At 34.8% G+C, this 72,089-nt stretch overlaps 1 protein-coding gene across 1 annotated transcript; it reads right to left on the bottom strand.

The window, feature by feature from the left end:
• Window positions 1–11,894: 11,894 nt before the first annotated feature.
• LOC308640164 (disintegrin and metalloproteinase domain-containing protein 18-like) lies at window positions 11,895–42,710 on the bottom strand (the record flags this gene model as incomplete). Its single annotated transcript, XM_081312174.1, has 6 exons — window positions 11,895–12,099; window positions 13,055–13,131; window positions 13,766–13,844; window positions 16,331–16,386; window positions 42,019–42,095; window positions 42,656–42,710. 6 exons carry the CDS (start codon window positions 42,708–42,710, stop codon window positions 11,895–11,897), a joined length of 549 nt encoding a protein of 182 aa, XP_081168300.1.
• Between the last annotated feature and the right edge of the window lie 29,379 nt (window positions 42,711–72,089).

Genomic DNA, 72,089 nt, shown 5'->3' on the forward strand with positions numbered 1-72,089 from the left:
AAATGCAGATTATTTTCATATTAATTGTACTTTAAAATACACTGATAGAAAATTAACTGCTATTACTTTTATTTTAATGATATTTCTAACTACATCATCACCTCCCTGGCAAAAGGTATACACATATGTGTATATATATGTGTTTATACACATATATATATGCACAAACACACATATATATGGGCTTATATATAACACACATATATAAACATTTTTAAAAGCTCCTATAGAAAATTGAGGAACACAATATATTTACCAATTTATTAACTTAATGAAATTATTATGCATTTGTCTTTAATAATGTAGAACATTGTGCTTACATAAGTAAATGAGCTATGTCATGGGGCCGTAGGATAAGATAGTTCCGTTTCCATGCTAAAAATCTTTGTAATACGTCATCAGCATCCCCACTGGTAGAAATTTGGTTTTTATGTGACCATAATTCCAAGGAAGACAGCATAACAGTCAATTTGAACTGGGTAAACATCTAAAAATAAGATTCAGGATGTATTTTTCAAGCACATAATCATTATATTAAAAGGGTACATAGAATATAAAAAGTTCATTTGAGTATTTTGAGTATTAAGTTAATAATAGGTATTCAAGTCATTAATTGGCCAGAATAAAATGAAAAGTATTTTCAATTATTTTTTCATAAAATTGGAAATATGAAAAGTTTAAAACTTACAGTGTTGACAAGCCCAATAATCTGGACAACTTTCTGTGTTACAGCCATTATTTCAGATCCCATATAATCATACTGAAAAACAAGTTTCAGTTTTTAGGATTTTTTAAAAATACAAAGATAGCAATTTTTTAGATGGTGAACCTATCTTGATGATACCAGGCAGGAAAACAATTGTTTGTGTCACACATTTTAAAACATGCTACCAGAAAGATAATAAATTTATAATTATATAAAACAACAAAAATAAAGCATACATGGGCATTTAAAATGGATTCCTGTTTTATATGGTAGTGACACTTCATGACCAATGTAAATCCATATCAAGTATAACCACAAAAATGGGATCCTAATTGGAATAAGGTATACTTATTCTACATATGTATTTTCTGCTAACATGGAAAAATAATTTTAAAAGATACTCTCAAGTGGTTAACGAATACTAAAACAATTCTGCAGACTTCTCCCTATCATAGAGGAACTTCTTGAGTCAGGCATTTTCTATGAAACAGAGGGAATCAAAGTATGTCTCACTACATGCTTGGGAAATTAAGAAGAGTAAATAAACAAAGAAACAGAAATATTAATTGAAATTCAAAAACCTATCAATAGCAAGAAAGGCAGAAGTCACCAAGGTGTGTCACAAAGGAGTCGATAAGGTTTACAGAGAACAAAGAGAAGAAAATACAAAAGGACACAAGAAACATAATGCCCTTTATTTTTCGCAAATTCTGGAGAAGATATAGTTTCATATCTGGGGCTTAATGAATATCCTTCATCATTTCATTTTTTTCATTATGGAAAATGTTTAATACCTCTGTCAAAATCACCAATCTTACAAGTTGAAAATAAGGATTTCTACCAAGTATAGCTGTATATATATTCCTGGATGTTGATTCACCATTGGAATAGTTAATAAATTAGGTCCACTTCTTACAGAGGTTGAAAAAACAGCAATGTCAAAATAACCATGTATTTCTATTGCTTGAATTTAAAATTAAATATACTCTAGGTACAATATTTTCTCTGTTATACAAAAGATATTGCATCTGGTAGATGGTAGATAGATGAAAAACATACAAATAAGAAAAATACTAATTTGTAATAATCTGTAAATACTTAACCTTATCAAATAATAGATAAATAGTTTTCTACATTAGATGTCATAACAACTCAAGTGGTATTGTGAGGTCCAAAAGTTCGTAAGCTGTTTGTCAATATGTAAGAGAAACACAACAGTGCTCAATCAGTAGAAAATGTTACCTATCATCAAAATATGTTGAACAAAATTGAGACAATTAAAAGAAGAAATTCAGTGAGATCAAACTCTCATCATTTTGTAATGACAGCAGTTGTCCTTCAGACTTCTAGGCCTGAATCACACAACTTTAACAAGCTGATAAAACCTAGCTATTTCTCTAAATATCTTTTCCATGAATTTTTTTCTCAACAAGTACTACATCTCTCCCTATTCTATAGTTTTATTTGATATACATTTCCATGGATGTACATAATGCATCATAGTGTAATTCTCTTGTTCCATATCTGTACCTTCCATTAACAGGTGCCCTCTTCATCTGCGGATGTAGTTTAGTGGTAGAGCATTTGCATGGTGTGCACAACAATCTGGGTTCATCCCCAGGATCACACACACACACACACACACACACACAAATAAAAGAAGGAAGCCAGGTGCAAGCTAGTAATTCCAAACTACTTGGGAGGCTGAGGAAAGAGGACTACAAGTTCAAGGCCAGCCTAGGCAATTCAGTGAAACCCTGTCCCAAAGTAAAAAGGGCTGCGGGGTGCAGCTCAGGGTAGTTTTCCCCTTGGGTTCAATCCCTAGTACCATGTCTGGGCTGCACACACATACACAAAAAGAAAGAAAAAAAGTGAGTTCTTTAAGGCAGAATTTCTAATGACTGTGTGCTTACCAAATAGTTGACAAAAACCATGTGTGCTCAAAGAAAACAATATGGCCATAGTAGGTGAAGAGAAGGGAAAGATTGTCACAGGTGAGGTCAAAAAGATACAGGCTGAGCTGGGGTTAGGAGAGGCAGGTGTGTAGGACACTCTAGGATAGTTTGGGCTTTTACTCATAATGGGAGGTAAAGACCACACGTTGTTTATCTAACACTCATAATGTAAAGTGACTTTATTTGGAAATACTGAAAAAATCCATGATGTCTTTAAAATTACCATCAAATTTTAATTCAGAGGAAGGAAGGAAGAAAGGAAGGGTAAGAAAAAGAAAGCAAAAGAAAAGAAGGAAAACATTACTTACCAAAGCTTTTTCCACTACAATGTGCATTTCTAAATATTGGGGTAATAGTTTTGAAATAAATTTTTCCTGAAAAAACAACAAAAACAAATGCATTATCAAATATCATATGTATAAAATTTGTTAACAGCAAAAGGTGGGATACAAAGAGGACAAAAATTTTAGACATAAAAATTAATAGTGAAGTATAAAATTTCACTTCAAAATATTTTAGGCATAAAAGATTTACAGTAATCCTGCTGGAGTAATGTATTCTCTTAGGACTACATGAAAAAGAGAGTTTGTTAAAAGACATCAGTTCTTTGTCTTCATCTTAAGACCTGTCTACACTGCCAGGTCACACTTGAGAATTCTTCACTGATTATCCTCCTAAAGACTATGGTAACATCAACTATGGCTCACTGAGAATCTTTCATTTATTCAGTCGGAAAGTATAGGAAATTATGTCTTCTACAATCTTCCAACACTTGAGAATGTATGGTCTACACAGAAATTCAGGTGAATAATTTTGTTTGCCTATTAACCATGTGGGTACACAGGAAAAAACACAGTGCAAAATGTCAGAAATTATTCAATCATTGCAGAACACAGGTCATGTGTGGCTCACTTGATAGGATATGTCCTCCCCACCCACCCCCCTTTCTCCCACCATATCTCTCTCTCTCTCTCTCTCTCTCTCTCTCTCTCTCTATATATATATATATATATATATATATATATATATATATATATATATTCCCCCTCCCCCAATACTTGGGATTGTACCCAGGGCACTCTAGCACTAAGTCACATCCCCCAAGTCCTTTTTGTTGTTTTTATTTTGATACCGTGTCTTGCTAAATTGCTGAGGCTGGCCTCAAAATTGTGAACCTCCTGCCTCAGCCTCCCAGGTCAGAGGCATTGCGGGTGTACCCCACTGTGCTTGACCATGACGCAATATTCTTGATCGTCTCAAGATGGTCATCTCTATATCATCCATTTATTATACCACATGTTAGCACTTCACATTTTTCTCCTTTTCTAATGTAATCATTTAATGCTATAAAATTTCTTCTTACTACTGTTTTGTGCCACACAATTTTTGAGCTCTTTCATTTTTTGCTTATTTCAGTACATATTTTTACTTTCTTTCAAAACTTCCTTTTTGACCAACCTTTTACTTATAAGGGTTTTGTTTTGCATGAAATATCTTTCATGTCCTTTTCTCTTTAACCTGCCTCTTTCTTACATTTAAGAAAATTTGTCATTACTTTTATATTATATTGTAAATACCTTTATATTATATTATAAATAGTCATTACTTTTACATAAACTTTGCCAATCTTAGCTTTTACATTGGTGTATTTAGACCATTCATACTTAAAGTTATTTTTGATGTTGGGGCTTAATTAGCTTACCATGTTACTATTTGTTTGTTCTCTCTTTTTTTCACTGTTTTAATATTCTTTTCATTTTTTTTCCTACTGTGGGTTACTTTAAAATGTCGATAACTTATTTTTATTTATCTATTTTTAAGAATATGTTTGTGTATGGACTTTTCTCAGGGAGATGCTCTAGTGATTGGGTCATGTAACATGATATTTCTACTGGAATTGACAATTTATTAGTTTGAGTAAGATACAGAAAACTTACTCCTCTTCTTTGAGATATTTTATCTTCTCTTTATAATGTAGTTGTCTTAAATATATCTGCTAGGTACTCTGAAAAAACATCAGACAATGCTATCATTTTTACTTCAAGCATCTTTATAACTTCTAATTATTTTGTAACATTTTCTATTTTCTGTTTCTCTGCCAAGACTTTGTGTGTGTGTGTGTGTGTGTGTGTGTGTGTGTGTGTGTGTGTGTGTTGTGTTGCTGAGGATGGAATCCAGGGACCAGTGCATGTTAGGCAAATACTCTACCACTGAGGTACACTCCCAGCCCCATATTTTTAACCATTTCAAAGTATGTTCATAATTTCTTGTTTGAACTTTCTGTCAACACCTGTCAGATATTCCAAATTTTACATCATTCCATTCTTGACATTTGCTGATTATCTTCTCTCATTCAAGTAAAAATTTTCTCAATTTATGGTGTAAAAAATATTTTTCTATTGTTTTCTGGGTGCAGTTAGTATATAATGAGTCTCTGGATCTTATTTAAATGGTTTGGCATAACTTCTCTGATGCTGCATGGGTGAAAACAGCATTTGCTGCCTCATTACTGCTGCTAACTCAGCCTCCATGGGTGCCCTAAGCCTCCATTGATACCACCTAGCTAGAAGGGGGCTTATGACTGTTTCTACTACACATGTGGCCTTCAATAATACTTCTTGGAAGTTAGGCTTATTACCAACTGAGGTACACTCCCAGCCTTTTTCCAATGTAAGCATTTAACGCTATAAGAGATGGCAAAAACCAGTGGTTCCTACTCAGCTTTCTGACATACCTCAGAGTAGGGAATGGAAGTCTATGTTCCCTATACAGTTTCCAGTGACACCACAGAGAAAGGGGCACTACTACCATCAAGCAGAATCAAAGTACAGCACTGTACCTAACCTGCCGTGATACTATTTGTGCATATACAAGTAGACATCTTTGCCTGAAGGTGAGAATGCAAGTTTCCCCACTTGGCCATACTGAAAGAAATGAAGCGGAGAGAGGCACAATGTTTTTTTCAGCATTCTATGGAGTAGGATGGTTTTTCTTTGGAAGCTTTTGTTTTGCCATGTTGAAATTTTTCTGATACTTTTAACAAAGAGCAAATTTTTCTTTGTAATTTTTGTTTGCTTTTACCTACATTTGCAAGCTGTGGGCTTCTCCTGCATTCAAGGTTAAGAGCTTTGTAATGTTTTGAACAACCAATAAAAAAAATAAAATAAATTAAAAAAAAAGGTTAAGAGAGGGAAAAAAAGTGAAAACAAAGGCAGAGAGCTCACCACTGTCATACTGTTTCTTGTGTATAGAGGTGCCCAGCTTGTCTGCTTCCTACTGTTTGGCTTTAGAGTTCTTAGGTTTGTCTGGCATAATAATGTCTAGGATTTTTAAGGTATAGAGAAAATTAGTGATAGTGTATCTATCTTGTCTATATCCATAGTCCTTAAAAATTTTAGATTATTTAATAACAAGTCTTAATGATTATTGAAATTAATTTTGAATTTTAAGTATCTGATAATACTGACATAAAACTGATATTCATTAACTGTCAGTTTCTTTTTCAGCTAACAGTCATAATGCATTTGGAATTGTATCTTCAGTTGTTTTCCACTCAAGACTGAATTTGAACAATGAGCAAAGTGTTTGAAATATAATTGATATACATAAGAAGACTTGACTAAATTAGTGATATGGAAAAGAATATTCTAGTATTCTATAAATTCTAGAATCATTTTTAGGCAAAGTATTCAAAAAATTCTAACATTAAGTATATGCATATGCTACTTTAGCATAGTTTTGCTTTGTTATCTTCACATTGTCAAGTAGAAGATTCTGGCTTCCATGATGGAGAGTTAAGTGCTGACAAATACATACAAATAGCACAGCTATTATCAAATTTCTTGAGAAACAGGATTATACTAGGCATTTTGCTTTCATTTTGATTTTTAGCTCACTGCTGCAAAAAAATCCTTTTAGATTTTTAATTTCAGATCAGGGATATAAAAAAAACTGAAGAAAAAGCATTGCTTTCACATATATAATAGAGCAAAACCTGGAGAAACTACATTTTAGAGATTTTTTTCAATACTTGGAATTTAACCCGGGTTCTCTACTACTAAGCTGTAACCCTAGTCCTCTTATTTTGGTTTTTGTTTGTTTGTTTTAATGTTGGTGAGGCTGGCCTTGAACTTGTGATCTTCCTGCCTCAGGCTCTCTAGTAGCTGTAATTACAGGGCCAGCCATATTAGTGATTTTTATTCAATCTTTTAAGAGCTGAAATTGCAGTTTAAGATATTAACCTAATGTGAAGACAGAAATTCCCCTGCAGAGTGTAACAGGAATCAGACATTTACATACCTGCTGCCGAGGACACCAAGTGCCATGTAAGTTGATAAATATATCAGGTAGAATTTGGGATTGAATTTCTAAAGCTCAAGCTTCTACAAACCTAAAGGTCTATGAACTATAAAGATAATTGATTTCTGAGTTACTTACAGATTTTTTTTCCTCTAGGAATTCTATAAGCTACTAACAATAAAGAATGGAAAAAATGAGGGCTGGGGTTGTGGCTCAATGGTAGAGCACAAGACTTGTGCTGTGAGGCACTGGGTATTGTGTCCATCTAGAACTACAAAAAATATTTTAAAAAAAGAAAGGAAAAAAATGAAAAAGAGGTTGTTTTACTCAGTTTTTTCGCTGCTACGACTAAAGGACCCAATCAGAACAACTGTACAAGAGGAAAAGTTTATTTGAGGGCTCAAGGTCTCAGAGGTTCTAGTCCATAGAAGGCTGGATCCATTTCTTGGGGCTCAAGACGTGGCCGAACATCATGGTGGAAGGTAGAGTAGAGGGAAGCAGCTCACATCATGGTCATCTAGAAGTAGAGAGAGGCCTCTCCTTGCCAGATACCAATATATGTATCCCAAAGCCACACCCTAATTCCCACCTCCTCCAGCCACACCTTACCACTTCAGTTACCACTCAGTTAATCCCTGTCAGGTACAGTGCTGTACTTTGATTCTGCTTGATGGTAGTAGTGCCCCTTTCTCTGTGGTGTCACTGGAAACCATATAGGGAACATAGACTTCCATTCCCTACTCTGAGGTATGTCAGAAAGCTGAGTAGGAACACTGATTTGAGGCACCTCTTAGTTGGTAACAAGCCTCACTCCCAAGAAGTATTATTGAAGGCCACATGTGTAGTAGACACAGTCATAAGCCCCCTTATAGCTTGGTGGTATCAATGGAGGCTTAGGGCATTAATCCTGATAGGGATTAATTCATTGATATGGTTAAGACTCTCACAACCCAATCATTTCTCCTACGAACCTTCTTTCATTGTCTCAGATGTGAGCTTTAAGGGGACACCACATCTCAATCATAACAGATGTCATCTGGTGCTGGCTGGAAAGGGAGAACATCAAAATCTATTTCCAATATCTATTTCCTCCATATATAATTCCCTATAATAGAAAAGGATTGATCACCAGGGGAAAGGGCTAAGATGTTTGTAATCTGAAGATACTGGTGAAACCCATTACTGGGGGGTGGAAAAATGTTATACCTTGGCTGGGAGGGAAAGGAATACTTTCTAGATCCAGCATTATAGCCAAGAAGAAGAAGGGTAGGGATATTTGTGGATTATATCCCCAAAATCAAAATTCACAGTGCCTGCTAACACTGAATCTCAATCATAACACAAAACACTGCCCGTGTTCTCTGCCTCATTTCAAACCTGTGTTCTATGCTCAAATATATAAAGAAAAAAAAACAGTAAAGATAGCTGAAATCTCTAGAAGACTCAGATTTTGTCTGCAATAGAACAAAACAAAGCCAAGTAGAGACACCCAAAGACAAGCAAGAAACAGGCATCTCTATAGCAAATTGTTGTTCAATGTAAGCAAGATATCCCTAGGGAAATGTGAAGAAGCCTGTGGAACAATGGAGAAGCTACAACAACAACAAAGATCAAATATACCCAATCGTCTTACTAGATAACAATACTTTCAAACTAAAGACCTAGGCGAGAAAGAAAGTATACTCATCTCCGGTCCAAAAATTATTACTTCCTTATGCAATATGTCTAGTTTTTAAAAGAAAAAAAATAAGGATGATTACAGATAAGCAAGAAAAAGCACAATCTGAAAGATTCAGTAATCATAAAAACCAAACTGATAATGATACAGATGTTGAACCTATCAGAAACGGGATTTAAAACAATTTAAATTAATATTTTAAATGGTCTAGTAGAAAAGACTGTACAACATGCAAGATCAGATACTCAAATTCAATACCAAATACTGTTAGGTAGCAGTGTTTCATGAGTAGTGGGGTCAGGGGTTTAAGAAAATACTTAATACTGAGCCAATTAGTTAATTAACGGCCCTGTCTCAGTGGCACCACAAGGTATGATAAGATAACTATTTAAATACCCTTTCCTGATCTCATTTTTCTTACAACAGGAGGAAGATTGATAAATGCATGAGGTAAGAACCAAAGGGGATGGGTATACTCACTCAAAAGGACCTAATTGCTTAAACATCTAAATGAGACCTGCTCAAACATCAAACCAGAGATTCCTGACTTGGGAAAGGAGAATGATTCTGACCGGAGCTCACTAAGCATAAATTCTATAAAACAAATTCTAGTTAGAACCTGTCATCTGGATCAGGATGACCAAGAGTTGCCCTTAGATTATTCACACATGATATTAGTTTTATGATATCACAGTAAGTTATAGCTTTTCTCTCCCTCCTTATGGGTTTCTCTTAAATACCTATGAGATACAGAACATGTAGTAAAGATTTGGAAATCTAACGCAGTCAGTCAATCCAGAACTGAGAGGTAATACTCACGGCACCCTCTGAAAACTTCCCCTAAAAATCCCAATAAAACTAAAGAACAAAGGAGAAAATCATTGTTCTCCTCTTCAAGATGATCTACCCTGTCCCTTGGGGGTGACTTGTGTGCCTTTTTTCTTAATAAATTTTGCTACACTTTTACTATGTGGCATGTCTTACTTGAAATCATCTCCTGCAAGAACACAAAAGCCAAGAAAATGATGCAAATCTCTGTTAATAATACTTCCAGCATAACCACCCAATACAGAAAGAGGTTGTCAGTGTCTATCCTCATGTGTCTACAAATGGTACTTTCTCAATAAGAACTTTACATTTTGTTTTTATAAAGAGGTGTTGTTTACCTTACAATTAGAAAGGAACTAGAAAATAAAAAGGGGTTCTCTGTGCTTGCTTCTTAATCTTAAATGTTATTTAAAATTTTCTCAGAAACTTCTAGACAAAATTCCTGAGAATCTGAAAGCAAACAGTAGAAATTTACCAACAATTACAACTAATATATAACTTACAACAAAGCTTAAAAATGACTCACAAGGAAAATAGAATGGTGTGTTAATGGATATAAACTATAAATCCATGTCAGGACAAAAGATGTAGAATACAAGTTTTGGAGAAAACAAACATATAGATAGAACTCCTAAACATCTGTGGAACCCTACACTATACAACTGTATAATACAGAGAAACACACCCACTAAAATCACTGTCAGACATGATGAAATTCAATTGAAAATCAAAATCAAAAGTCTATCTAGAAAAATTCCAAAATACGTATACTTCTAAATGTTCTATGGGTTAATGCAGGAATTATAAAACACCTTATAATAAAACATTATAATTACATGCCACATAGAATTCATGAAATGGTGAAATCAGTTAAAAATGTGTAAGGAACTATAAATTCTAATATAAAATCAAGAGAACCCACAATAATTGTTAAACTCAAAATTTTCAGAACTTTATAAATTAACCACTGCTTATAGAATTCTAGAAAGTGGGCTTTCTTTCTTTCTGTTTTTTTCCTTCAAGAAATGGATTGATCTGGATAAAAGCAGTAAATTTGTGGGATTTAAGACCCATTACTGAGATAACAGAATAGGAAACTGCACACAATAAAGAACAAAGACAGAGAACAAGTTCAAAAATTTCCAAGGCAAATAATTACTCCACATAGCCAAAAAAAAGTGGGATAGGAGGGAGAACTGTATTTCCAGAACTACTATTATTTGGACCATCCAGTTTCTGATTTTGGGTGGGGTGGATGCAAAGAATCAAACCACTGTGGCCTAGACACAAGAAAAAAATAATCAATGCATCTGTCTGTCTATGTGGATGGCTAAATGTTGATCTTGAACATACTAGAAAAATTTGTTAGCTATTTTAATTAATTTCAAACAGCAAAAGGAAATCATGTATAAATAACTAATGGAAAGTATTGTAATGATATCTCCTGAGTGAAAATATATCAATTAAAGTATAGAAATGACAAAAATACATAAATTATGGATTTGAAAATATGCTAACTGAAATTAAATATTCATTGGAGAGGCACAAGAAAGGATTTGAGCAGACAGAAAAAAGATCAGTGGACTTGGAAACATGTCAGTTGATATGATATACTATGAGGAAGAGAAAGAAAAAAAAGAATGAAGAAAAATGAACAGAGCTTCAGAAACCTGGGAGACACTATCAATGTGTATTACACATATACATAATGAGAATACCAGAAGGAATCAAAGGAGTTAAAGTGGCAGGAAAATATTTGAAGAATTAATAACTCTAAACTTTCCAAATTTGATAAACAAACCAACAAATATGAATTCACACATTCAGGAAGCTCTATGAACTCCAAGTAGTATAAACATAAAGAAATACACTCAGACACATGATAAGCAAACAGTCATAAAAAAAATCTTGGAAAAAAAAACAGGAAGAGGTATCATCCTATACAAGGAAGCCTCAATAAGATTAATAACTCATTTTTCATCAGAGATCATTAAGGTCAAAAGGTGATGGGCCAAATGCATTGTGTTGAAAGAGACTGTCAACCAAAAAATCTATAAAAATATTAAGAGAGTTGAATAATGATTGCCTATTTTAGAAATATTTGATTAGGTAGCATGTACAGCTATGTGTCAGAATTCTAAAGGTAATTTTACCAGGCTTTTGGTAGTGATAGCGATTCTGTTCTTCCTGTAATGCTAAATTTATTTCAATAATAAATATTTTCTTTGAAAAAAAATAGAAAATAAAGAAACCTTGCATAATATATCAAGAAATGATACAATATAATTTTTCCAAATATTCTATATGAAATCTGTATATTTTATTTCAAGGTATAGAAAGCATAAATAAAATGTAATATTTCTATTCAGCAGCTAAGTAGTTTCTTTTCAGTATTGAAAATATTCTATAGAAGTAATTTCCTAGTATTTTATAACATCAGAATCACCACAGTTACCTGTGAGCTTAAATGAAATTTGTAGAGCTGGTCTTTCTGCCTAATATGGCTGTAATTATCTGCTAAGGTCAGTACATCTGGATTGCCATTTTTCACTTGGTAAATTATATGCTCAAATCTTGCTGAAGATTCCAGTGGTTCAATTCCATAGCTGATATTTTCAAACTGCAGAAATCCTCTGAATAAAAGCAATAATTACAAAATTTTAAAAAATGATCCCATCAAAGCTATATCTGAGATGTTGTGAGAAATTTTTAAAAAAATCATAGTAAAGCACATGTTTTTAACAGACTTTCTTTTCCTCTTTGGCTTTTGAAATCTACCACTAGTTAACAGATACCAAATCTGCTTTGATTTTTCTCAGAGTTTAAAGAAGTAAATGAGTGAACAATATTTTATAATTTCTGAATAACAACTACATTCATTCAAGATATATTAACTAGGGTCAAATCCTGCCAGGAATCAAGATACTCACTGAGAATTTCAAGAAAAAAAAATTCTTGTTCTTACAGAGGTGAAAGTAATTGATATCAGATACACAGAATGGATATCTAAAGAGATGCTTTTCTATGAAAATCATGTTCAGGCAATGCCAGTTTTTTGCACTGACATGAGTAAATACTGGAAATTAGGTGGCTATCATGAAAAATAAGTTTTTTCTCTACTCTAGACCTTTCTTCCTCTGATAAATCTATAAGTAAGTTTTCCAGCATCAGTGATGAAAATAACCTATTTGTACATTTTGTCTATTAAGAATCTTATTAACTTATGTCTGTTAATAAACTGAGGTCATATTGTATGTTTGTATTATATTTAAATAACTAAGGATATTTTCAATAGTTGATATAATAATAGAGATCGCAACAACAATATTTAGAGGGATATTGTAAAGTTTTCTTTTTTGAAAAGTATACATTTCTGCCCAGTGTTCTGGAAATGTCTCCGTTCAGGGTTCCCTGGACTGATGGCATTTGATTGGAACACTTAGATATTAACATTAAGACAAATCAAAGAAAGAGCATGTTAAAAGAAAGTTTCAGATTCTTCCTGATTTATGTCCACTAGCCACTGAGTTTCATTTTAAAGTGAATCCTACTTCCTTGCTATACAAATATTCTCTAAGATGCTCTGACCTGAGGCCAGAGCAGACATTGAGTGTCACAACAGAATGTGGAGATTCTGCAACATATCCTTGGTAATGGCAATGCATCTGAAAAACAGGATAAACAGTTAAATACATGAATTCTTTCTGAATAAAATAAGGTACTATCAAACATTTCAGAAGACTAAAGATATTAAAATATTTTTAATAATTAGAGCATAAATTATACAGAATTATACCAAATGCTTAGGTAAAAACACATTTGACAACTATCTTCATAACATATGCATGTCCATGAGTATTCCTTTGTACCTGGGTTTCATCTTTTTCACATGACATTTCCATGTACAACTGTAAACCCTGTAACAGGTCAGAGTTATACAGAATAAAACATTTGAGGGCTGGGGTTGTGGCTCAGTGGTAGAGCGCTTGCCTAGCACATGTGAGGCACTGGGTTCAATCCTCAGCACCACATAAAGATAAACAAATAAAGATATTGTGTCTATCTACAACTAAAAAAAATTAAAAAACATTTGTATCAAACTGTCAATATGGGGCTGGGTATCTGGCTCAGTGGTAGAGTGGCTTTCTAGCAGGTACATGGATGGTCCTGGGTTCAGTTCTAGCACCGGGGGGGGGGGGGGGGAACCTGTCAGCACAGAACAGAATATCCTAAAGGTAATGATATGTTCATTTCAACAGAAACATATGATAATAAAAGTCTAAGACATCTGACTCTTACCATAACATATGAAGACTCAGATTGCAAAGATCCCGTTTTACTATGTGTATAAACCAAAAAATTCTGGGACAGGAATGAGCTAAAAGCAAATCAACAAATAAAGTTTAAGTCATGAATTCAATACAAATATACACATTAGAAAACACAAATATTGAGTGTACACTTTTCATACAATAACAAAATTTGATTAGAGTAATTTTAGTGTAGCCATTCACCATTCAGAGAACTGGTGAATCAGAGAAGTCAGGCTTTCTGAACAGTGATTAGACTGTGACATCTCTATTTAAGACATTTTCATTTGTGTCAGAATATATTTTAATTCAACAGATATTTATTACTGTACCTGCTGTATGACAGGCCCTCTTGTACAACCAAGTCTCTGGTCTTTATGACGGTCAGAGACACATACTTCTAGCATGTTATATGACAATAAATACGGCCTGGGTGTTGTGTAGGGGTTAAAAGATCGGCATGGAAAGGCCTGCTGAAAAGATGATTATCTATGTGAAGAACCAGCTTTGTGGATTTTCATAAAAATGTTATTCCAGACAGAGTTAAGATAAAATGCAAGGACCTAGAGGCACAGATATGCTTATGTAAACAAAGAACAAATATGGGCAATGCATCTGGAATAGATTGTGGAAAGAAAAGAGATACTAGGATGATGTAGTATCACAGAGATGAGAAAGCTTTGGAGGATTTGGGCAGAGGAAGATAACAGCAGAGCAACATTGTAATGGAATCAGTGCTGTGTTGGGAATAATCTACATGGCACATACACTGGAGCAGAGAGACCAGCTTCAAGGCAACTACTGCTATCTAGGCCAGACATGATGGTGGCCTGAACAAGGACAGTAGTAGTGGTGGAGGTTCGATGCTGGATATATTTTGAGATCACATGTGGTTAAATAGTCCACTGAACCCAAGGGAAAATAAAAGAAAAAAGATATCCATGGTTGACTCCAATGTGGTGGTTTTTTTCTTTTAATTCTTCCTTCATATTTCTTTCTTTATTTCTGAGAAAATGAAAGAGATGAGTTGCCATTCACTGAGATGATTATGAGAAATATAAATTTGGGAAGAGGAAAATAAATTCATTTTCAACATATTACTGATGTGAATCCTAATAAACATTCATTATCAAATAGTCAAATAAATGAATATGGTGTTCACAGGAGAAGAATAAGTTAAGAATATAAATTTGGGAGTATCTAACACTGGTGGCATTTAAAGTCACAAGACTGAATTAAATAATTAGATGGTTAAATATAGATTTTTTTAAAAAGAATACTTCACCTTGAAGTATTCTAAGATTAAACAGATGAGGAGGAATCTACAAAGGAGAGAGATAGATAGAGACAAATAGAAGGAATAATAATCATAGTAGGAGCCAAACAAGCACAAAAAGTTTGTGGTTATTTGGAAGATGAGTGAGGAAAATATTTTATGAAGGAAACACTAACCAGCTATTCCAAAAGCTGTCAACTGGTTGAGAAAAATGAAGACTAACAACTATCAAAACTCATCAACAACACTGATAATCTTTTTTTTATTGATTGTTCAAAACATTACAGAGCTCATGATATATCATCTTTCATACATTAGACTCAATTGGGTTTTGAACTCCAATTTTTACCCCACATACAGATTGCAGAATCACAACTGTTACATACTCACATTATTACATAATGGCATATTAGTGACTAATACAACACTGATAATCTTATCAAGTATTTATATACAACAATAATAAATATAACAAAATATAAATATTTAAAAAGTACAAACAGAGTAGTGGCTGTCTGACTCTATTTATGTGAGCTATTGAGAAAATATAAATAATGATACAGAAAGTAGATAATTTCATGGAGTTATCAGTGGGACTGGAGATTAACTGAATTGACATGAGGGGTTTTACAAGGGGAAAGAAATATCTTTAAACTTCTATAGAACTTATGACTGCAACATTGCATAACAATTTTAAAAGTATTGAATTACTGTATTGTTTGGAGAATTTTATAAAAATATATTCAATAAGATTGATAAAAAAGAAATATAGGGGCTGGGGTTATGGCTCAGCGGTAGAGCACTCGCCTCACATGTGCAAGGCCTGGGTTGGATCCTCAGCACCACATAAAAATAAATAAATAAAATAAAGTTATATATATATATAAACATATATCTGATTAACACATCATAAAAAGGATGTTACTACTTGAATTTCCAACAACCAATGGACACGTTAACAATGTCTGTTTTCATTTCTAATATACTTAATATACTTTACTTAACATTCTTGGATTCAATGGCTTATACTTAAATTAAAAATTTATAGGTATGTAATTTATTTCTTAATTTGAACATACAAAACTGGAAAAATAAAATAAATGGCCCTCATAGAGCTAATATTCAAAAGCTAATAATGAATCCTAATTTTAAGAGTAGTTCAACAAATAAGTTTATATTATATTGTATTTCTGAATTTAAATAATGTGCAAAAAAGTTTAGGAAAGTAAAATCTAAGTACAAAATTCTCTTTCCTTTAAAGGGAAAACTGGATCTTACTGTTTTCTAAGGTGCAGAGTGTAAGGTTTTCCATCAATTGAAAGGATATAAGTCACCTAAAATAAATCAAATCAATAAAGATAATTTAGTAAATCAGAAGTACATAAAGTAAAAAAGTATTTTTTATCAGTCAATCAAAATGACTGATTCAACAGATTTAAAATTAACATATTTCTTAGAATTTATTATATTAACCAGTCAGAATTTAGTAGCAATAAATTAAGGACATTGTGATTAAAGTGTAGAAATGACTTTTGGAAAACAAAATGGAATAAATTTCAGAAAAATATAAAATTTTAGCATGATTGATATTATAGTAATTGCTTATATCTAGAAATATATGCATTTTAAGTTAAGATAAATGAAACAGGACTGCAGGCTCACATTACACATCAAATATGGTGAACCAATAAAACATGTATACTCAGAAACATTTAGCAATTCTTAAAACAAAAATCTATGAGGAAAGAAGACCTGAGAGACTGTGCGAACAAGAAGCCAGTGAAGAATGGCACAGCTCCAGGGATAAGAGTCCTAAACTACTAGAAATTGAGTAATAGCAATCTTCATCATCCTAAAGCGATGCATTAGTATTCAGGAACAGAAGTAACGATGGAATTTGACTAACTGGACCATTTCCAAAAATGCAGACAGACATCTTTCCTAGAAATGCTGCAATTTTCAAAAGAAATCTTCAATGTGAAGCTGGAACAGAGTCTGTAAACTTGGTAAAAAAAAAAAAAAAGCTGGACAATGCGGCTTATAACAGGAAACACCTTGGAAATAGGAGCACTTGAACTAAGCTATAAATAAGCCATACCTGAGGCAAATCTTATCCCATCACTTCCCTAAAAGTAATATAAGTGTCTTTTGTCAGGTTTTCATTACTGCAACAAACACCTGAGATGATCAGTTTAAGAAAAGGAAAGGTTTATTTTGACTCACAGTTTTAGAGATCTCAGTTTATGGTAGGTTGGCTCATTGCTTTTAGGGTTGTGTCAAGGAAGAACATCATGCGTGAGGTAAAGGATGTTGCCCACCCATGTCAGCCAGGAAGTAAATTGAAAAACAGGAAATACCCCTTTCCAATATCCCCTCCAAGGACACATACCTAATGACCTAACTTAGGCCCCACCTAGTTAAAGGTTTAAAGGTTCCAACACTTCCTAATAGAGTCAAAGGCTGGGAACCAACAGTCTAACACATGGGAGTTTAGGGGGTATTACAAATCTAACCATTGCAGTAAGCTATCATTGCAGATCTAATGCATAATTCCAAACTGAATGCAAAACACAGAATGTGATGCTGTATTGAGTACAATGGCAAGTATACACACACACACACACACACACACACACACACACACACACACTCTCTTAAAAAAAGAAAGAAAGAAAGAAAGAAGGGCTGGGGATGTGGCTCAAGCAGTGGCGCGCTCGCCTGGCATGCGTGCGGCCCGGGTTCGATCCTCAGCACCACATACCAACAAAGATGTTGTGTCCGCCGAGAACTAAAAAAATAAATATTAAAAAAAAAGAAAGAAAGAAAAACACACAACTGTTTAAACTCTGAAGAATGTATACACCAAGAAAAAAAAAAGCAAATCTTACAAATTGAAGAAATAACTCCTGAAAAAACAGCAAAATATGATCTTGGTATAAGTGTAGCTAATGCTATCTAATATTCTCTAAAAAGTAACATTGATTATTACATTCAAAGAATAGTTAAAAAGTAAGAGTGAGTATTACATTCAAAGAATAGGAGTGATAAGATGTAATACAATTTTATTTCTAGACCTTTCTAACATTTAATGAGTGCTTGTCATATTTATAGTATCATCCCAAGCACTATAGATATTTTTAAAACGTTTTATCCTCAAAACCCCCATAATTTTCACCCTCAGAGATATAGATAAGTAACTCTCGTAAGATGACACATCTGATTATTAGGACTTGATAGACCATGTGCTTGACCACTGTATTTCACTGCTAGCTTATGAAGAATACCAGACAGTCTTACTGAGTGAAGAACAGACAATTATGGAAATGAACCAACTACAGATCAAAAGAACAAAAACAGTGTTTTTAATTTTTAAGTAAGATATTATCCTAAATAATAGACTGGATATATTTTAGGAATAAATTAATAATACTGACTATCAAAGCTAAGAAAGTTTCTGGAAATTAAATACAAAGTTATGTAAAATATAAATGAATTACTCCCAATTAAAAGACATTGGTGGACTAGATAAATTTTTTAAAAAAACCTATATACTATCTACATGAGATTCATTTTAGATCTAGTGACATTCATAGGCTAAAAATGAAAGTCTGAAAAAAGATATCCCATAAATATGGGAACTTAAAGATAACAGGAGTTCTTAAAGACTTCTAAAGATACAGGAGTGTTCACACTTTGACTTTAGGTCAAAAACTGTCACAAGAGACAAAGAAGGATATTATATAAACAAAAAGAACAATTTACCAGGAAGACATAATAATTATAAGTTTGACAAACAGTACAGCTTCCTAATATCTGAAGAAAACTGACAACTAAGAGATTAATAACAACACTACAGTAGGTAAAGATATTCTTAACTTTCAGGTATGGATAAACACCCAGAAAGATTAATAAGGGAACAGAGATATTGAAGAGCAATATAAACCAATTTAACTTACAGATACATTCAGAGTTCTCCACCCTATAAAAATAGAATACTATCTTTTCAAGAACACATGGAGCCAGGTTTGGTGGAGCCCTCTTGTAATCCCAGAGTCTGAGAAGGTTGAGGCAGGAGGAGGAGGAGGGAAAGTTCAAAGCCAGCCTCAGCAACTTAGCAAGGCCCTAAGCAACTTACCAAGACCCTGTCTCAAAATAAAAATAAATAAATAAATAAATAAATAGGGCTGGAGATGTGGCTCAGTGGGTAAATTCAATCCCTGAGTTCAATCCCTGTGCGCACACACACACACACACTCACACAAAGAACACATGGAACATCCAAGACAGAGTAAAAACAAATAGACCAGAAAACTATCTTTAAAAAATTACAAGAATATTGAAATCATATAACGCAGTTTTTCCCTTCCTTATGGATTGAAATTAATATCAATCCAGCAGAAAGTAAGAAAATCTGTAACTATGAAAATTCAACAAATTATTTTTAATTTTATTTTTAATAGAGTATCATAATTATACAAAGTAATTGGATTCCTTTTAACAAAATCATATATACAAGGATTTTGATTTCAAGCTCTTTCTTCTTCTCTTCCCTCCCTCATTTTCCTTCTTCAACTCTATTAAACTTCCTATCTTCTATACATAAAAGTGACATTCTCTTAAACAATTTATTTCTTAAACAACTAATGGATCAGATAAAACAAGCAAGAATTTAGAAAATATCTGCAGATAAATGAAAAGAAAAATACAACATACCAACATGTACAAGACGGAATGAAAGCAGTAATAAAAGGGAAGTTTATAGCAGGGAATGTTTACATTAAAAAACCCAACTTTACAACTCAAGAAAATCCAAAAGAAAATCAAAACAAAAAATTTTAAAAATCAAGAGATATTTTCTAAATATCAATAAAATTGATAAATTCTTTGCTTGAAAGAAAACTACAAAAAACACCAACTATTAAAATGAAAACAGGAATAAGAAAGGGAACACTACAACCGATACCACAGAAATCAAAAGGATTATAAAAAATATTATGAATAATCATATTTTCAAAAATAGAATAACAAAGGACAAATGGAAAATTGGATAGAAACATTGAAACTATCATGAGTACTTCATAAAAGTTTTTAAAAATGTGAACAGCCCCAAATTTAATAAGAGAATTGAAGACATAAGTTTTTTAAAAAAAAATCTCTCCCCCAAAATAAAAAATTCCCAAGACTAGGTGGCTAAATTATAAATTTCCACCAAAAATGTAAAAAGAATTAAACCAAACATCTTCAAATTCTTCCAAACAACAAAAGAAAACACTCCCAACTGAATCTAGGAGGCAGTGACACCAAAACCAAAGAGAGACTCAATGCAAAAAGAAATTGACAGACTATTATTTCTAATGAAAATTGACATAAAAATCCTCAACAAAATACTAGCAAATCAAATTCAAGAGCACTTTAAAAATATTATAGAATGAATAAGATGAATTTATTCCTGGAAAGTAAGAATAGTTCAACATATACATACATCACACTAACAGAATGAAGGATAAAAACTACAGGATCATCTATCACCATTCACTCCTGCTGCCATAACAAGACATCTCTGCTTCCAGGATGACACCTTGTTGCTACATTCTCTGGGGATCCCTGCTGTATCCCCATATGGAGGAAGGGATGAAAAGGAATAGAAGGGCTGACTCTCTCAGTCAAGCCCTTTTATAAGAGTACTTAAACCCATTCATGAGGGCAGAATCTAAATAAATCAGTCACAATTACATATCAGGGTTCATATAACACAATATAATACTGTTGCTTTGGGAATTCATTTTTAACATGAATTTCAGAAGGAAAAAAAAAAGTAGTATTCTACCCCGATGCCTCAGAATTCATGTTCTCCTCATACACAAAAACACATTGTTTCCATCCCAATAGCTCCAGTGACTTGTTCTAGAAATAACTCCATGTCTAAAATTCAGAGAATCATGTATCATTTAAGTAAGCTGTGGGTAAGATTCAAAGGTGTGTTTCATTCTGAGACAAACTGCCCTCTAATCATGAACTCGTGAAATCAGACAAGTGACATGCTTCCAAAATAAAATGGCAGGCCAGCTATAAGATAGACAATCAATTCCAAGACAGAGAAAGAGTCAAGGAAAAGGAGTAACATGTCTCAAGGGCAAACATGAAGTCTTAAGGCTTGAAAATAACCTCCGACTCCATGTGCAGCCTTCTGCACATGCTAAGGTAGAGACTGGACACCCAACGCCCTAAATAGTTTGCCCTGGTGGTTTTGCTGGACACAGCTCACCTAGCAGCTTTAGATGGAGAGAATCAGATGCCAGTGGCTCTTCCAAGATGGAATTTCACACTGATGGCTTTGTAGTTCTGAAATCTCAGACGAGGCACTACCATCAGGACTCCACCTGCATTACCCTAATGGGGATCCTGAAGAGATACCATTCCTAAAAGTCAAATCTTTGGGCCCTGGGGCTTTCTGAAGCATTGTTTGTAATCTAGGTGGAAAATGCCATGCTTCCACAACTGTATACTCTACATACCTACAGAGTTAGCCCTATATGAATGTCATCAATACTTAGCATTTGTGCCTTCCAGAGAGCAGCTTGATCCACAAGTCTCCCAGTCAAAGAGTGTTGCACCAGAATGTGAGGAAAAAAGACATGAGACATTTCTAACCAGTGAACTCCAGAGTCCCATTGAGTGCCCTGGGCCCCTTCGTCTTTTTTTTTTTTTTTTTAATTATTTTATTGTTGGTTGTTCAAAACATTACATAGTTCTTATTATACCATATTTCACAGATTGATTCAAGTGGGTTATGAACTCCCATTTTTACCCCGTATACAGATTGCTGTGTCACATCAGTTACATTTCCATTGATTTACAAATTGCCTTTCTAGTGACTGATGTATTCTGCTGTCTATCCCATTCTCCACTGTCCCCTCACCCCTCCCCTCCCCTCCCCTCCCCTACTCTCTCTCCATCCCCTCTACTATAAATCGTTTCTTCCACTTATATAATTTTTCTCCTACTCATCCTTTCCTCTTATATGTAATTGTGTATAACCCTGAGGCTCACCTTCCAGTTCCATGCAATTTCCCTTAACTCTCACTTTCCCTCCCGCCTATCATCCCTGTTTAATGTTATTCTTCTTAAAAGCCAGTCTTACTAGGATGAAGTAATATCTCAGTACGACTTCAATTTGAGTTTCCCTAATCAATGATTTTGAACATTTTTTCATATACCTGTGGGCAATTAGTATGCTTTGTTTTGAGAAAGTCAATTTAGACTGCCCATTTTAAAAGCAAGATATTTGTGGTTTTTTTTCTTCTAGCAATAATGTGCTATGCATTTCAAATAAGATATAAGAAAGGACTTTGAAGTCAACGTTTTTTAAAGAAATAAAAAAATGTGGAGCTAGAAGCATCTAGCTTAAATATTACACAACGCATATAGGTATTAAAACCTAATATGGTATCCTATTAATATTTAAAATTCTTATGTCTTTATTAGTTAAAAATAATAGAAGAAAAAGAACTGTACAAAACAACCAGAAAACAATTGACGAAATGGCAAAATTAAGTCCCTATCAATAATAACCTTAATTATAAATGAATTAAACTCTGTAACCCAAAGAGAGAGTAGCTGAGTAGGTGAAAAAAAAAGAAACAATTATGTCCTGCCTACACTACATGCACAGCATATCCATATGAGAGGATGGAAAAAGATATTCCACACAGAGAATAACCAAAAAGAGGAAAGGTGGATGTAATTAGAATTTATATCAAAATTTATATCAAAATAATTAGAATTTATATCAAAATATAAATAGAATTTATATCAAAACTGCCATAACAAGAGGCAAAACCACAGAACAAATCAATAAAACCAAAAATTGATCCTTTCAAAAAATAAATGAGATCTACAAACCACTAGGTAGAATAAGAAAAAAGGAGAAGACTCTAATATAAAATAAAAGAATGAAAGTGGAGACATTGCAAAGATACCTTACAAATAAATGACCATAAAAGATTATTATGAACAACATTAGGCCAACATATAGCATAACCTAGAGGAAACAGATGAATTCCTAGAAAAAATAACCTTCTCAAGATTAAATCAAAAGAAAGAAAAAGCTTGAAGAGAAAAGGAAATCAGGAGAGAAAGAGAAGGAGACAGGATGAAGCACAAGTCAATTACCTTCCAGAAAAGAAAGATCCTGAATTCTCCCATACATTCAAAGAATAATTATTACCAATTCTTCATAAATTCTTCAAAATAACTGAGCAAGAGGTAATACAAGGCCAAAATTATCTTGATAACTAGGCCAAACAAAAATGCCTCAAGGGGAAAATACAAAATAAGAATAAAAACAAGACAACAAAAACCTACAGGCCAATATCTCTCATGAACATTGATGTCAAAGTCTTCAATTAAATCTTAGCAAGCCAAATTCAATAATACACTAAAATACTATACATCATGATCAAGTGGGATATATTCTTGGCAGAGATGGCTAGTTTAACATACATGAATCTGCCCACGTGACACATTACATTAAAGAGAGAAAGATAAAAACCATATGATTAATCTCAAATGATGCAGAAAATGCAGCTGACCAATTTCAACTGTCTCTTATTTCTCTTTCTCTCCTTTTTGGGGGGTCAGTGGGTGGGTAGTAGAGGCACTTTACCTCTGAATTATATCCTCTAACCCTGTTTTTTTTTTTTTTTAACTTTGAGACAGGGTCTCAAAAAGCTGCTGAGATTGGCCTCAAACTTGTAATCAATCCTCCTGCTTCAAACTGCCAAGTAGCTGTGATCACAGGCAAGTGTCACCAAGCTCAGCTCAATATTTTTCTTGACTTAAAAAAAAAATCTTAACAATTTGGTACAGAAGCTTTCCAGAATTTCTTCATCTTGAAAACAAACTTTTTCCATTAAGCAAGAACTCTCCTTTACCATGTCTCCCAATCCCTGAAAGCCATCATTCTGCTTTCTGTTTCCATGAATTATACTACTTTAGATACATCATAAAAGTGGATTATGTATACCTCCTGACCACATCTAAATTACAACAAAGTTCTGCTTCTTAAATGTTCCCCCAAATTCCCTAACACAAGGCAGAATTTTATTAGTCCCATCTAACATCTTTTTACTGAAATGAACCATGGTTTACTGTAGTAAATATTGTCTCTTGGTGCAATGACTAATGCACCATCTGTTCAACAACAAATGTGTTCACGATGGTCCTTGGCAAGAAAGATCTGGAAGAAGGAAATAAATTTATCCTGAAACCATCTATTCACTGGTAGGGAGTTGCTTCTTAGAATTATAAATAATGGAATATAGTTTCCACATATATACTTTAGAAAAGCATTAGAAGCCTTTAAAGCATTTATATGATTCCTATAATATACTAAAATTCAAGGTAATGCTTTATGGAATAGTTTATACTTGCAAATCACATGTATGTTAAAGAGTTAATATCCAAAATGTATGATAATTGGAGGATACTCAAGATACCAGAATAGAGGAGGCTAATTCTGTAGTGTGGAACCAAGAAAGCAGGTAAGCAGTTTCTCAGTAAGGTGGTGGGGGAGAAAAGAGGGGGGAAACTTCACTGAGAACCAATACTGGAAATTCAAAGCAGATTGAGGACTCAGGAGATTGGATATAAATAGATAAGGAAGAAATCTCCCACTCTGCTGCCAGCATTATCAATGCTTGCCAGAGCAGTGCCTTCAGGGCAAAGTGAAGGAATAGTGGTCTAAAGGGAACTGGTATTTTTAGGAGGCCTTTGGTGGGTCTTGGTATGGAAAAATCAGACAGTCACCCATTGTGGGGCTGCAGGTGCTGGGCCCTGACAGTTTCCTGATTTTAAAATCTCAGACCAATCACCATTCCAGGAAGTACCAGGAAACCTACATAGACCTAAATCCCCCCTTCAGGAGCTCTGTCTATGAGAACTCCTCTTAAAGAACACGACAGTGACTCCACCCTCAGGGAGAGCAGACATCACACTCCAGTTCACTCCACCTAGCACAGTGGAAAAGGTAAACTGAGGATTTTTGAACTCCAAACTGGCAATCTGACAAGCAACTCAAAAAGAGGAAGGATTTGACAGCCTGTAGCCAATTCTCTCATATAGACTACATTCCTCAGGAAGAAATAAAAAGAAAGACATTTGAGAAGAGACAACAAACACATATTCCTATCAAGAAATTTTGGTCACTGAAGGAAAAAATTTCTTAACTTTTCATAAAGAATTTCTTTTTAGGAGGAACCAAGATGGTGGACTAGAGGAGGTACTGTTTCTGACTGCTGTGTGGAATTAAACCAAGAAAGCAGTCAGGCAGCGTCTCCACAAGGTCTCATCTTGATGGAATACAACATCTCAGAGCATGCAACAGGACCCCTATACAGTGGATTTTCACAGAAACGATCAGAGCTGCAACCACCTGTGTAGAAATCAGAGCCTCTGGGTCCCAGTAAGACTCCAGACTCTGGACCCAAAGCCCGCAGTTCTAGCGCACAGGGCTCTCAAGCATTGGAGCAGAATGACCTAATCAGATGAGCTCCACTCGGCTGCAAGCTAGCCACAGCACAAAGCCATCCCAGCTCCCCCACCTTACCGGACACCCTGGCGCTGGGAGCAGACCCACTTCGTCTTGGAAAACCTCTCTCAACATTTTTGGTGGACACAGCTATCAGTGCAGACCTGCACCTCTGTTGAGGTACCTGGTTTCCAATTTCCTCCCCTCCCCCCTTCCCAGCTGAGATTACTCAGCACAGTTACAACCCAGCTCAAAAACTGCTCTCAGCTGAAGGAGAGCACAGTGGGAGGAGAGCACAGCACGACCAGGGCACCACCCATCTGCAGGAGCCTGAGGGCAAGAGGTCCAGCAGTTGGGAGCTGAAAAGCAAGAGAGGGGAGGGGTCTAAAACCTGGAGCAAATCAGAGAGACCAGGATTGGGAAGCCTTGGGGGTCTCAAGTCTTCTCACCTGGTTACCTACACCACCCTGAGGACAGAGACTCCAGCTTAAAATAGGCTACTCCACCAACTGGAAGACAAGAGAGGCAGGAAGGAAATGGAATTCTAAGAGTATCTTTTTTTCCTTCTTATTCTTCTTCTTTCTCCTCTACCCTTCTATCCTCTGGCCCTCACAGCCCCAACATATGTGAAACCAATAACTTTACATGAAACAGAACTTTGAGAACTGAGTCACCTGAATAATATAGAAGAATTTCATAAGGCCCCCTCTTTTTTCTTCTTTCTTCTCTTTTTCTTTCCCTTTTTTTCTGATTCTTTTTCTTTCACCATCCAAATTTTACTATTTTAACATCTTGTAATTTTCTAAATAAATATGTGTGTTTGTCTTTATGTACTCTATTGTCCTCCCACATACTTGTCTACCCTAAATTACCACCTGTCTATTCTCCTGCTACTAACCCTCTTCTTTTTTTTTTTTTTTTTTGTCTTTATAACTTTTATTTATTTATTTTGTGCCAGGGATTAAATACAGGGGCACTTAACCACTGAGCCATATCTCTAGCCTGTTTTTTTATTTAAATTTTTTTTCCTTTTTTTATTGGTTGTTCAAAACATTACAAAGCTCTTGACATATCATATTTCATACATTAGATTCAAGTGGATTATGAACTCCCATTTTTACCCCAAATACAGATTGCAGAATCACATTGGTTACACATCCACATTTTTACATAATGCCCTATTAGTAATTGTTGTATTCTGCTACCTTTCCTATCCTCTCCTATCCCCCCTCCCCTCCCATCTTCTCTCTCTATCCCATCTACTGTAATTCATTTCTCTCCTTGTTTATTTTCCCATTCCCCTCACAACCTCGTATATGTAATTTTGTATAACAATGAGGGTCTCCCTTCATTTCCATGCAATTTCCCTTTTCTCTCCCTTTCCCTCCCATCTCATGTCTCTGTTTAATGTTAATCTTTTCCTCCTGCTCTTCCTCCCTGCTCTGTTCTTAGTTGCTCTCATTATATCAAAGAAGACATAACCCTCTTCATTAGAGTTCTCCTTCAAGTTTCCTAAGCTATATTTTACCCTCACATATTTCCCCCTTAGCATTTCATCGTATGCCTGACCCTAAGTTCACTGTCCACCACCAGAAACTGTACACCTTTTAGGAAACTACTGATTATATTTTAAATAACCAATGAATCCAACTTTTCTGGACATTGAGACTAACTATAAACGACTTAATAACAATAGTTTTCATAGGTGATATACTGTTAATATTAGGACCTGTTAATATTGCCCTTCCCCACAAAGGAGGGATCGTGGAACCATACAAGAGCACTAGAAATCTATAGAGTAAAAACAATAACACACCAGTCCCACAGAGCTGAAAAGAAAGAAACATGAGCAACATGAATAGACAAGGGAAGAAAATACCACAAACAATTCAAGACAACACATCATTAGAAGAATTGACAGCTACAGCAGAAAAAAGGACAGAGAAAGATTTCAGGATATACTTGGTTAAAATGTTTGGGGATATCAAAGAAGACATTAGATAACAAAAACAGGCAGTGAAACATCACTTTGACAATGAGCTATATAAACAAATCCAAGAAGCAAAAGATCACATCAACAGGGAGACAGAGGTTATACCAAAAAAAAAAAAAAAAAAAAAAAAAAAAAAAAAACCAGAAATCCTTGAAATAAAAGAAATAATAAACCAAATTAAAAACTTAAACAAGAGCATCACCAACAGAGTAGACCACTTAGAAGATAGGAAATTAGAAAATGAAGATAAAGTATATCATTTTGAAAAGAACGTAGACAGTGCAGTGAAAATGATAAGAAACCACAAGCAGAACATGCAAGAAATATGGGATAACATAAAAAGACCAAATTTAAGAGTTATTGTGATAGAGGAAGACATAAAGGTCCAAACCAAAGGAAAGAGCAATCTGTTCAAAGAAATAATATCAGAAAATTTTTCAGACATGAAGAATAAAACAGAAATCCAAATCCAAGAAGCCTACAGGATGCCAAATATGCAAAATCATAACAGATACACACCAAGACACATTATAATCAAAACGTCCAACATACAGAATTAGAAGAGAATTTTAAAATCCACAAGAGAAAGGAATCAGATTACATATAGGGGTAAACAAATTAGGATAATGGCAGATTTTTCAACACAAACCCTGAAAGCTAGAAGATCCTGGAACAACATATTGTTCTATCACTCTTCCTTTAGCCTTTTTTGTAACTTCTATTTGTCTCCTCTTCTCCCATAATTATCACACCCTACAGCTCTTCTGATCTCTCTCTGTTAACCTTTAGAAATTGCAAATGCTTTTTGCAAACTTACTGTTTTTATCATGGACAATAGCTGATTACATTGTTTGCTTATTGTAACAATTAACGTTGAAAATATCATAGCAAGAATATTTGGTTTAATGCTATATATCATTATATTGGTTATTGTTATTTATCTCCCTCTAAACTACGATGTACTGGAAACCTTCAGGGACACTGAAGTTCACAGAGTAGAAAATCTACTGCCTCAGATCCATACTGTTAGATGGATAGACAAACAAGAAGAAGAAGCAAGAGGAAAAACCATCTCAAACAAACCAAAATACCTCAATAACAATACAGAGACACCATAGTAGAAGAAATGGGAGAGAAGGAATTTGTACAGTTAATAGTTAAACTGATCTATAAGGTAAAAGACAATGTAAAGAGTAAAATCAGAGATAAAACATAGGAAGTAATACAGTGAAAGATTATTTAAATAAAGAGATAGAGATACTGAAAAAATCAAACAGAAATATTTGAAATGAAGAAATCAATAAACCAAATTAAAAATTCAATGAAAAGCATCACCAAATACTATACCATTTGGCAGACAGAGTTTCAGGCAACAAAGAAAAAATATATAATCTTAAAAATTAAGGTAAGCATGGAGAAAATATGTTGAGGGACCATGAATAGAACTTCCAAGAAATATGGGATAAGGTGAAAAGAACAAGTTTAAGATGGACTGGGATAGATAAAGGCTCAGAAATACAAACCAAAGGAATGCATGAACTTTTCAAAGAAATAATATAGAAAAACTTCCCATACCTTAAAAATAAAATGGAAAATCAAATACAAGAAGCTTATAGGATTCCAAATATATAAAACTACAACAGACCAACACCAATTCACATTATTATGAAAATGCCTAACATAGTGAAAAAGGGTAGAATTTTAAATGCTGCTAGTGAAAAATGCCTGGTCACATTTAGAGGTAGACCAATCTGTATTTCAGCTGATTTCTCAACTCAGATCCTAAAAGCTAGGAGGTCCTGAAACAATATATACCAAGTTCTGATAGAAAATGGATGTCAACCAAGAATACTATGATCAGCAAAACTAATCTTCAGATTTTATGATAAAATAAAAACTTTCCATGTTAAACAAAAGTTAAAAGAATTCACAATTATAAAGCCTGCACTACAAAATATACTCAATATGATATTTCATAAAGAAGAAATAAAATTTAAAATCATCAAAGAGAGGAACTATACTAGAATAGTCAATCAAAAATAATCTAATACAAATTAAAAACCAGAAACAAATCAAAATGCCAGGAAATAAAAATCATACTCAAAAATAACATTGAGAGGGGCTGGAGATGTGGCTCAAGCGGTAGCGCGCTCGCTTCGCATGCGTGCGGCCCAGGTTCGATCCTCAGCACCACATACCAACAAAGATGTTGTGTCCGCCGAGAACTAAAAAATAAATATTAAAAAAATTCTCTCTCTCTCTCTCTCTCCCCCCCCCCACTCTCTCTTTAAAAAAAAAATTTAAAAAAAATAACATTGAGTATAAATAGCCTAAACTCATCAACCCAAAGATATAGACAAGTAGATTGGATTAAAAGTCAAGACCCCAAAATATGCTATCTCCAAGAGAGTCACCTCAAAGGTAAAGATATCCACAGACTGGAGATAAAAGAATGGGGAAAAACATATCATTCACATGGATCTCATAAACAAGGAGGAGTTTTTATCCTCATATCTATCCTGATATCAAATAAAGTGGACTTCAAGCCAAAGATAATCAGAAGGGACAAACAAGGGCTTTTTTTATTTCTTAAGGAAATTATACAACAACAATAAATAATAGTCATAAATATTTATACCCCAAACAATGCAGCATCTACATACATCAGACAAATTCTCAATTTCAAGAATCAAATAGACCACAACACAATAATACTGGGTGATTTTAACATGCCTCTCTCATTTCTGGATAGATCTTCCTAACAAAAACTAACTAAAGAAGCTACAGAACTAAAAAATACAATTAGTACTTTAAACTTAACAGACATGTGTAGACTATTTTATCCATCAATTACTGAATACACTTTCTTTTCAGCAGCACACTGAACATTTTCTAAAATAGACCATATCTTAGGCCACAAAGCAACTCTTAGCAAATACAAAAAAATAAGAGATAAAACCTTGCATTCTATCAGATCATAATGGAATGAAAAAACACTAGAGACTAAATAATATGCTATTGAATAATCAATGAATAGAAGAAGAAATACAGACTAAACTAAAAAAAAATTCTTAGAGATAAATGAGAATAACAACACAACATACCAACATCCCTGAAACACTATTAAAGCAGTTCTTACACAGTAGGCCCAGGTCCATCCTGCCACCAGCAGTACTGCCTCTTCATACCAGCAGACTACCTTGGGAACTCAGGCTGGCCCAGATCTGCCCACACCAACATACATGGGACCCAGGCCCAGGGTAGGTCTGAGTTTTCCCACCCCCACCTGGGATCCCAAGCCTGACCCACTTCTATCTTGGGACAATGCAGAAACTGTCATAGCCTTCCCCACGCAGTATTCCCTACCTTTTTGACAACAGACAGGGACTAGAAGTAGCTGCTTCTCAGAGTAGGAATCCCCAAAAGAGTATAAGGCCCATCCTTTTAGCCCCATCTCTCTAAAACATGGCATCCATCTTGGGGCACCTCCACTATTATCTTGAGTTACTCCGCTATTGCCACCACCACTTTTAGTTGCAGTAGCATACATTGAGGGACACCAGAAGGGTCTGGAAGCCCAACATCACGGTGAGGGACAGAAAATATGCATAGGTACTACAAGAATATAGGGCAGAAACTGTAATATCTCAGATCCACACTGCAAGAAAGTAAGACACACAGACAACATGAAAAAACAAAGGAGGAAAGTGCCCCAAACAAACCAGGATACTATAATAAGAGAACCTATGGACAGTGCAGTTGATGAAATATCAGAGAAGGAGTTCAGAAGGTTAATAATTAAAATGATCTGTGAATTAAAGGATGACCTTAATGAGCAAATACAGGCAAAAATTGATCACTCTAACAAAGAGATAAGAGAGCAAATACAGGTATCAAAAGATTACTTCAAGAAAGAGATAGACTCTGAAAAAAAAACAGAAATCTTTTACATGAAGAAAACAGTAACCCCTCCCCCCCAAAAAAAGAAAAAAACAACTGAATAGAATCATTACCAACAGACAAGATCACTTAGAAGACACAACATTAACATCAGATAATGAAGACACAGTTTCAAACCAAAGAAATGCACAATCTTGTCAAAGAAATAATATTAGAAAACTTCCCAAATATAAAGAATGATTTGGAAAACCAAATAAAAGAGGCTAACAGGACACCAAGTATACAAAATTACAACAGATTTACACCAAGGCACATTATAATGAAAAAGGAAAAGGTAATTAGAGGAGAAACCAAGTCACATTAACTACCAAAAATAAACAAAACTACCTGGGAATACAAATCATATCTAAATAATAAACCTGAATGTTAATGGCCTAAACTTACCAATCAAAAGACATAGGCTAGCAGATTGGATAAAAATAAAAAAAGATCCAACAATATGCTGCCTTCCAGAGATTCATCTCATAGGAAAAGACATCCACAGACTGCAGGTGAAAAGTTAAGAAAAACCATACTACTCACATGGGCTGTGGAAGCAAGCAGGGGTTTCCATCCTCATATCAAATAAAGTAGACTTCAAGCTAAAGTTAATCAAAGTGATAATGACAGACACTACATACTGCTGAAGAGAACTATACACCAAATAATTCAGTATCTACATTCATCAAACAAATGATTCTCAAATTCAAGAGTCAAAAACACCACAGCACAATAATTTTGGGTGACTTTAACACACCTATTTCACCACTGGATAGATCTTCCAAACAAAAGCTGAACAAAGAAACTACAGAATTCAAGAATACAATCAATAACTTAGACTTAACTGACATATGTAAAAATATTTCATCCTTAAACAAGTGAATACACTTTCTTCTCAGGAGCATATGGATTCTTCTCTAAAATAGACCATATATTATGTCCCAAAGCAACTCTTAGCAAATATAAAAAAGTAGAGATACTACCCTGAAGTCTGTCAGATAATAATGGAATGAAATTAGAAATAATTGATAAAATAAGAAATAAAAGATACTCCAACACTTGGAGACTAAATAATATGCTACTGAATGAACAATGGATTGCAGAATACATCAAGGAGTAGATTTAAAAAATTTTAGAGGTGAATTAGAACAAAGATACAATGTATAAAAATCTCTGAGACACTATAAAGACAGTTCTAAGAGGAAAGTTCATTGCTTGGAGTTCATTCTTTAAAATAAGAAAAAGTCAACAAATAAATGACTTAGCATTACTTCACAAAGCCCTAGAAAAAGAAGAGCAAAAACATCTACATCAAAAGCAATAGAAGACAGGAACTAATTAAAATCAGAACTGAAATCAATGAAATTGAACAAAAGAAACAATTGAAAAATTGAGAAAACAAAAAGTTGGTTCTTTGAAAAAATAAATAAAATTGACAGACCCTTAGCCATGCTAACCAAGAGTAGAGAGAAAACTCAAATTTCTTACATACGTGATGAAAAAGTCAATATCACAACAGACACTACAGAAATACAGAAGATAATTAGAAATTATTTTGAAAACTTATACTCCAATAAAATAGAAAATATAAAAGGCATCAACAAATTTCTAGAGTCATATGATTTGCCCAAATTGAATCAGGATGATATACACAATTTAAACAGATCAAGTTCAAATGATGATATAGAAGACACCATCAGAAGCCTACCAACCAAGAAAAGCCCACGACTGGATGGATACACAGCTGAGTTCTACAAGGTCTTTGAATAAGAAGTAATACCAATACTCTTCAATTTATTTCAGAAAATAGAAAAGAGGGAGCAGTTCCAAACTCATATTATGAGGCCAATATCACTCTGATTCCAAAACCAGGCAAAGACACATCAAAAAAAGAAAACTGCAGACCAATAACTCTAATGAATATAGATGCAAAAATTCTCAATAAAATTCTGGCCAAACCAATGGAAAAATAGATCAAAAAAGATCGTGCACCACGATCAAGTGGGATTCTCCCAAGGATGCAATGTTGTTTTAACATATGGAAATCAATAAATGTAATTCATCACATCAATAGCCTTTAAAGATAAGAACCATATAATCATTTCAGAAGATGCAGAAAAAAAACTTTCGACAAAATACAGCACCCCTTTATATTAAAAACACTAGAAAAACTAGAGATAACAGGAGCATATCTCAATATTGTAAAAGCTATCTAAGCTAAGCCCCAGGCCAACATCATCCTAAATGGAGAAAAATTGAAAGCATTCCCTCTAAAAGCTGGAACAAGACAGGGATGCCCTCTTTCACCACTTCTATTTAACATAGTTCTTTAAATACTGGTGAGAGCAATTAGACAGATGAAAGAAATACAGATAGGTAAAGAAGAACTAAAATTAGCACTATTTGTCAACAATATGGTTATATACCTAGAAGACACAAAAAAAATTCCACAAGAAAACTTCTGGAACTAGTAGATGAATTCAGCAAAGTAGCAGAATATAAAATCAACACCCATAAATCAAAGGCATTTCTGTATACCAGTGAAAAATCCTCTGAGAGGGAAATGAGGAAAACTATCCCATTCTCAATAACCTCAAAAAATAAAATAAAATAAAATACTTGGGAATTAACTTAACAAAAGAGGTGAAAGATCTATGTAATAAAAATTATAGAACCCTAAAGAAAGAAATCAAAGAAGACCTTAGAAGATGAAAGGATCTACCTTGCTTTTGGATAGGCATAATTAATTTTGTCAAAATGACCATACTACCAAAAGCACTATACATATTTAATATGATTCCTCATAGAAATAGAAAGAGCAGTCATGAAATTCATCTGGAAAAATAAGAGACCCAGAATAGCTAAAGAAATCCTTAGCAAGAAGAGTTAAGCAGGTGGCATCACTATCCCAGATCTTAAACTATACTCAGAGCAATAGTAACAAAAACGGCATGGTATTTGCACCAAAATAGACTGGTAGACCAATGGTACAGAATAGACATCACAGAGACTAATCCACATAATTACAGTTATCTTATATTTGACAAAGGCATCAAAAATGTACATTGGAGAAAAGATGGCCTCTTCAACAAATGGTGCTGGGAAAATTGGAAACCATATGCAACAAAATGAAATTAAACCCCTATCTCTCACCATGCACAAAAATCAACTCAAAGTGGATCAAGGGCCTAGGAATTAAACCAGAGACCCTGCATCTATTAGAATAAAAAGTAGGCCAAAATCTCCATCATGTCAAATTAGGCCTCAACTTCTTTAACTTATTAACTCCTATAGCACAAGAATTAATATCAATAATCAATAAATGGGTGGATTCAAACTATAAAGCTTCTTCTCAGCAAAAAAAAAAAATCAGTGAGGTGAATAGAGGGCCTACTAATTGGGAACAAATTCTTACCACACACACGTCTAATAGAGCACTAATCTCTAGAATATATAAAGGAGTCAAAAATCTTAACACCAAAAACACAAATAACCCAATCAATAAATGGGCCAAGGAACTGAACAGATACTTCTCAGAAGAAGATATACAATCAATCAATAAATACATGAAACAATGTTCAAATCTCTAGCAATTAGAGAAATGCAACTCAAAAATACTCTAAGATTTCATCTTACTCCAGTCAGATTGGAAGCTATTATGCGTACAAACAACAATAAGTGTTGGCGAGGATATGGAGAAAAAGGCACATTCATACATTGCTGATAAGACTCCCAATTGGTGCAGTTAATATATAAAGAAATATGGAGAATCCTTGGAAAATTGTAAATGGACCCACCATTTGACCCAGCTATCTCAGTGCTCAGTCTATACCCAAAAGACTTAAAGGGATACTACAGGGATACTGCCACATCAATGTTTATTGAAGCACAGTTCACAATAGCTAAACTATGGAACAAACTAGATGCCCTTTAGTAGATGAATGGATAGAGAAAATGTGGTCTATATACACAATAGAATATTATTCAGCATTAAAAGAGAATAAGTCATGGCATTTGCAGGTAAAAGGATGGAGCTGGAGAATATAATGCTTGTGAAATTAGCCAATCCCCCCAAACCAAATGCCAAATGATTTCTCTAAGGATGCTGATCCATAATACACTGCTGGGGTGGTGGGATGGGAGTATTAAATGAACTATAGATAGGGCAAAGAAGCAAAGGGACAGAGGGGAAGGAAGGAGGCCTAGGGGTAGGAAAGTTGGTGGAATGTGATGTCATCATTACCCTAAGTATACGTATGACGACACAAAGGATGTGACTCTACTTTGTGTATAACCATAGATATGAAAAATTGTGTTCTATTTGTGTAATACAAATTGTAATGGATCCTGTTGTCATATATAACAAACTAAAATTAAAAATTTTCAAAAAGCAGTTTTTTGGGGGGGGATCGAGGGGGACTTGTGATGGAATTCAGGAGCACTCAACCACTGAGCCGCATCCCCAGGCCTTTTTTGTATTTTATTTAGAGACAGGGCCTCACTGAGTTGCTTAGTGCCTCACCATTGCTGAGGCTGGCTTTGAACTTGTGATCCTCCTATCTTAACCTCCTGAGCCACAGGGACTATAGGTGTGTGCCACAAGAAAATTCACAGAATTGTACTCATTCATTTAAAAAAAACAAAGTCACCAAATAATCTAACTTTGCATCTTGAGGCCCTAGATAAAGAACAAATCAACACCAAAAGCAGCATAAAACAGAAAACAATTAAATTTAGAGCCAAAGTCAATGAAATTGAAACACACACACACACACACACACACAAAAGACCACACTCAAAAAACAACAAATCAACAATTTGGTTCTTTGAAAAAATAAAATTGATGAACTCCTAGCCAAGCTAACCAAATTAAAGAGGAAAAAAACTTTAAAGTACTAAAATTTGTGATGAAAAAGGAATATAACCATGAACACTACTGAAATACAGAGGAAACTCAGAAACTATTTTGAAAGTTTGTACTCCAATAAAATAGAAGATCTTGAAGACATAGACAAATTTATAAAGAAATATGTCCTACCCAAATTGAACAAGGAGGAAATATAAAATTTAAACAGATCAATTTCAAGCAATAAAATAAAAGACACCACAGAAAGCATACCAACAAAGAAAAACACAGGACCCAATGGATTCTCAGCCAAGTTCTTCCTGATTCTCAAAGAAGAAATAACCCCAATCCTACTCAAACTATTCCATGAAATAGAAAAGAAGGGAACCCTTCCAAATTTATTCTATGAAGCTAGTATCAACCTGATACCAAAATCAGACAAAGACACATCAAGGAAAGAAAACTTCAGACTAATATCCCTGATGAACATAGATGCAAAAATTATTAATACTCATAAATCACATACAGAAACATATTGAAACGATAGTGCAACATGATCAAGTAGGATTCATCCCAGGAATGCAAGTTTGGTTCAATATATGGAAATCAATAAATGTAATTCATCAAACCAATAGTCTTAAAGACTATTGAATCAAATGATTATCTTAATGGATGCAGAGAATGCATTTGATAAAATACAGCATTCATTCATTTTCAAAACAGTAGAAAAACTGGGGTAGTGGGAACATGACTCAACATTTTAAAAGCTATATATGCTAAACCCAAGGTCTACAACATTTTAAATGGAGAAAACCTGAAAGCATTTCCTCTAAAAACTGGAACAAGACAGGGATTCCCTCTTTCACCACTTCTATTTAACATAGTCCTTAAAACTCTATCCAGAGCAATCACACCAAAGAAAGAAATTAAAGGATTCAAATGTGAAAAGAATAGCTCAAACTACCTTTGTTCACTCACAACATGATTCTACATACAGAAGACCCATGGTCTACCAGAAACCTCCTTGAACTCAAATTAATTCATCAAAGTAGCAGGATATAAAATTAACACCCATAAATTAATTATGTTTCTATATACCATTGATGAATCAACTGAAAGAGCAATTAAGAAAATGATCCCATTCACAATAGCCTCAAAAAAAAAAACTTGGGAGTTAATCTAACAAAAGTGGGGAAAGACCTCTACAATGAAAACTACAGTGTGCTAAAGAAAGAAACTGAAGAAGATCAAAGAGGATGGAAAGAACTCCCATGTTCTTGGATAGGCAGAATTAGTATTGTCTAAATGACCATACTACCAAAAGTACTATACAGATTTAAGGTAAATACCATCAAAATTCCAATGACATTCTTCATAGAAATAGAAGAAGCAGTCATGGAATTCATTTGGAAAAATAAGAGGCCAGAATAGCTAATACAATCCTTAGCAAGAAAAGTGAATCAGGAGGCATCTCCATTCCAGACCTTAAATTATATTATAGAGGTATAAAAAAAAGGCATGGTATTGGCACCAAAACAGATATGAAGACCAATGGAACAGAATAGAAGGTACAGAGACAAACCCACATATATATACAGTTATCTCATACTAGATGAGGACACTATAAACATACATTGGAGAAAAAATAGCCCCTTTAACAAATTGTGCTGAGAAAACTGAAAACCCATATGTAGCAGAATAAAACTGAACCCCTATCTGCACAAAACTCAACTCAACATGGATCATGGATCAAGACCATTTCTTCTAGCACCTACAAGAAGAAAATGTATCTTAGAAAATGTTATCTTAGGAACTGACTTCCTCAACAAGACTCCTAAAGTTCATGAAGTAAAAGCAGGACAGGATCAAACTAAAAAGCTTCTTTATAGCAAAAGAAACAATCAAGAACATGAAGACAGAGCCTCTAGAATGGGAGAAAATCTTTGCCACCTGTGCCTCAGATAGAGGGTTAATCTCCAGTACCTATAAAGAACACAAAAACTTTATAGTGGTATCCCCTTTCTCCAAAGAAAATCTTAACTGGGCTTCTCTGAAATCTTCACCATGGCTGATTTTAGGACTGTCAGCAAAAGAGTCTCTACAAAAGAGTTCAATGTAGATAAACTTCCTATTTTCATGTTGCCCTATTTTACTTGGCCACTAGCCTGGCAGAAATCAGCACTCCAGGTGCTAGACACCCCCTTACTAGTTTTTCACAAACATTTGTCCAGTATGGTAGTTCTAGAAATATGTAAACAAGGCCTCTGGCCTTGAGCTGGGCTTCACAGAGATGTCTACATTCCTAGCAGAAGTTACCAACTGGGGCTCCATGGTAACAGCTGGTAGGGAGGAGGAAAGAAAGGGGAGAAGCTGCTCTCCCCTTCTCAGGTGTTGTCCTTGAAGGGTTAAATTTCCCAGAACAATGACAGAAAAAAATGCTTTTATGTGAACTTCTGAAGACTGTGAACTTTTGAGCCCCTCCCCTTACATGCTGGGTAAAAAAATTCTGAAACTACCTGAACTTGGGGATCAGGGCATTGATTGATTAGAGCGAAAGCTGTTCCCTCTGAACCTGGCTGCAGCCAAATAAAACTGTTTCCTGCTATCTTTGGTGCCTTGCCTCAACTGTCCCTACAACAACGTAACATCAAAAAAACAAACAACCCTATCAATTAATGGGCAAAGGAACTGAACAGGCACTTCACAGAAGAAGAAATATTAATGGTCAACAAATATATTTAAAAATGTTCAACATCTCTACCAATTAGATAAACGCAAATTAAAACCACACTGAGATCCCATCTCACCCCAGTCAGAATGACAAGTGTAAAGAATAAAGGAACAATAAATGTTGTTAAAGATGTGGGGAAAAGGTACATATTATACATTGCTGGTGGGATTACAAATTGGTTCAAACACTCTGGAAAGCAATATGAAGATTCTGCAAAACACTGGAATGGAACCACCATTTGATCCACTCATCCCACTCTTTGTTATATATCTGAAGGATTTAAAATCAGCCTAGCACCATGATGCAGCAACATCAATGTTTACAGCAGCTCAATTCACAGTATCTAAGCTATGTAACCAGCCTATATGCCCTTCAACAGAGGCATGGGTAAAGAAAATGTGGTATATATACACAGGTACACAGTGGAATATTGCTCAGTCTTAAAAAGAATGACTTTATGACATTTACTGGTAAATGGATGGATCTGGAAACTATAATACTAACTGAAGTAAGACAATATAAAAAAAAGCCAAATGTTCTCTCTGATATGTGCATGCTAACCCACAACAAGTCAGGGTAGGGAGGAGAAGAATATAAGTTCATTAGATTAGACAATGGGTAATGAAGGGAAGGTAGAGTTCTGTGTAAAAAAAATACAAATGATCATCAATATAAGAAAGTTTATATTGTCATAGAAATGCAGGATCAAAGGTACAGTGAAACATAACTCAAACCAGTTAGAATGGCTACTATCAAAAATTTAAAAATAAAAAAGTAACAAATTTTGTGAGGGTGTAAAGAAACTGGAATCCTCATAATAAAGAATAAAGAATGGGGCAATCACTATGAAAAACAATATTGAGGTACCTCAAAATATTAAAAATAGAACTACTGTGTTAATTTTCTGTTGCTGTGACCAAAATATCTGTCAAGGATAACTTAGAGGAAGAAAAAGTTTATTTGGGGGTCATGGTTTCAGATGTGTCAGTCCATCCTAGGCCAACTCCATCACTGTGGGCTTGAGTGAGGCAGAACATCATAGCAGAAGAGAGTGGTGGAGAAAACTGCTCATACCATGGTAGCCAGGAAAGGGGAATGGGAGGAGGCCATGGACAGGCCATGTTCCCATGGACCTACTTTTTCCAGCCACACCCTACCTGCCATCAAATTATTAGTCCATCAGATTAATTAATTTATTAATGAAGTCATAGAACTCATAATCTAATCATTTCAGCTCTGAACATTCCTTAACTCATTTCCTTTCACAAAAGGTTTTCAGGGACACCTCGTATCTGAACCATAACAACTACTATACAATCCATCAATGCAATTTATGGCTATATATGTGGAATAACTGAAAAAGGACCTTGAAGAACTTATCTGCCATCCCTTGGACATTTCAACATTATTCACAACAGTCAAGATATGAAATCAAACCCAATATTTATTGACAGATAAATAGACAAAAAATAGTATCTTTATATAATAAAATATTATTTGTCCTTAATGAAGAAGGAAATCCTAATATTTATACAACATAGATGAACCTGGATGACACTATGTTAAGTGAAATAAGCAGACACAGAATTATAAAGACTCCCCAAGATTCCACTTATATGAGTTATCTAAGATTGTCAAACAAATGGGGAGCCGAATGGATGACAGGGTGTACTTTGAAAGGGAAATAGAGAATTCTCGCTCAATGATTATAAAGTTAGAGTTATGCAAAATGAAATGGTTCTAGAGAGATGCTGTACAACATTAAGATTTGTCTATAGTAAACTATACTGCACATAAACACTTTTTAATAGGGTATAGCTCATATTCTTACCACACATAAAGAAGTACACAAGGAAAGATTGGGAGGTGATAAATGCTAACAATTAAACATTAAATAACATTTAAATAACAATTAATTAATTGTTATAATTGTATCACAGATGTATGTTCAAACTCATTGAAAAACTCATTGAAATGTATACATTTGACATATGTATTTTTATATCAATTATACTTCAATTAAGCTTAAAAACATAAAATGTGCCCTATCACAGTAAAAATGGCTTCAATAGTTCTGAATAAAATACACCAAAAATATGGACAAGTATTGAAACCTTCAGGTCTTGTACTAGTAAAATCATTCCATGTCCTGCATAGCTGTTATATACTTCTTGATAGGAAGAAATTAGAAGTTTAAAGTGGTAATGCAGTGACTCTGTACAAGAATAATAAGAAAAAAAATGGAGACAATAACATGTAATATATTTTTCAGCAGAAATTAAAGATTAGACTGTAAGTCTTGATACTTGTAGCTTTGATATCTTCAACTTTTTCTAGTTTTCTTTTTAAAAAACAACTATATATATCACACATATATATCATAAATATACCTCCACATATGTATTTTTACATCACCTACTTTGGAAGCAATTATGAGCATTAATGAAATTAATATATGAAAGTATTTTATAACTTCTCTAAAGGAGAAGTGATTCTATTGTGATTCTCAAATGTAACTTCTTATATATTTTACTTATTTTTATTATAATTATTTATTAGTAGGTGATAATCATAATAAGTTCCAATACTGATTGCCCAAATAATTAATGGAATTTTAATTGTTTTTCTTACTCTTATTTTGGATTATACTTTTTTACTGTGAAAACATTTTCGGAGGGTTAATGTATATTGGCCCCACAATTCTAACCACATAGAAATCTAAACTCCTATAGTGTTTGTAGTGACTTCCAGTTTGTAATATAAAACATTTTAACTATTTTGATGTAATTGTTTGTTGTTGTTGTTGTTCTGATTCTTGTTGTTTGCTTGTTTTTATAGAAGGAAACCTTTTTATTTTTCCAATTTCTTTTACCAGAGAGTACTTAACTTTAAAATGATAAACATAAAACAAATATTTTTGATCACTTACCTTCCTCTCTGAAACTTCACTCTCATTTGAACTTATCTTTTTTGGCACCGTGAGATGCAGGAATATTCCTCCAGAATCTGCAGTAAGAACATGTTTTTGTTGTTGTTGTTGTTGTATTTTGTTTTTTTCCTTTCATCAGAAATGGTCACAGTCAAGTAAGTGTTCTTAACCAGAGCATACCCTGAGGTCTAAAACCGCTAATTTTATGTGCCCACGCTTTTCGTGCTGAGCTTGCAATGGATTTGCAAGGACACTTTGGAAGTGGCTCAGATACAATTAGATACTGCAGTGCTACAGGATCTTTGTATTCCTTTTCAGAATCACGTTGAAAATTGTTTCCTTCAGGACTCTGAGGATTAAACTGAGGGCAGTGTACATTCAACCTGCATCTTCCATCACAAGGTGAGCTGACCCTGGAAGAGTAGCACGTGTCTGCTGCTGAGTTAGGCTAAGGTGCTGCGTTCACCTGGCCTAGTTGGGGGTGGGGTAGGGGTAATATGGAGAAAAGCACCAGCAGGGAATCTACACAGTGGTGTGGACAGGTATCAGAGCTATGGGAAAATTTTCCCCAGGAGGAGCCAGGCATTTCTCTGAACGAAAGGAGAAGGAACAGGGCAGCTGGCATGGTGTGGCTTACCACGGCTGGCCTGCAGCATTCCAAGCTCAGCCAAGAGTGCAAAGAGAAGGAACATGGCTGGTCAGAGCAGGGAAGCACAGCCGCGGAAGAAGACCGTTGGGCAGACACAAGTCTCGTGGGCAAGCCCTGGGCCCTGGCTCACTGCATCTTGGGAGGACAGTTTGCTGTTGAGGGCCTTTGCGGGTGAGGACTGTGGTTCTGGGAGGTTTCCTGGCTTCCATACGGAAGGGAAAGGAAACAAAATGCACATTTGTGAGCAACTCAGTTGTTGTAAACGAATTTAAATTGCTTAAATTCCTCAGTAGGGATAAAGAGGGAAAGAAGCATGATTCTCTTTTTTTTTTTTTTTTGGTCATTTCCTTTCACCATACCAGTTTTCTGATAGATTGTATTTACTGTGGAGGAGGAAGAGCAAGCTGGAAATGTCAATTACTATTACTAGCCATTTTCTACATGCTGTTGACTTAATAACTTATTATCTTGACAAATTAGGAATATATATGTATATATTTACATATATCTAGATCACAGTTTACATAGGGCCAAGATAGCATCACCTGTATTTGTGAATGTTTCTATTTAGCCCCAGTGGTAGGACTAACATATTTTTTTTCATATATGAATTAGATTCTTGAACAAGATATATAAATATCTATTTCATCCCAACTGTCTTTCTGCATTTTGCCTGACATCTAGTAGAGTTAAATCGAGGCAAACGCCATTCCTCCACACCCAGTAATACATTAGACTACATGACTACATGTACCAGGATTACAGCAGTCTTGAGAGTTTAAATGCATTGAATTAAACTACAACTCCCAAACTGGTTGAAAATCTATACACATAGCCATTACCTAACGTCTTTAGTCTTCTTTTTTCAATTCTAAAATAGGGTTAACAATATTCATGGAATCTAGGAAAAAATATAAATGTGGGGATACAATCTCTTTACAATTAGAGCCTCAAATGAGGGAGAAGGAGGTATTACTGTTGATAAATACTTTAAGAAAATATCTCTTTAAAGTCATCTTATTACAAAAATATTATTTAATGCAAAATTAACATCAAATGATTTATCTTAGTTTTGTTTTACCATATGATATTCACAAACTGCTTTTAGGATGGTGAAATATAAAAAATAATAGCTTTCTCATAGCTAGGCATTATTAAAAATAAACAGCTATATTATGTAAAAAATTTGATTTCTTAGTTGACCTTTAATTCTATGGCTGGTTGCTGTTACTATTGCTCTCTTCTAATATAGATCAATACAAAAAAGATTGCATTACTTTCAGGGGAAGGAAGCACTGTAATCTTAAATTTAACAACAGCAAAATTGAATATATAAAAATTACACAATTTTGTAATTTACTCTGTTAATTTGTAATTTACTCTGTTAATATATAATTTATTCTGTTAATATGTAATTGTGTAATTTACTCTGTTAATATGTAAAAATATCCAGCTTGCTTATCATATCCCATGGACAGAGATTGTATTCTACTTTTTGTGGGTTTTTTTTCCTAGTTGTAGTCTAATTTTCAAAAACAATTAGTTAAGCTTACTTTTTAAATTTAAAACTAATAATTCATCCATTAGTTTTCTCCATATTGTCTACATGAAGATGGGATGAGACATTAGAATAGCTATGATAAACATTCTCCAAAGTTAAAAAAGAAAAAAAAATACATGCACACCCTTAAACTATCAATTTACTATTTCTGTCAAATAAATATATAAATAACTGATTATTTGGAGTATAAATTCACTTTAACAAGACACTTAATTAAGCCTCTGTCTCCCGAGCTACATTTAGAAACATTTTGTCATATTTATAATATTTATACAGCCTCCTTGAACTTTTAATTACTTGATTTATTTATTCTCCTTGATCATGGAACAAGAAGACCTACATATTATCCTGCTGCATTTTCATTTTCCTAATAATTCATTGAGCTAATATCACTTGTAATAGTGTTACAATAAAGTAAAAAGATATGCAAGCGCCTTAATGGTAATTTTAGAAACACAAGACCACTATTAATTATGTGCAAAACACTGTATCCTACATCTGTTTCCTCCCTCATTCTGTGCTGTCACCTATTTTTTTACCTCTACATATTCTGTTCACAAAATTTGCTTCCCTGTCTGTTGATACTATTGGCACAACTTGACTGTCAATGTGAGGAAAATGAAGTTGTTTAGGAAGTTGAACTTCCTAAAACAATTGTAGCCAACATGGCTTTTTTTTTTTTTTTTTTATGAAACACACTGAAGATTTGCTATATAGCTCCAATTGTTTTTAGCCTATATGAACATGAAGGATATCCAACTGTGTGAAATCTGGAAAACATTGGAATATACTGGGACCTGTCACTCAATATTTCTAAACAAACTGAATCTATCCAGGAGCACCTACTTGTAATAGTTTTAAATTACATTGAAATTTTTCCCACCGTATATTTGTAAATACATATGATAATAAATTTAATTACCTTTCACTTAAGTTTCCTGTTCTAGGCCAATATTTCTTTCTTTATTTATTTTTTGAGAATAATAATGGCAGTTAAAATGAGAGGTAGAAAAACGTCTAAATTGATTTAAAAAAAGAGGCCATTTTCTTTTTCTTGAATAGTATGTCATTGTTTAATAAGCAGGGCTGCCCTTTCAGCTGAAAAGAAGATACCTTTTAACTCTTTCAAAAACAATAATCAGAGAATACTATTAATTTAGTTTTTTTTAATATGGAATTTAAATAATCTAGTTACAAAATAAATAAGTCAATTTAAATGTAAGAATGTTTTCCAATATTCTGTAACTATGCCCCAAAGATCATTATATATTTATGTCAACCAATATACTTCTGTATACATATATAGCAATGACAATAAAAATTTCAACAATATCCAATATTGTTGAAATTTTTATATTAATCTTTTATGTTTATTCAACCTTTGTTTATGTGTTATAATCTATTGTAACTTCATTGTTTTCTCTATGCACTCTATTCACATGCAAAAAAACAAAATTATGCCTTTATCTTAAAATCATATTTCAAAATCAACTAAAAATACATTAAGACTTAACAAACAAGACCTAAAATTGTAAAAATAGTAGAGGAAGCATAGGAGAATTATAACAGTGGACTGAGCAATGATATCTTGTATTTGTCCATGAAAACTCAAGCAACAAAAGGAAAAATAGACAAAAGGGGTTATATCATACTAAAAGGCTTCTACAACACAGAGGAAACAATTACCAGAATAAAAAAGGTAGTCTATACATTGGGAGAAAGTATCTGAAACTCTTTAACCTGGTAAGGTATTAACATCCAAAATATATAAGAAATTCAATTCAATAGAAAGAAAACAACCAAATTTTAAAATGACCAAAGGATCTTACAGTCAATGGAGTAAAGGGACAACCATAAAATGGGTGAAAATATTTGCAAACTATACATTTGGAAAAGTATTAATATCCAGAATAGGTAAGAAACATGAAAAACTCAACAACAACAACAACAAAGTAAAAATCAAATCAATTTTAAAGTGGGAAACAGACCTATATAAATATTTCACAAAGAAGAAATATAAGTGACCAACGGATACATGAAAACGCTTGATATTACTAATCATCAGAAAAATGAAATTCAGTGAGGACTGGAGGTATAGATCAGTAGTGGAGAATTTGCAAAAACAAGCACACACACACACACACACACACACACACACAAAACATGAGATATCACCTTACTTTAGTGAGAACATCTATTATCAAAATATCTAAAGATAACAAGTGTTTGTAAGGATGTGAAGAAAACAGAACTCTCTACATTTTGGTGGGAATATAAATTAGCACAACCATTTGAAAAACATAAGTAAAACTAAAGATAACTAACATAAAATAAAATAATAATAATAAAATAATGGATAAAGAGAAAGGAGAATTTATTGAAGATATTCAAGATTCATTTAATATTCAGAAGTCCATATAATTCATTGTATCAGCAGGAAAAAAGGCAAAATCATATGATTTTATAAATTGACACTAAAAGTATTTATAATAATATCACTAATAACAAAAAGAAAATATCATTAACTATGTATTGAAGAGAATTTCTTTAAACTCAGAAAAATTATCTACAAATCCCTTGAATTAACTAATGTCGTACTCAATGGTAAAAAAAATTATTTCCCCCTAGGAAATTAGTGATGAAGATATGCTATGCTTTTTATTGTCACAACTCATAGTTAACATATAGTTGTATATTATAAAAAGGACAATAAAAATAAAAGTGGTTTGTTGGAAAGAATAAATGAAACTATCTGAATTTGAAGATGACATGATTTTCTACATGGAAATTTCAAGAAATTTACCAAAAACATCAGTAATAAAAGTAAATTCAATTATGTTACTAAATACAACAAAAAAATCAATTGCATATAGATGTATTAACAATGAACAAATGGAAACCAAAACAGAAAGTACAGCATCATTTACAATTGCTCTAAAGAAAATGAATAGAAAACAAAATTTCAAAATGTGTAGAGTATCTCATAAAAACTACAACATTCTGAAGTAGAAAACCAAAGAAGATCCAAATAAATGGCTAGATATGTTTTCTTCATAAATTGGAAGATTCATTAATAATAGAAATATAAGCTCTTCCAAAATAGATGTACATATTTAATATTGTTATATAAAAATTACAGGAAATATTTTATAAACATAAATAAGCTCATTCTTAAGTATGTATGAAAAGGCAAGAGTCTAAATAGACACAGCAATTTAAAGATATGAATAATGTTCTTTTTCCATTGTTAAAAATTACCATAGAGCTACAATAATCAAATCAGTGGAGTATTGGTCAAGAGAATACTATGTAGATTACTGTAACCAATTCAAGTATATCCAGTTAACTTTTTGACATGCAAAAACAACTGACTGGATGGTTAATAACTTTTTAAAAAATATTTTATTAGAGTAATTAGAAATTCAAAGAGAAAATATGAGATGTTAACTTAAAATTTCCCCACTCTATAAATATTAATTAAAACTTACCAAAATCAAAATGTACACCTTTTAGAAATACCCTAACAGAAAATTTTCAGGAACTAGAACTAATAGAATCCATATGTTTGACAACAAAAACATGGTCAAAGAAGAAAAACGTACACCTCCTCAAAATTAAAATTGAAAACTCTTGGTCTGAGAAAAACACAAATCACAAAATTTGTAAAAATGTGTGCAAATCATGTATTAAAGGAAATACATGTATCTAGAAAACATAAATTCTCTCAAAATCCAATATTAAAAAATCTAAATGATACAATTAGGAAATGGGCAAAAAATGTGAACAAACTTTTCATTGAAGAAGATATACAGATGACAAACATATATCATTATCTATTGGGGATTTGAACTTAAAACTACAATTATATATATTAATCTATACCTTAAATGATAGTTAAAATTTAAAAAGGTACCATTAAATGTTGATGTGATGCACAAAGCTGTTTTTTAAAAAATATAGATATTATTGGTAGGAACTTTGAATGATGGAATTAAACAGGCACCCTAGGCTTGGCACTTGCTTTTAAAATTCTGTGCAGATTTTTTTTTGAAATGGCATCATCAAGATGTCTGAGTAAAAAAATCCCAGTCTTCACTCTTCTTCACCAATTGATAAATTAGCAACTACCAACAGAAAATAACATCGTGATGAAAACCCTCAAGCATAGGAATAGGGCTGTGTCTACTGTGTGTTTCACAGAGCTGAATAAAAATCAGCACTGATAGGATAAGAAATAGTTCTGCTTGGATGGTGTTCTCTGCCCCCTCTCCCGAAAGCAGCACATATTCAACCCAGAGAAATACCTAGGTGTCAAGGAAAAAAAAAAAGAACAGGGGAGTGTGACACCCAGCCTCTGTAGCCTTTAGGGAAATCCACTTTGGTTCTCAAATCATAGGTAACCTAGGGGAAAACGGAATGGGCTGGACCATGCTGGCCCAGATAGAAACACAGCTTACGTTGCCCGCAGCGGTGTTCAAATAGCTAATAACACAGTCCTCTAATAGAGTTGATCTGGTCACCAAAGGAAGAGTTGGGAAGGGCTACTTGTCTTGAATTACTACGTGTTCAGGCTTCAAGTCTAGCATTACTATATAATCTGAGGCTTCCATGGCATGGAGAAGAGCCCAAACAACAAATTTCAAAAGTTAGTAGGTCACGTGTACCTGGGAGTTTAAACACCCTTTCTCCCTTCGCAGCAAAGACTACCTTCCAGCTCTGTCATGTGTGGGATAAGACCACAACCTGTAAACAACAATAGCAAATATACACCAGGTCTCACATATTTGGAGGTCTAAAAAGAGCTCCTTGTTACCTAATGCACCACCTCCAGCCCTTGGACAGGGAAGAACAAGACCAACGTAGTATCAAGAAATACATCCTGTGAAAAACCAGCTCAGTAGCAATTACAGTGCCACTCCTCAGCACAGGACTCACAAAATGAGATGAGTGCTTCTCAGGGAGGTTGGTGACCAAAGGGAACTCATTAAAACTAAATACTGAGACTGGGGATATAGCTAGGTTGGTAGAGTGCTTGCCTTGCATGCACAAGACCCTGGGTTCAATCCCCAGCACCAAGAAAAAAAAAAGAAAAGGAAAAAGAAAGAACCTAAATACTGAACCGTTAAAGAAAAAATAAAATTATAGAGATAGACAAAATCAGAAACCTGAATGTAAGAATAATATTAGAGAAGTGCCAGCTTCAGCAGCATCCCAGGGACCAGTCAAGGGGAGGGGCAGCAAACAAAGGGAAGAGCATGGCCAGTGGATAAAGACATTTTTAAAAAAATGGATTGAGGCAACCTGTGTATTAAGGAGGAAGGCTGCTTTTAATGGATACAGAGTCCATAGGGTAAGTGGTTTAGGGTAAGCAAAACCCAAAATTAGTTTTCCTGGATCAGCAGATGTTCTGGGCATGGAAAATGCACTTGGACCAGGAAAGAGGACATTTGACTCTGAGCACTCAGTGTGAAAAGCCACCAGGTCTGTAAACAGGCTCTGCCCATGTGCCTGGTGAGGAAAACACCTGCCACAGTAACCACAGTCCACATGGGCCCCCTACAGGAAAAATCACTGTGGTCACCAGGGGGTGTGTGTGTGTGTGTGTGTGTGTGTGTGTGTGTGTGACAGGAAAAGCCCCCACTTCACACATGCACCTGGTGAGAAACTCTGCCTTCTCTATAGTCTGTGGGAACACCAGCCTGGAAGGATCATCCCTGGGTGCTCCACAGCATGTACAACCAGTGTGGGACCACTGCGGTGCATCTGGGACTATTGCTAGCAGTGGCAGGGAATTTGGTAGTCTCCCAACTGACTTAAAAAAAAAAAAAACTTCTGGAAGACACCTAAACCAGAAAGAACAAAATAGGCACAAATAAAATTACACCTGGATCATTCAGACTCTGGATCCCAAGAGAGAAAGGTACCTTTATTGCTGGCACTATGGCAGGCATTCAGGAGTATCTGCACTCCAGGACGGACAACCAGTATTTCATATGCACAGCAGTGAAGCTGAAATCTGTGGAGGTTTGTCTGTAAACACTAAAAGTAGATTTTACTATATTGTATTACATGATTTTATGTAAGTGTATGTGGGCATATGTGTGTATGATATTTGAATATATGTATATATATTTTTCCTTATAATTTTATGATCACATCAATTGCTTTCTTCTGCAGCACTTGTTTATTATTTAGCCTTGATATTTCTTAGGTGAGATTCAAGTATATATGAGTTAGAGTTGATTTGATCTTACAGTTACTTTGGTTCTGACCCTCTATCTTCCCTTCTTCACAGCCAACATCTCGTGTTTCAACTTCATCCCTTTCTTTGTTTTATTACATTCAGTTAATCTTTTGTTCCTTCTTCCTACAGAGGACATCTACTACCATTTCCTGCCCTTTCTCTGAATATTTCAAACTTATTACCACATTTCCATGCTATTTTCTCTTTATTTAAGAAACTACAATCCCACCAAATAATAGAATTATATAGTTTATGCAACTCACACCTCATTCATGTTGAGGTAATTATTAATAGAGCGAATGACATAGTAGGCACTTAATGTCAAATGCTGGATTTAGCTGTTTTGTATTGCTGGTACTGATATTAATTGCTAAACCCACCTCTTCTATATAGGGGGCAATTAGTGTTACAGAAGTCAAAGTAGACACTGAACATTTATCTTAGTTACTTACATCAGTGCTATTCCTAGCTTCCCCCTTCAGGAGGGAATGGAAAGTGATTGGGACAATTCAAGATTATAGATTAGAGACCCTGCTGCTGAGAAATTCTGACAATTTAGCCAATCAACAGTAAATCTTATACCACACCACACCTGAGCCTAAACATGACTTCAACTCATAGACTTGGGGAGACAAAATTGTCAAAATAAAAACCAGGTTCCAAGGAAGAGCAACCAGAAGGGAACTTCAGGTCCCTCCACCTGGATGTATATACATATATCAAAAAAAGAGAGAAATTCTAGAAAAAAGAAAGAAAGGGAGGGAGGGAGGGAGGGAGGATGGATGAAAGAAAGGAAGAAAGAAAACTACACACTTAAGGACATGAGTATAAAAGAAGGGGAATACATTTCAATTGATGAGGAAACAGGCAAACAAATCTCTCCCCCAAACTCCCAACACTCCCAAAAGGATCCCACAGATACAGAGTGGATGAAATTCCAGAGAAAGACTTCAAAATGCTGACTATTTAAATGTTCAATTAACTAAAAGAAGATATAAGAGATGAAGTAAAAGAGCAAATTTAGGAAATGAAAGATGATTTCAATAAAGAAATAGGTATATTAAAAAGAATCCAGATATATTAAAAAGAATTCCTGGAAATTAAAGACACAATGAGTCAAAATAAGAATTTATTTGAAAACAACACCAACAGATTAGATTCAATAGAAAATAGAACTTCAACCCTTGAAGACAGAACTTCAGACCTTGAAGACAGAATATATGAACTTGAGAATACAATATAATAGAAAATACAATAGAGAGCAAAATACAGAATACAATAAAGAGCTTTATTTTTTTTTTTAAAAAGGACATGTCAGAATATACAAGAAATCTGGGACAACATCAATACACTAAACCTGAGAATCATTGGGACAAGGGAGAATGTGGAGATACAAGCTAACTGCATTTAAAATATTTTCAAAATAGCCACAGAAAACTTTTCTCATATCAAAAAAGAGACATAAATCTATAAACAGGACTCCAAATAGACTTGATCAGAAGGTAAGTTCTCCAATACACATCATAATCAGAATTTCTTAACATAGAAAACAAGGAAAGTATATTAAAAGCTGAAAGAGAGAGAGAAACATCAGGTCACATGTAAAGGCAAATCAACAAGACTCACTTCTTATTTCAAAATGCAAACACTAAACCTAAGGGAGGCCTGGATTTAGATATTTCAAACTTGAAAAGAAAACAATTGCCAACCAAGATTGCTATACCCAGCAACATTCTCTTTCATATTTATTTCATATGGAAATTAAAACTTTCCATGACAAAGATAAACTAAAAAAAAATACAAACAAGCACCTCTACAAAGAATTCTCAAAGATAAATTGCATGCAGATTAATCCCCCCTTCAAAAAATCCAAAATCCCAAATAAATGAAAATCAAAGGAAGACTAATCAGCTAAATGAGAATCAAGACAGAATTAAATATGCCAAAAAAAAATCAAAATGGCAGCCTACTACAAATATATATCCAAATGTACTACAAATATATATCCATAATAATAATGATAATATGATATGAATAATAATGATATGATATCCATAATAATAATATGAATGGTCTCAGCTCCATTTTTAACTCTTTTAAACTCTTTTCAGTTAAAAGACACAGACTGGATAGTCATACATGCATTCCAACATGGGAAAGGCACTGAATATTGGGGACCCGAGCTGCAGGCTGCCTCCAGATCTGTGGGATGTAGGTGGAGGACTGTGGCCTCGAGAAGAGCCTGCCCACCCAGCCTGTTTGCCATCACAAGGAGATCTCTAACCCTGGGGCTGAAAGACCCCAGTCTTTCCCCAAGCTGAAGTTGCAGGGTATTGAGATGCCAGCCAGATATCTTCCCATAAAGGTTCTGTGGTGGCATAAGGCAATGGGGCTCCTGCCAGTAGCAGGGAAACTGACTCAGTGAAACTGGTTGAACTGGAACCCCCTCTAGAAAAGAAGGACAAGCAGGTACTCACCAACCTAAACAAGGCTAAAGAAGAAAAAACATGCCCAGTGCCCCAGGAAGAAGAGGAGGTATGGCACTAAAACTTCCCCTGTGGGCCCATCATAACATGGAAAAGATGGAGGAGCCCGTGTATAAAGTCTGAGAGGGACATTGGAGGATGACCCCATATGATGCAGTCCCTGACTGGCTGAAGAACAATGACTATCTGCTACATTGCCACAGACCACCCTGACCCTCCTTTGGAGCTTGATTCAAGTGTATCTTCTGCATTCACATAAATTTGCAATATCTGGACCTATCTATGTGGTTTCATGCTGTTTCTCTTTTGGGGAATTTTGACTATACTTAGTCCAACTATGTATTTCATGATCCATCTTTAGGCAAGAGTGGGTTTTAACATTTCTTTTTTTTAATTACAAAGCTCATATTCCTAAATGTAAAGTGACATATTCTATATTTTGCTATGTTGAAAATTAGCCAATAAAATAAATTAACTAGTCAGTAACTAAAATATTGTTTTTTTTTTCCACACGTACCCAAAACTACATGCTTAAAAGGTGAAAAAGTGGTAGACGATGCCTAATATCTCAAGGAATAAGATGTTCATTCTCCAGGTGAGAAAACTGAAGACCTTGGGAAGATGTTTAAAGAAATTGGGTTGCAAGGTGTTCAAATGCAACAGCATTAAACAGGACAAGCTCTGCTACGGGAGGAGCCACTGAACCGGAGCTGCCCTATATCAGAAGTTGATAACATGATGGAAATACAATTGTATGCTACAGCAGTTTAGGGACTCTGAAGGTCCTACATCAACAAATGTCAACAAAAGAACACTTATGAACTCCATATAGAAACTTCACAATAACTGCTATTAAGAATCCCCTTCCTTCCCTTCATTCCCCTTTGTCTAATCCAATTAACTTCTATTCTTCCCACTCTACCCTTTCCTTATTGTGGGTTAACATCCATACATCAGAGAGAACATCTGGCCTTTGGTTTTGGGGGACTGATTTATTTCACTTAGCCTGAGTGTCTCCAGATCCATCTATTACTGGCAAATGCCATAATTTCACTCTTATTTATGGCTGAGCAATTATTTCAATATATATATATATATATATATATATATATATATATATATATTCCATAGCTTTGCTATTGTGAATTGAGCACTATAAACATTGATGTGACTATATCACTGTATTATATGCTGATTTTAAGTCCTTTAGGTATATACCGAGGAGTGGGAAAATTGGATAAAATGGTGATTCATTCCAAATTTTCTGAGGAATCTCCATACTGCTTTCCAGAGTAGTTGCACTAATTTGCAGTCTCACCAGAATGTATGAGTGGAACTTTTCCCCCACACCTTTGCCAACATTTATTGTTACTCGTATTCTTAATAATTGCCATTCTGACTGGAGTAAGATGGAATCTTGGTGTAGTTTTAATTTGCATTTCTCTAATTGCCAGTGATGTTGAACATTTTTTACATACTTGTTGACCATTCATATTTCTTCTGTGAAGTGCCTGTTTAGTTCCTTTGCCCATTTATTGATTGAATTATGTGTTTTATTGGTGTTAAGATTTTCACATTCTTTATATATTTTAGAGATTAATGCTCTATTTGAGGTGCAGGTGGCAAAAATATTCCCCCATTCTGTAGGCTCTCTCTTCAGGTTCTTGATTGTTTCCTTTGCTGTGAGGAAGCTTTGTAGTTTGATACAATCCCTTTTACTGAGTCTTGATATTACTTCCTGTGCTGTCGGAATATTAGTTGGGCTCACTTCTAGTAAGCCTAAATCTTTTATCCACTTTGAGTTGAGTTTTGTGCAAGGTGAGAGATAGGGGGTAAATTTCATTCTACTACAGATGGATTTCTAGTTTTCTGAGCACCATTCCTTGAAGAGGTTACCTTTTCTCCAATCTATGTTTATGGCACTTTGTCTGAGATAACTGTATATATTATAGGTTTGTCTCTATATTTTCTATTCTGTTCCTTTGATCTTCATTTCTGTTTTGTGCCAATAACATGCCATTTTTGTTACTATAGTTCTGTAGATTAATTCAAGTTATGCTTATAGTGATGCCTCCTGCTTCATTTTTCTTACAGAGGAGTCCTTTGGTTATTCTGGGTCTCCTATTTTTTCAAATAAATTTCATGACTGCCTTTTCTATTTCTATGAATAAGATCACTGGAATTTTAATAGGAATTGCATTAAATCTGGATTGCCCTTTTGGTAGTATGGCCATTTTGATAATATTAATTCTGCCTATAAAGGTACAACTCTGCTGAGAATCCATCAGGTCCTGGGTCTGTTGTTGTTTTTGTTGTTGGAAAGCTTTTAACTGCTTTTTAAATTTTATTACTTGATATTGATCTGTTTACACTTTTATACCTTCTTGATTCTGTTTGGGCAGGTTGTCCAATATCTAGAAATTTCTAGAAATCTGTCATGTATCTAGAAATCTGTCTTCTAGATTTTATAATTTGTTGACTCAAAATTGCATTTTGGGTTGCCCAAATTTGTTGACCCAATTGCATTTAAATATATACATACATATTTAAATATTTGCACTTAGATATATATATTTAAATATATATAGAAACATTTTAAATATGTTTCTAATTATCTTCTTGATTCAGAAGTGTCTGTGATGATAGCTTCCTTTTCATCTCTGATCAGGTTGATTTGATTCTTCTCACTCTTTAGTTTGGCTAAGGATTTATCAATCACATTTATCTTTTTGAAGAACCTACTCTGTACTGTTGATACTGTGCATTGTTATTTTATTCTGAATTGCATTAATTTTGCCTCCCATTTTTATTATTTTTTGTCTTATACTGAATTTGGAGTAATTCTGTTCTTTTCTTTCCTAAAGCTATGACATAGGGCATAAGCTTATTTTCTTAGGTTATCTCTATTTTTTATTTATTTATTTATTTTATTTTATTTTTTTTTTTAAAGAGAGAGTGAGAGAGGAGAGAGAGAGAGAGAGAATTTTTAATATTTATTTCTTAGTTCTCAGCGGACACAACATCTTTGTTGGTATGTGGTGCTGAGGATCGAACCCGGGCCGCACGCATGCTAGGCGAGCGCGCTACCGCCTGAGCCACATCCCCAGCCCTCTATTTTTTAAATATAGGCACTCAGTGCAATAATTTTCTTCTTAGTTCTGCTTTCACACTATTTAACAAATTTTCACAAAATTTCACACAAAATTTTCCCAATATTTTGATATGTTGTATCTTTGTTTTCATTTATTTGTGAAATTTTTATTTCTCCTCTTATTTCTTCTTTGATTCATTCTTCACTCAAAAGAGCTTTGTTTAATCTCCATGTGTTTATGTGGTTTCTATTATCTTTCTTGCTGTTGATTTCTAGTTTTATTCCATCATGATCTGATATAATGCATGAGATTATATCGATCTTTTTGTATTTGCTAAGACTTTTATTGTAATCCAGAATATGGTCTCTGTTCACGTATATTCCATAAGCTGAAATGACGGTGAATTCAGGTGTTTGGGGGTGAAATAGTCTGTATTTGTATATTAGATGCATTTGATTTATAGTATTATTTAGGTTGGATAAATCCTTTTTGATTTTATGCTTTGATGACCTACCTATTGGTGATGAAGGTATGTTGAAATTATTAAATATTATTATTGTACTAATATTATCAAATATTATTATTGCTTTCAAACTCCATTTGTATGAAATATTTTTTTCCTATCCTTTTATTTCAGCCTGTAAGGGTCTTTGACCATGAGATGAGTCTCTTGCAAACAGCATATGGTTAGATCTTGTTTTTCAATCCTTTCCACTAATCTGTTTCTTTTATTTTTTATTTTTTCCTTTGAATGTCAAGTGTCTATTGTACGTTTATTATCATCACAGTCTTTGCATGAAGATACGCAGCAATGATAGCAGATTTCTTTTTAAAGCTTAGCATTAAATATTAAATATTTCCCCCAGTTTTACATTACTCTGCCAAGAAAATAAAACTCAAGTTATTTGACACTTGGACACATTTCCATGATAAGCTGGGCCACATAAATGTTGTTGTCTTTAATCTTCCTGCTATGTAAGCAGATCTAAGCCCTAGCAAGATGGGACCATTTACACTTGTTTTTGAAAAGTGTGCTACAAAAATGGATGTCCTGTTATAAGACAGGTTACAAAGTAAGGACAGAAATAAGGGATGGACATTTTCTTTCAGAAAAGCAACAAAACAGAATTTCTAAAGAGTCAAAGTCCATTAATTTTCCCCCCAAATTGTAGGATGAGTTAAAATCTCAAACTGAGTTTTGAAATACTGTCTCTGTGAAGGACCAGTAGTTGTCTTGCTGAGGAGGTTGATTGCTTAGAAGGAGGTTGATCATCCTTATTCTCCCCAGTCAGGGGAATAGAAATTGAAAATTTATTGCTCAGTACCTGCGAGAGCGAGCTGAAACTTAACTGGTACTGAAATCTCTAAGAGGTTTCTTCTAGAAACAGGCAACTCAGACTCTTTCTCTCACTTCAGCAAAAAGAAAATATTTTTAAAAGCACTTGGAAAGTTTCTTCTCCACCTCAAGGTAGAAAGACTCAGAGAAGGAAGTCATCAGTACAGCCACCTTCTAGGTCACAATGGAATTTCTGAAGGTTGGAGACTCCATAGAAATGGACAAAGGCTGATGCCACCACCAAAACATGGAAAATCTCATGGGACTGGAATATTACATCAAATTTTCCAAGAAAGAAGCACTCAGAAATCCAAGCAGCATAAACATCAGCTCTAGTAATGTACATCACAGCCATGAGGAAGAACCAGCCAATCTGGCCCATTGAGTAGGCCTTCACAAAGATGGAAACCCATATGTATCAAAATGAAATTAAACCTCTATCTCTAACCTAGAGAATGAGAGAAAGTTTTAGCCATCTGAATCTCAGGTAAAATATTAATATATCTGGGATATACAAAGAACTAAAAAATCTTTCCTATGAAGCACTTTCTTAACAGTTCCAACATCTTCTTCAAGAAGTAGAAAATATTAAGGGAAGATATTTCTATTGATGCTTGTAGTGACTTATCTGTGTTTGTTGGTTTATGTACATTAATTGGTGCTGATTTATATAATTCATATTTACATATATATGTGTGTTTGTATATGTATATATATATATATGAACAGATCATATTTAATTAACAAATTTTCATTTGATTCTTTTTCAAAATCTCTTTTTATTAGACTTTGTTTATATCCATTATGTCTTTCTTAATCTATTCAGTTGTTTTACATTATTCTTGTAGAATTCCCTCCTCTTCATAATTATTCTTTTGAACTCTTCATCTGACATTTCATGAACTTCAGTATCTTTGGGATCAGAAGTAATCAAGTTGCCTTTTTTATTCATATCTTTTATAATTCTCTTTTATGTTGAATTGTAAATTTTAATGTTCTTATTAGAATAGTTTTTATAGCACTTTCCAACAAGAAGCAAGAAAATAACAGCAAACTTTATATAGGAAGACCCTTCAGTTAACAATGTAAAAAAAATGCAAAATGTAAATCACACATAATACAATTAAAGCATCCAAACAATTTAAATAATTTTAAATATTTTACTTTTAAACTGCTACAAATGCTTTATACAATATTTCAACATAAAGTCCCCATGACAGAAATGTAACAAAATGTGAATAATAGTGAAAGGGTTAAAGTGGCACAAACTCAATCAAACATTAAACTACCATTTTAAGAGTTAGATTCCTTTTAAAGTTGAGAACAAAAAAACAGTATGAATAAAATCTAGCCATTCTCTATCAATTCAGTCACTAATTTGGGACAAGGCATAAAAACAATTGGAGAAATGATACTCATATACTTTGGCAGAAGCCAACTTGTTGGTTTTAATCTCTGCTAGAGACTTCCATGTAAAACCTGGTATGTAAATTCATTTACACCTATGCATAAATGAAGCCAGAATTAGACAGGCAGATAGGCAAGGGTGGGATTCAGAGAATGAAGGGATTCAAATGTTAATACCTTCAGAGCCCTTTCTCCACCCTTCTCAAGATAACCTGCCCCTGTGCCAACTGGTTGCTGAGGTATCCTGTCTCAGGGATTGTCCCTCCCTACAGAGAGCTATAAAAGTTGTTAGTTAATGCCCCCTTCCTTCCCTGATCATTCCATTTGGCCCTTCCCCTGTCCATCTGCTTCTCACCTTTTAGCCATTCTCCTGGAGCATCTCCTGGGCCTAGTCAGGTAAGCAGGAAGGAGAGAGATAATGGGAAGAGAGTAGAAGAACAAAGGAATTCAAGATCATATAAAAAAGGCAGAATGCCCTCACTTCTTGGGATACCAGGCTGCCAGCTATGGCCTCCTCCTCCTTCTCAAGAGAAGTCTATGTTACCCCTTTTTAAGTAAACCCTGCTTTATATGCTCACCTCTGTGTACTCCTCTAATGTTATATTTCAACACGAGGAAGCAGGACTCATCAAGGACACATATCTATACAGGTCTGGATGCATCTATGCATAGTATATTGCTGCATGGTCTCTCGCAATAGTTATAAATTAGTGCCAGCTAACCATCTGAGATGATAATGTCTATATGATACATAAACATAACACTATAAAAGGCCTAAAATAGAGTCTATATCCAATCTGTTTTCCTCTCAGTTATGTTGGCAATCTGCTTGTGATTTTTTTAAAAAGGGGGAGAGGATAGAAGATCAGCTTAATGCCTCTCTTTATGATTCTTTTAGAAGAAAGGCATCAAAAACTGATGTGTGGGGCTGGGGATGTGGCTCAAGCGGTAGCGCGCTCGCCTGGCATGCGTGCGGCCCGGGTTCGAACCTCAGCACCACATACTAACAAAGATGTTGTGTCCGCAGAGAACTAAAAAATAAATATTAAAAAAAAATTCTCTCTCACTCTCTCTCCTCTCTCACTCTCTCTCCTCTCTCACTCTCTCTTTAAAAAAAAAAAAAAGCTGATGTGTGAGGAAAAGTTTTTAAAAGAGTGCATCAGAATCTGTCATCCTTGAAATCTATGACAAAGTACTGATGAAAGAGAACTTGCTTCGTAAGGTTCGGTTCAGATCATTCCCTTCTCTGCTTTGTGCCAAAATCAAGGGCCACACTCACATCTAAGTTAGTCCTATGACAGGGAGCCAGTTCATCTAGTCCATCTTACAGGGCCCTTCTCTTTGGATTTCAGTCACTTGGGAGCCCAGCACACATACTGGACACCACTGAAGGATCATATGCCTGACTCTAACCTGGGCAACAAGAAACCTGCCCACAATCAGCTGTTAAAATTTTTGAATCAGCTTCAACTGGTTATGCAAGCTTGGTAGATTTCCTAATGCTTTGCAGTAGTGCTTAGTAATGTTTGTTTTGTTTGGGGGGTCTTTCTATTGGAAGCTCCTGCCTGGCACTGCTGTCCTCTCTCCTCCTTTCACTAAGGTCCCCTGCAGCTGCCATTTGAGGGCTTCCTGTGATCTTCCCGCCCCGCCCCCAACACCCCTGCATCTGATCTCTAGATTTTACATTTAACAGGTAGGTCTGTTCTTTTCTTTCCTTTTCTTTTTTCTTTTTTTCTTTACTATTGATAAAATTTTATTTTTTATCTGTATATGACATTGAAATGCATTACAATTCTTATTACACATATAGAGCACAATTTTTCATATCTCTGGTTACATAAAAAGTGTATTCACATTAATTCATGTCTTCATGCATGTATTTTGGATGATAATGACCATCCATCACATTCTACCATCATTTCTAACCTCATGCCCCCTCCCTTTTCCTTCCACCCTTCTGTCCTATCTAGAGTTCTTTCTCCCATGCTCCCTCTCCCTATTCCACTATGAATCAGCCTCCTTATATCAGAGAAGACATTCAGCATTTGGTTTTGTAGGATTGGCTAACTTCACTGAGCATTATCTTCTCTAACTCCATCTATTTACCTGCAAATGCCATGATTTTATTCTCTTTTATTGCTGAGTAATATTCCATTGTGTATGTATGCCACATTTTTAATCCATTCATCTGTTGAAGGGCATCTAGGTTGAATCCTCAGTTTAACTATTGTGAATTGTACTGCTATAAACATTGATGTGGCTGTGTCTCTGTAGTGTGCTGCTTTTAAGTCCTTTGGGTATAGACTGAGGAGAGTGATAGCTGGGTCAGATAGTGGTTTCTTTCCCAATTTTCCAAGAAATCTCCATACTGCTTTCCAATTTGCAGTCCCATCAGCAAGGTATGAGTGTACCTATTTTCCCCATATCCTTGCCAACAGTTATTGTTGTTTCTATGCATAATAGCTGCCATTCTGACTGGAGTGAGTTGAAATTTTTTTTTCAAACTGTATCCAGCTTTATTAAAGACATTTTTCATAAACAATCATGGTATTTCAGGCAGGACCTGGGCATACAATCATTAACAGTACCCAACAACTTTCAAACTCCCTTCTTGGATGGATTACCAAAATCAGAAAGCCACTAAAAAACCCAATGAAGTCTTCATTTGATGCTCTGAATAGGGAAAGCTTAGAGTGAGGGTTGACATTTCACATTTAGCATGTTGTTTAATAACTTTTTACAAGCTGATCCTGACTTTCAGGAAATGAAATGGAAATGGCAAAAATTATTAATCTGAAGATCCACAATCTAGAAAAGGAACTGCTGATCTTCTGAGGGACACTATTCTCAATGACATCACTGGGAAGTCCAGATTGACTCACACACTGGTAAAACCAATTGCTGGGAATCGGGTCGCAACAGGTCTGAATTTAGAAGAGTTAAGTCTATGCCGATGGCAGAGAGGGAGAGGAGGACATAAAGATGAGTTTTTCCATATCACAAGCCATTTGTGCCAAGTTGGCTATGTGTGCCAAAATCAGGGAATCCCTCCTCTTGGGAACAAAGAGGAAGTCTCTCAAAACTAGAAGGGAAAGGTGTTTTCCCCCACACCAATCCAGCTTTGAAGACATCTACTAGTAACATATGCTGTTTCCCCAAAAAACAACAATGAAGTACTCTGTGTGCTAACAACATAGCTTAAAAAAAAAGTAAAACAAAATTCTGCATTTTTATAAAACTTGACAAAAAACAGCATTTAAAACTGTACAGTTACCAGAAGTAGACAGTTATCAAAAATGCACACACTTCACTTGACATCTCCAGCACCTTCAGCTCTCAAGTCTCCAATCAAAAGACATAGTGGCAGAGTGGTTTAAAAACCAGACTCAAACATGTGTTGTTTACAAGAGACTCACCTTAAAGGCAAAGACATTCACATACTGAAAGTGAAAGGCAGGAAAACAATAAAGCATGCATACTTTCTTCTGAGAACTGCTTTCCTACTATCCCAGACATTTTGATATGTTGTATGTCTATTCCCATTTGCTTCTAAGAAATTTTTAAATTTAATATTTTTTAATTTTCCTATGATCTATTCATCATTCAAAAGTGTATTACTTAATCTCCAGGTGTTGAATGATTTATGTTTCTATTTTGTTATTGATTTCTAATTTAATTCTATCATGATCTGGTAGGATGCAAGGATTTTTTTTATTTGTTAAGACTTCATTTATGTAATAAAATATGGTTATAGGTTTGATAATGTTCCATATGTCATTGAGAATAAAATTAATTTGGTTGCTGATGGATGAAATATTTTACAAATATCTGTTAATTCCACTTTATTAATGGCACTTTTTATTTCTGAAGAGTCTTTTCCTTAGCTGAAGTATAGATTTGTTGGATGTTAGAGTGATCTTGGTTGACAGATCTTATATTTACAGTCTATTTTTAAGGGATCATGGCTTTTATTTTATTTACTTTTATGTGGTGCTGAGGATTGAACCCAGGGCCTCACACGTGCTAGGCGAGCACTCTACCGCTGAGCCACAACCCCAGCCCCTTATTTACAGTCTTGGTATATATTATTCCAAGCTTTCCTGGATTTTAGGATCTGGGCTGAGAAATCTGTAGAAATCATTATTGGCTTACCTTATATTGACAGGATTTATGTTTGTTTGCTCTTTTCAATGATTTTTACTTCCTTTATTTATTCTTTACATCTTCTTTTAATTCATTGACAATTGTAACTATGCAGTTTCTAAATTCATTCTCTGATATTTCTTCCACTTGTTGTCAGTGGGATCAGTTGTTGAAGTATTGTAGATTGTCATGCCTTTTCCCCTTGATTTTTCATATTATTTGCATGGCTTTTAAGCCTAGAAAATCCTAAGGATATGACTTCTATTGTGATTCCTAGAAGAGCCCCTTCAAGCTTGTCTGTATTTTATCATATAAGACTAGACTCAGTGTGTAAGCTATTTTTCCCCAGGACATTTTTTTGAAAACCACTGTAGCTATTTTCTTTTTATTTCTCATTTGCCTTACTGGAAACTTAATGAGGAGCTATGACAAATTACTGTGACTCTAGAGGGCTGAGCATATGAACAGGGAAGTGTATATGTTTAGAAAAGACCTGATAAAACCTGAAACTGTCACCTCTGGATGATCATAAGACTTAAGGCAAGCAGGATACAAAATTTCTTGGTTGAGTAATAAAAGCATGCTCCTGTGTGTGTCCAGAGGCCCTTGACATACAGGCCCAAGCATTTAAACAAGTCTCTCTCTAATCATTAAAACACCATGAACATGTAGAATCATTCAGTGGATGCACACAACCAATACAGACTTAAGAGACTGAATTCAGAAAACTCACAAAAGAAACTACAACAAATAGCAATAACAAAAAATGTCTCTGGGGAGCCAGGATAACCTGATTTTCAGAATTACCACATTGTATTATATGGAATGTCCAGTTTCAGTTTTCAAAAAAGATATGCAGAAAAACAACTGAGTGGCCATTACACAAGAAAAAAATCAAGGGAATGTATCCTCGAGGGAGATCATATATTTGATTTAATAGAAAGATAATCTGAATGATTTATGTTTCATCAGTTCAAAAGTAAAAGGTGAACCACATATAAACCAGAAAAAGTATTAAAATCATGTCTCAATAGAGAACATCAATGAGAGAATTAAACTTACAAAAAAAGTATAAATTGAAACTCTGGAAATGAAAAATAAAGTGAAATTAAATATTCAGAATGGGAAGAGGAAACCAGACACTAGCATAAATATTTGCTTACAAATGGCTGCTGTGAAAAGTTTAAAGTATTTAAACCTTTCAGTAGCAACGTAGGGTAAAACATGATTTGCCCTGCTAGTAAGGTTTTGGTAATTTCATTTGTTCATGCTACAGTTTTTTGGTAGATTATTTTCTCAGGTGGCAATAAAGGGAAAGGGGAGATATTAAATATCACTACCTATTATTACTAGCAATTTCCTAATACATGGCACTGCTGACTAAAACATTATCTTTGCAAACAGGAACACATGTCAAGAAAATAGAAATTGATTTTGATAAGGTTCTCAAAAACCATTTTTCAAAACCTGTGTGCCTTTATTATGATAGACTATACTTGGAGGAAAGGGAAAGTTCTAAAATCTAACCTAAACGTTTTGTTAATGGTCATTCTAGGTACTGAGAAGCTGTGTGGACGGGACGGGCATCAGGCCAGGAGAGATGGGGAAGTGACACCACCATGGAAGAAGATCACAACTGCCTCCCTGAACTTCCCAACAAATGTCTGAAACTGCAGGTGTCCAAAACCCAGCTCACACCTATCCCCCACCTCTCAAACTTTTTTCACACAGGACACCTTACTCTACTAAGTGAAAAATTAACCTCTGGGAAGGACTAAATTTTGGATCCATTAGGTGCTGTGATGCCTAGACATTTGGTTCCTGAACAGTTATTGCTAATATCAGGCTGGGGGTGAACCACATGGCCCCAAATAAGGTAGTGGCAATGAGGAGAAAGGTGTAGCAGCACCATTCCAATTAGTGTTTCAAATGCCTTTATCAATATATAAGGGTATTTGAAATTCACTCATTTAAAGTACAGAACTGAATGTTTTTTTAGTGTATTCACATCCTTTAACACAAAAAGTCAAAAAGAAATCATGTTCATTAGTCCTAGTCATCAAAAATAAAACCCAAGTTTCAATTCCCAGCACACACACACACACACACACACACACACACACACACACATAAAAAAACCCTGTTCACTAGAGTCATCACTTTTCCACTAGTCCTGCATCCCTGACTTCTACCCTTAGTCCTAAACAAATGAATTCTTATATCTAGAGATGTTACTATTATGAAAATTTTATACAAATGAATGATGCATGGTCTTTGTGACTGTCTTTATTCATTTAACATAATGATTTCAAGTTATATCCCTGTTATAGCAGGACATCATTACTTTTATGGCTGAAAACTACCCCATTATATGTTTTGTTTACACGTTCATCAGTTAATGAGCACTTGGAAAAGGAAACTGAGGCCTTCTATGATGAGGTTTTTCCAACCCTCACACACAATCACCTTTTTAATAGACAGTTTAGGTGCTTTTCAGACTCCAGGTGGGCAGGTGTTTCCATAAACCATTAAAATGCTTTCTTAAATGCAGAGATGCACCCATCTCTGCAGCAAGGAGATGGGGGAAAGGGAAAACTGATGCAAGAAAATCTTACCCAGAGGATCTTAGCTTCAGTTAAAATAGAGGCCATGTTATAGTCTTGATATGTATACCTCACAAGCTAATGCATGAGACAATGCAAGAACATTCAGAGATAAAATTGGGTTATCAGAGCCTTAAATCAGTGAATCAATCTCATGATGGGGTTTAACTCAGTGGGAACTAAAGACAGTGTGACTGGAGGAGGTGGGGAATTGGGAGTGTGCCTTTGGAGTATACATTTTGTATCTGGCAAGTGGAGTCTTTCTCTGCTTCCTGATCATCATATGATCCATTTCCCTCCACCACACTCTTCCGTGAAATGGACTGAGACCTCTGCAACTGTGAGCCTCCTTAAAATTGTTCTCTCCAGGTCCCAACTAAAAGGTGGCAATTTTCAGTTCCCAAAGGGATAAAGAAATATCTCAGTTTTAATGGGGCCAAGGAGATGTCACCTGGAGATGGAACAGGTATTTATGGCCAGACACCTTGAGCAATCCCTTTAAGAAAGAATGCTAGTGACTGTCTGGGGGTCTTAGGAGGTAGCCTGACTTATCGATGTTCCTTTTTAATATTCCAAAGCCGACGATAGATGGAGCAGAGGAATTGTGAGCCATTGCAGAAGTGGTGGGGGCTGTGTTGTCCTGTCTAGAGATGGAAGCAGTTCACATGGCCATGGCCATCTCAGAGTGGCAGTGACAGTGGAATACTTCAGCTAGAATGTTATAGTCTCCCTGGTTAAAAAGAGGCAAGGCTGCTTACTTCCAAATCAACAAATACAGGGTTGCACACTTTCAGTCATAGGGTTTATTTTGGTTTGTTACACTGAATGCTGTGCACCATAACAAAAGGAGAGAAAAACAGATGGTTTCATTTTTGCATCAGGCCAGTTAACAGTGAGTTTCTTGGTAATATCCTTTTTGCAGATGGCTTTTGATATTGTTACCTAATTACTGTTGAAAAAGAAATACAGAAAAGCAAAAGTTACATTTTTCTTGTTAATAGTAACTATCTAATTTCACTATGCAACCTCGAGTATGGTGATTAATTAGCATGACATGGCACTGGGGATACTGTAGTAATATGTGCCTGTTATCCAGGAAATTTATAAAGTTTTTCTTCTAGGAATAGTTTCTGACACATGCAAAAAAAAGGAAATGTTATGAAATTCATGTTTTATTTAAACTCTCTAAACTTGACATGAGTGAAAGGAAAACAGCAAGAAAAAGGAGGGAAAAAAAACCCAATATAGATGGGCAAGTAGATAGAAGAGTTACTATCAATTTGTCGCTCTTTATCAGCAAAGAAAGAATACATCCAAAAATGCTCTGTGCATCTTCAGCAGTTGTCCTCCCATAATATTCAAAACCAAAGTAATTCTTTGCTGCTGTCCACCTTATCACCCAAACTCCAACCTGAGTCTTCACCTATTACTATACACTGTGTCATCAATAAAATATGTCAATATCCATTCTGGAAGAAATGTTGAGGTCTTCATTGTTTATTCTAAGTCATATACATACAACCAGTCAGCACACTAATTGATTCCACCGGTTTCCTGTCTCTTGAACCTTTTCTTTTCCTGTTTTTCAATCTTGCTGGTACCATATCTTTCCTAGTGTGGAACTGTCTAGAAACTGTCTCTTACCTACTTTACTAGTCTCCAAGTCTGAGTGAATCCATTGTACTGTAGTTTATGTTAGAGAAAGTTGTAAACTATCAACTATACCACGTGAATTCCTCCTCTTACAAATAATAGAAAGACTTTATGTCTCTTTTCGTATCTGATAAAATTAGACTCCTTATCATGTCATATCAATACATGTCTTGGCTCAAGATTAGCTATGCAGGTTTTCTCTCCCAGTATTCACAAGTGAATTTTAAAAACCTTTAGTTAAGAGAGAAAACTTTGAAATTACAATTTAGCCAGGTTCTTATTCTGCTTTATGTCTACATTTTTCACTTTTTCTTAGGCTGCCAATACATTTACCTTCAAACTTTATCACTAACATATCCTTATCACCCCGATCTGAAGTATTGTAGTAGTTTCCTCTCTTATCCCTGCCATAATAAACAGTTTTTAAACCCTACTCTCTCAACAGGTAAGTTTAATGCTTAGAATATGAATCCTCTGATCATTACTTTCTTTTCCTCCAAGACCCTGAATGAGTTTGACTTTTCTGACCTAATCACAGTGATAGCCCACTTTCCTATGCAGCTCCTATGCAGATGAACTATCATCCTTCTTATTCATCAAACATTCTGACTTATTTTCACACTGAATCATCCATGAGCAGCTATTTCTCAGATACACATATGGAGCCACATGTTGTATAAAAGAGCCTTGCTATACAGCCACAAAAAGATAAAGGTCTATATTTATCTCTAGGAAAGTCTGGGTATCTGGTTTAGAACTGCTGTCAAGTGACGGGCAGCAGGATTAACAATGAGATTTTTAAAATTTTAAATAAAGAACCTTCAAAGAACCTTGAATGTCACCAACCCCCAATACTTGGTAACACAGAAAACAGCAAACCATTGACTTGACCATCAGTCAAAGTGAGGTGTGAATGAAGAGCAGACAATTAGGCAAACTCTCTTGCTTTGTTGAACTTATGAATTTTTGTGATGACTACCAGTGATAGGACTGATATATAAAATAATCATTTTTTACATATTTGAAATAAAACTTTAATAATATATTTGGATCCCTACATTTTCTCATTGTAAAAACCTTCTATCTACATTGGAGGGAGAGTACAGCTGGCAGTCTTCCTGGGATCTCAGAGGTCCTCAGTCAAAGTCAGTTCCATCCCTTAGCCACAATCACATGTCAGGCTATTTGTTTCACCCTGCCCTTAAGGGTTTAAATTCTGCATTCTGACGACTTAAACTCCAACTATATATTTCATGAAAATCTTATTTAAATTATCCCTCATGTCCATTTCCTCCTTTTAAAATAAAGTTAGATACATGGAGTCTTAGTGAGGAAGAAATATAAAGGTGAAGAGAGAATCTCTTTTGTCAATTTGTCACCTGGAGCCTTATGTGAGGAAACAGAAGGTATTATTATTCATTAAAGAGATTTCTTTAAAGTATTTCTTATTATAAGTAATTAATTTGATAAATTTCTGGCGAGAATTTGTTTACATTAAATATTGTTACATTAATATGATACAAAATTAACATCTAATGTTTTAACTTAGCCTTATTTTAGCATTTGAAACATAGAAATCAAGATGACACTACCTGAATAATAGTGTTGTCATACTAAGATATTGTTAACAATAAAAATTTACTTCATAAATTGTATCTTTTTGTTAACAATATAATTTTTTCAATCATTTTTACCTCTATGACTCGGTGCTGTTAGTATTGCTGTCTTCCATTGTAGATCTGTATAAAAGAAATAGCATTTTCTTTAAAGTTAGAAAACAAGTAATCAAGCAAAAACAAAAACAAAAAAGTAACAAAATTTAGATTTATGCTAAATAGTCAATGAATATGTACTAGCACTGTCTTAGCATTTCATATTCCATTCAAACATCTACAGTTTTGTCTTTTGCAAATGCTAATCTAACTTTCAAAGATGTAAAGCATTTCTTTAAAATTTCAAACTAAAAACCTATCCATCCATTATTTACTCTAACTTGTCTGTATGGAAGATTAATGTATCTACTGTAATATTATACATATTGAAAAATATAATTTATACAAACATTTTTAAATTCTAAAATTATCATTTCTTTCAGAACTGTCTCTGTTGATCTCCTTAGCACAACTTAACTGTCAATGCAAGGAATTTGGTGTTGCTTGGAAATTTGACAGATCCTCCCTAAAACAATCATGGTCAACATGGTATCTGAAAGGGACTGAGGATTTACTGAGCTGCTTCAATTGTTCTGGGTCTCCAGGGACATGAAGGATATTTAACTGCTAGAAAGTTGAAGTGAGCTTTCATGTGTGTTTTATCTCTTATTTAATGGTTCTAAACAAATCTAAGAGTTGGGTGACAAAATAAATGCTCTAATATCCAATAATACCAAGATTGACATCTGGAGAGACTAAAAGATGGATTATCAGCATAGAAACCAAGAGCGAGACTTCCCTAACCCTGAACCTGCACCTATGGAAGCAGGGGAGGGACAAAAGAGAGGGAAAGAGAGAAAGATGGAGCAGGAAAGAACTCAAATCTGTCCCCTTTATCAACATTTGGGGGCAGGGGAACACACCATATTTAATCGCAATAGAAGCAACAATACTGTCCTCAATCCAGATTTAACACTTTAATACCAATTTGAGAACAGAAAGCAATGTGGAATTCCACAGCCATTTTGTGGAACACACAACTGACTAGTCACCCTATAAATCATTTGTGAGAACCTAGGCAAGAAAGGGTTTCTTCACAGAATCTGGACAGGGAATGAGGATCCCACTTAGGATCCCAAGGAAACTGTCTGGGAGGAGTTCTCCATACAGTCTCTGAAAAACCCTGGGCAACGAAAGGAAACCAGGCAGGAAAGTTGCATCCCTCGAAGGGTTCTGGGAACCCAAACAGGGAGGAGGCCCTCCATACTTCCCCCACAAAAACCTAGACAGGGAAGGAATGCCCCATACAGTGTCCCCAGAACTCCAGAGGGAAGGAATGCTTCAGGTACCCCAGCAATGCCTGTGGGAGCCAGGGCAGAGACGGGTAGCCCACAATTCCCAAAGGCAGGAAATAAGAGCTCTAATCCAAGCATGAAGGTAGTTTTGGCCTCAGAAGTAAGGGAAACCCTTAGGACTCATGCCTTTGGTGACTACTGAAGTTGGGGGAACAAATAATGGGAAATTGCCTGAGGTCCTAAGAAATCTAGAAGGTCTATCCCCCTGGTTATGGCTACAGTTCAGGCCTGGGCATTCAGCAACATAGAAGGACTGTCCACACATCATTGCTACAACCAGTAGAAAGCCAAGCCTAGAAAATGTGTGAGTCTAAGGAAGCTTAAAAGGAATATGTTTGGACCAAGATCAGAATCACTGGGAAGTCAGTCAAAACAGAGTTGTGTAGGTCCAAGAGAGTGAATAGCCACAGCACACAGCCTGACCTGTGACCACAACAGGTGAATCTCTAGACATTGCTGGGAAACTGGCTGTGTACTGCCTCAGTCACAGTCAGCAATGGAAAATGGCATCCACTATACCCAACCTGGGACAGTGGAAGATAGAACCAACTCATCCTACTCAGTAGGAAGGACAGTGAGCTGTGTCAGGAGAAATACCTCTGCCCCACAGATCACCCACAGAGAGCCCACACTACAGAACTGGTGCTTGTAGAGATAGCCAACCAGGCTCTATATGACCTTAAAAAGAATTCTGTAGAAGGGAGCTGGGACACGGAGAACCACATCAATAACCCAGAGCCTTACATCCTGATCTCTACCACACAATAGGAAAAAAAAAAAAGCAGACACAATGCTATACCTTTCCCAGTAGCCAGCTCTAGGACCTTGGGCTGACAAACCAGTACTGGCTGGTGAGAGGTTCATAGCAACTAGGGAAGTGGCTCCTGCATTTCAGCAGGAGGGATCAAAAACTAAAGGTTGAGGAACATCTTCAAAATGTCTCAAACCCTAATGAACTCCAAACCAAGATTCAATTAGAGTTTTCTTCAGAAAAGAAGAAATCACTTCAATAAAGTGATAGGGATTCTCAAAGAAAGCCAAACAAATATTCTGGAAATGAAAGACTCACAAAACCAAATTAAAAATTCAATGGAGAGGCAGACCCAGGACAGCCCCACGGATGCCCGCAGAGCCCACACTGGGTCCGAGCTGCATCTTTGAACACATTGCCAAACACCACCACTGGGTCTCCCACCCCCATCTCCCTCCCACCCCCCACTACCCCAACCTGACACTCCATTGCTGAAACCAGCTGCCTCCATCTTGTGACCCATCCTTGCCATTTTTAGTTGTGGAAACTCCCAGCTTGGAACACCAGCTGGGCAGGAGAGGTATTGGAACCTTGCAGGGGGCACTATAAGCCTAAAGTGTAAAAAACAGTGATGTTATGAATCCTCAGTGTTAGAAGGAAAGACACACAAACAGTATGAACAAACAAGGGGAAAAGGTGCCCCAAACAAATCAAGATACTACATTATTAGAATCCATGGATAGTCCAACTGAAGAAATCAGAGAGAAGGAGTTGATGATGTACATAATTAAAATGTTCTGTGAATTAAAGGACAATATAAACAAACAAATACAGGCAGCAAAAGATCGTTTTGATAAAGAGCTACATAAGGGAATACAGGAAGCAGAAGATTACTTTGATAAAGAACTGGAGGTTGTGGAAAAAAAAACAGAAATCCTTGAAATGAAACAAACAATAAACCAAATTAAAAGCTCAATAGAAAGCATTACCAACAGATTACTTGGAAGACAGGACCTCAGACAACAAACAAAAAATACATAATCTTGAAAAGAATGTAGATCACACAGTGAAGATGTTAAGAAACCATGAACAGAGCACTCAAGAAATATGGGATAACATAAAAAGACCAAATTTACAAG

This window comes from Spermophilus citellus (genome assembly GCF_964194105.1).
Source record: "Spermophilus citellus genome assembly, contig: SCAFFOLD_283, whole genome shotgun sequence".
NCBI lineage: Eukaryota > Metazoa > Chordata > Mammalia > Rodentia > Sciuridae > Spermophilus > Spermophilus citellus.